We start from the raw sequence: 72,089 nt of genomic DNA on the forward strand, positions 1-72,089 counted from the left end.
CCATCATTCTTGTGTTATCTAGCTGGCTGGGCTTAGGTCTTAATTATTAAATACAAACATTGTTTCTATTCTATTTCCTTTCAAGTTAAATAACCTTCGAACGAGGTTCAAAAATTTGTGAGGCTCAGGAGGACAAAAGGATATTGAAATTTGGATTTTAGTAAATAAAAATAGTAAATTTTTTATAGGAATAAGAATATTCAATACGATTCAGGAAAATCTGGTTGGCAAAAAAATTTAGATCAGTTGGATTTGGAGCATATTCAACTTAGTTTATTAACTATAGTAAATAATGATTTGCATTTTTCTTGCATTTATTCTAAAAGCATTTTGATTTTTTCTTTGTTATATATTTAATAATTTGCAAAAATATTATTTATCTTTAGTTTAACGAAAATGATCAAATCATATGAATATAGTTATTTCATTAAATGTTATTTAAAATAAAACATTTATTTTTATTTTTATTATACTATTAATTATTTCTATATTTCAAGTTATGTTGGACAAGGGAAACACAAATTCATAAGCATTGGAACATTGCATCAGATTCACTTTTTCTCATTAAATAAAGGAGATGTGATATTATATGGTTACAACTATATAAAATGAATTAAATTTAGTTTAGATATAAGTTTTGTAATGATGTGCATATTGCATTGTATCTAGATTTTCATTTTAATATCTACAATTTTACTTCAAAATCTCATTGTAAAGTAAATTGTAGATACATTTCACTTCTTATAGAATCTGAATACATTTTAAAGAAAAATCAAATACTCAAATAAAAATAAATTTTTAATTGTACAACTAAAATCATATTTCATATTTATTTAGTTAATTAAATTTTATTGATATTTAATTTGTTTATGGTTTTTCTAAAATATGGTAATAATATATTTTACATTAATGTACACAAAAAATATTACAGTTAAAGGCCACCATATTAAACTTCTAAAATGGCAACCTAACTTCAATAAAAATCAAATTGAAAGCATGGAAGCGATTAAATGGATGGAATGCAAAGAAATCCCATCAGAATTAATGGAAGAAACCACCATTAAAAAAGTTGGCAATTCATTAGGAAATTTAATTGGATTTGAAGATAACCCTAATAAAGAAAATAGGATTAGGGTTTTGGTTAAATCTGATCAAAATCAACCTATAAATAGAAAGATAATCACAAATCATTCCATATATAAATTAACATTTAAAGTATACACAGGAGAAATTCATAAAATTTTAGATGTTAACTTTGCTAAATCTCAAACTGTCAATAACATTAAAGAATAGTTGAAAACTAAAAGAAATACAGGCAAGAAGGCAAAAAGTAAGGAAACAAATACTGCAATGATTCCAGCCTCACAAGAAAGAGGAAAATCTTTAGATCTAAGGCCCCTGGATAGTAAGATGGCAGTAGTAGCAATTGAAGAAAATGGGGATAAATCAAGGGAGACAGAAGTAGAAGAGCAGATCAGTTACCAACACTCATTCAACAAAATCAAGAATTGCAAGGATTGTCAGAAAGAAAAAGAGAATATAGAAGAATGGAATCAAATATAGTTTAATTAAATCAGCTTTATCATGAAATCCTACTAATACAGAACAACCTTATCGATCATAGTCTATTAGTAGAAGAGTCACATACGATACATAAAGGAAAAGAGATTCGAGCATTCGGATCAGAAGGCATATCATATGTAAGGGCAAATCAGATGCCAGGAACAAAGAGGAAGGTAGAGTCGATTCACATTGGATCAATTGAACTCAAAATAAAAGAGCAAAGGACAGAAAGCAGAATAGAACAAGTTTTAGAAATGAGGCAAGAAATGGCTAATACAAACAATGAAAGTACGCAAGAAGTGAATATTCCGCTAGCAGACCTAACAAAGTGGAGCAATATAACCATTAGAAAGAAAGGAAAAGGAAAGAAGTATAAATTTTGGAAAACCCCTAGTAATGGGAAAGATAGAGAAGACAATGGTTCAGTCATAAAAGTAAATCCAAGTTCAGAAGATATAGAATCCTTGTGGGAAAACGAAGAAGGGCAGAGTCCCATCAATATAGATGGCCACAATGAGAATGAGGAACTAAAAGGCACCCAAACAAAAACATGAGAGAATCAACAAATTAGTAAGCAATTAATCACAGAAATAATCACAGAGGATGTACAGGAAGGGGAGGTTTCTTTAATAGTAGAGAAGGTATGGGAAGAACAAAATATTAACAAATTAGGTATTGCAATGAATCAAGAAGGATTGAAAATGCCAATTTGTGGGAAATCTAAGCAGAAACACGGAAGGAAATCACTTAAAGAACTTAGAGAGGCAGCAGGACAGGTTAAGGATCAAACTAAGATCTCTGACATACTGAACAATGGGAAGGGGAAGTTCCTTCCCAAGGAGCAATGAAGATAACAAGTTGGAATGCTAAGGGCCTGAATGCCCCTAGCAAAAAGTGTTTATTAAAGCATAACCTCAACCTTTTTGACTTAGACATCTTACTAATACAAGAAACTAAACTCAGCGAAGAAGAAGGATTAAAAATGAGTCAGAAATTGGGAAAATGGACATCAATATTCCAACAGTCTCAAGGAGCCTCAGGAGGAATAGGAATAATTTGGAACCCTCAACAAGCTAATATGGAACTACTCTCTCTTCAAGCAAACTGGATGGGAATGAGAGCTATTAGCACAAAATCAAACCTACAAATAGTAATTATTAATGTATATGGACCGACCTCTACAGATGATAAATAGATAGTCTGGAACGAGATCAACTCTTTCCTCAGTTCAATGCCAAGGGAAATAGCCATTATAGGTGGAGATTTCAATGCAATCTCAAGTAAGGAAGAAAAACAAGGAGGGATGAGCCAAACAAATAAAGCCATGGAAGGATTTAAAAGTTGGATTCAGAGGGACTCTCTCTTGGACATCAAAACCAAGAATGGAATTTATACGTGGAATAATCGTAGGAAAGGATTCCGTTATATTGCCGAAAGACTAGATAGATTTCTTCTAAAAGGTGAATTAAATATGAACAATTTGATAACATCAGAAATTTTACCTATGACAAGGTTAGATCATTTTCCAGTAAAAATGGAAATCAAGGAACAAAGTAAACCTAGTAGAAATCCTTTCAAATGTGAGAAAATGTGGGTTTTAGACAAAAGCTTCATGGAACAGATCAAAAATTGGTGGAAGGAGGATCAGTATGAAGGATCTAAAATGTTTTACCTGGTCTCTAAGCTTAAAAGCCTATAACATAAGATCTTGAATTGGAACAATCAACATTTCAAAAATATATTTAAAGAAAAATTAGACATTGAAGATAAAATGAGTAAATTAAATAAAGAAATTATTACCAAAGGAATGAATAATGAATCATATCAATTAGAAAAAGAGTATCTTCTAAGACATGAAGAAATTCTAGCAAAAGAAGAAACATTCTGAAGGCAGAAATCTAGAGAAAAATGGCTCCTAGAAGGAGATCGTAATACAAAATTTTTCCATAATAGCACCATTAACAATAGAAATTATATCAATATAACCAAAATTAGGAATCTAGAGGGAAGGCAAAATGAAAATCCAGTAGAAATAGCAAGAATATTCACAGAATACTTCCATAATACTCTCAATGACTTTGAATCCTCTAACAAATGTGATCAAGAGGAAATGTTGAAACATATTCCTAAGCTGATCTCAGAGGTAGATAATAAATTCCTTAACGAATCTATCTCCCTCTCAAAGGTCAAGATAGCACTCTTTAGTATGAACCCAAACAAATCCCCGGGTCCCGATGGCTTCCAAGCCTTCTTCTTTCAAAAATGTTGGGATATTTTAGGAGAGGATTTATGGAAAGCATTAGAAGCAACTCATAAAGGAGGCTCCATCTTAACTGAAATCAATCATACATTCTTAACCCTTATACCCAAAAAGCAAGTAAGTATTGCACCAGGAGATTTTAGGCCTATTGCATTATGTAACACTATCTACAAAGTGTTTTCAAAAATTCTAGCAAATCGTCTCAAAAAATTCTTGCCCAAACTTATCTCGAAAGAACAAACTGGATTTGTTCCGGGTAGATCAATACTATATGGCATATCAATCATCCAGGAAACTATTCATTCTGCATTAAAAAATAAAGAAGCTTGTATGCTACTCAAACTTGACATTCAGAAAGCATACGATAAGGTAGATTGGAGATTTCTATGCAAAAATTTAGAAGCCTTTGGCTTCTCCAAACAATGGATTAACACTATTTATCAATGCTTATCAACCCCCAAAATATCTATTCTTATCAACGGCACATCAGAAGGCTTCTTTAATATGTCAAGAGGCATCAGACAAGGAGATCCCATTTCTCCTTTCCTATTTATCATAATGGCAGAAGCATTTGGAAGGGCTATTAAAACAGCGAAAGGAGAAAGAAAAATTATCGGGGTTAAAGTCACTAAAGGAGTTGAAAATACTACCCATCAACAATTTGCGGATGACACAATCCTTGCCGGAATGAGCACATTGGAAGAGGTAGATAAGATTCAACACATCCTAAATACTTACTCAAAGGCATTTGGGCAAATGATAAATGCCGAAAAATCAGAAATTTTATTTTTAAATACTGAATTGGAAATGGAAAACCTAATCTATCGAAAACTAGGATTTAAAAAAGGCAAATTCCCATTCAGATACTTGGGGATCTACCTGGATAAAAACAAGCAAAGTAATCTGGGATGGGAGCATATAATTAGCAAAATTGACCTCCAAACTGAATCCTGGAAAGGTAGATGGTTAACCAAGGCAGGGAAAGCAACTAAAATTAAGGTTGTATTGACAACCATCCCTTCTTATCAATTATCATGTTCTTATCTTCCAAAACAAATCAATGCTAAACTAGAAAGTACACTTTGAAACTTCTTCTGGAAAGGACTGGAAAACAAGAAAAAAGAAGCATCAGTCAGTTGGAAAAAGATTTGTAGACCAAAAGCATATGGAGGATTAGGTGTTAAAAACCTCGAATGGCAGAATGAAGCATTAGGAGCAAAACAAGTCTGGAGACTCTACCAAGAAAGCGACAGGAAATGGGCAAAAATTTTATACAATAAATATCTCAACCCTTCAGATAAAACCTTACTCTTTAGAATTAACACTCCTCCCAAAGGATCGACCGATTGGAACTTTCTTCTGAATAATTGTAGTTTGATTTCTAAATATCTGACATGGGATATAGGGAATGGAAAGGAAGCTTTGTTTTGGGAAGATTCCTGGAATGGAAATCCTCCTTTGATTAATTCAAACTTCTCCCCTGAAACTTCATTACAACTGAAAACCCTATGGGGCACCAAAGTCAAAGACTACCTAGAGGAATTTGAATCAAATTGGGGGAAGGCATGGAAATGGAAATCAGTTTCAGAAATTGACATCAATCCAGAAGACAGGAAAAAATTGGAACTATTACTGAAAAATTGAACCATAGCTTGTAAAGACAAGGAGGATAAACTCATCTGGGTAGTATCAAAGGATGGAAGCTATAAAGTTAGAGATGGATATAGGATAAAAACCAACTCACAGCAATGGGATGTCAACACCCTACCTTTGAACCTATGTTGGGACCCAGCAAATCTTCCTAAAGCAGGAATGTTTCTTTGGGAAACTATGCAAAAGAAATACTTACAGAAGATAGGATTAGGAAAATGGGTTTTGAAGGACCATCTAGATGTCCCCTCTGTAAAGAAGAAGAAGAAAATGTAGATCACCTCTTATTCTCATGCAAATTCTCTCAAGAATGTTGGAGATAAATACAAAGGAAACTCAATTGGTCTTCCCCAATAGCAGGACACTGGGAAGGTCATTTGATGGGATGGCCAAGAGAGGATCCTAAGAAAATATATGCAAAACTCTGGAATATATCACTGGCAATAGTCATGTGGGAAATTTGGAAAGAACATAATCGTCGAATTTTCTCGGAACAATATCTCTCAAAAACAGCTCTATTTTCAAAAATAGAAGTAGCAATTTCGGAAGTCATGAATAGTGATCTTAGAAAGAGAGCTAGAGAAGAGGGATCCTTCTCTGACTGGGATGCAAAAATTAAAAAGCTATCGCCACTATTAATAAATCCCCCATTAACTTATAAAAAGAAAAATGACCGTGTTAGACTTTCCTACAAATGGGAGCCTCCCCCATCTGGGTGGAAGAAATTGAATTTTGACAGGGCATCAAGAGGAAATCCTGGGAAAGCGGGAATAAGATGTATCATTAGAGACGAATCAGGGAATTGGATTACTAAAAGATCAAAATCTTTAGAAATAGTTTCCAATAATATGGCTAAATTGGAAGCAGTAGAAGAAGGAATTAATCTATGTATTAAATCAAACATTAAAAAACTTATAATAGAAGGGGACTCCCAAATCATTATTAATGCGCTTCGAAAAGGAAGCACACCAAACTGGGTGCTAAACTCTAAACTAGAAGCAATTAAAAAGTCTCTTTTGGCATTTGAAGATATAAGATTCGCTCACATATTTAGAGAAGGCAATAGAGAGGCTGATAAATTAGCAAATCTAGGAGCTGATGGTATTAATTCCTTAACTTTCAATCATTAAAAATCCACACAACAGGAAGGGACTAATCATACTCTTTCCAACTTCAATATTTAGTAAGATTTCACACGCATCAAACATAGTACCTATTTATGGGAAATCCCTCACTTTCACTAGTAATCTTTCCAATATAATGATCTTGAGAGGAGTCGTATTAATCATTCGCCTGCCTTCCCATTATTAGGCATCTAGAAATTTTGACTCATCCTCATCAGCTATTTTAGGGGTTTTTCTCAATACATCCTCTTAGCATTTGAGTTTAGCTGTAAACTTGGTGACGAAGTAGGCTGGGAGAAATGGATTCGAACATTAGTCTGTTTCACACTTATGAAAACTACACAATGGCTTTCTGTGGGCCAATAATGCAAGAGTGATGGAACAGGATTTTGAGGCCCATAGATGACATGAGTCGTATAGCAGTCAGTTGGGCTTTAGGGGAAGGAGTATTCAATTATGACTACTCTTGGAGGACTAATATTGACATAGTTGGGCTATGGGTAGGTTGTTTGGCTCGGGCAGGAATTGAAAAATGGGATATCATTAGGATCACCCACAATATTTTCGATCCTTGCTAGCTAGTGGGCTTGGAAATTGCTATTGCAAACATTGACGCTCGGCTTCACATTCCTCTCCCAGAAGCATACATGGAATTTGAGGTCAACAATCAGGAATTGGAAAGGAGCCCAAGACACCCTTGCATGGTTATTAGGGATAATATCAAGTTTTACAATGAATGGTCGTGTATGGATACAAGCATAAATTTTCTAATGAGATGGAGGGGTATCATCGAAGACCAAGGAAGGGACTGGTTAACTAGATATTTGAGGGCATATGACGCCTATATCCAACCAAATGTGGATTTCAACAACATGGAGGAAGTGGAATTCTGTCTTCCAAACTATGACAAAACCAGTAGGAGCAGATCAACATATGAATTTCCCCCTAGTTCAATAGCTAGCTCTCTGCATGAAGCGTCAGAAATTATAATGGTTTTCAAAAAGTAAGTAATCTCGTGGGTCAATATGAATACTATCATATATCAAATTTTGGCTTGTATCACCTGATTTTAAAACAAGGTGCCTTTGTAGATAAGTCGTTATTGCTAGATCATCAAGCGAATATGCCTTATACTCTTTTATCGTATGTATCTTTCATTTAAATGGGCTATAGGGGTTACTGTACGGACTATCATATATTAATAGAATATATATTTAGCTACTACACAGCCTTTCGTATGTGGAGACGACTTTTGCTTTGCGTGTCTCTGGTTTCAATAACAGGACAAATTTTAATGGATTTAAGTACTAAGCTTATGATTTGTTAATTTAGATTGTAATCCATGCAATAGAATTATTTGAAATCTTTAAAATTCTCAGATATTATAGATGGATTTTCGGTTTGCCTTTCCCTGGATTCTTTTTTATCAATTCAATTGGTGACATAACCTTCATCTAACTATGTAAGGAAATAAATCTTTAAAAGATTAAAGAACTTGGTTCACACATGTAATTTTATCTTTATTTCAAAATCTCTAACACTATAACATTAACTGAACAGTTATAAAAAATTATTTAAGATAGACCTCTCAATTATGATAAAAATCTAATTAACAGTATAACAAACTGGGTTTATTAATAACTTTCCAATCTCAGCATGTAATTCATCCTAAGTAGAGGACCTGGTGGCTACTTATTATAATTGGTTTTGCTTTAAGATACATTTGACCCTTAACATTTGTTGATGTTGGTGAATGTAGACATATGGTGATAATCCTCCCTCCAATTGATTCCTTTTTGGCAGACATTTGTAATAATTTGGAAAATATTTTGATGTAAGCATTGGGGTATGCCCCTTTAACTATTGTATAATATAGGACTAAGGCCTCAGGCAGATAGGAGGTTTCTTCCCCGTTCTTTCCTACCTGTGCTCGTCAGAACGGGGAAATACTTGTATATTTATTTAGTTATTAATAAAATCTATCAAGGCTTAGGCCATTTACCGAGCAAAAAAAAAAAAAATGAAAAATATTACATTTAATTATTTTTTCTTTTGTCAATCAGAATTTTAATTTAAAGAAGAATTAACTTTTAATTATCATTTAATTCTCATTCATATTTAATTGAATATATTATATATAATCTGAGATTTGGACTTAAAAATGTGGGTGTGGCCTTTGATAAAAGATAATTGAGTTGAAAATAATTTAATAAAATATGACTTCAAAAAATTACAAAATAATTAATGAAATTGCTAATAGAATGATTACATTTATTTTTATTTTTTATTTTTTATTTTTTTTGAAAAAAGGGATAAAAATTTATTCAATTAAATCCGGATTATAGGAGGCCTCAGGCCCAACAACCAAATCACCAACCCAACACAGTTATGATCTATCCTTATCCACTAATTGCTTGAAGATCCCACTAAGATTAGCAGGAAGATCATCTCTATCAGAAATATCCCAACCAACACCCTTCTCTGATGCCCATTTTGCCAAGACATTAGCCACTCCATTCCATTCCCTAAGAATATGACAGAAAAGGATCCCATCCACAAAGCTACTCAAGTGGAGAATCTCTCTAACAATAGATGCAATTTGCCCGCTAGATTCATCCACTCTCCAGTTATTAATCATATCCACAACTATCTGAGAGTCAGACTCACACACCATTCTCCTCCATCCAAGAGAGCAAGCCCGCTCCATAGCCACTTTAATGGCCAAAGCCTCCATCACGTTATTTGAATGAACTCCTTTGTGTATAGAGAATATGAAAATAACATTACCATCTGCATCTCTCCCAATCCCCCCCACTCCAGCCTGTCCAGGGTTCCCACGGGAGGAGGCATCAGTGTTAATCTTTAGGACTACCGCAAGAGGAGGGCTCCATCTCCCCACTCTGCAGACCTTCCTCTTTCGTGGCTGATATCTCTTACTGCTACTAGTTTCAGATCCTTTATCCACTAATCCTAAATTTTTGATAATACGAGAATCCCCAGGATCCACCAGCTCCGGCATATCACATTTAGCAAAGATAGTCTCTTGAAGCCTGGATAGGATCAACTGCCATAGTTTAGTGGCTCCCAAGCTGGAATTACAAAAAATTCGACAGTTACGCTCCAACCAAAGATTCCATAGAATGAAAGAAGGTCCAATAGCCTAGGCCACTTGAAGGAATAAAGTTTTCGTAGGGGGTCTGCCAAGGCTGGCCCAAAATTCAATAAGAGATATGGCATGAATACATCTATGGCACCACGCCTCCCACCACTTATGCCAGATCTCACTAGAGAGAGGACATAAGAAAAACACATGAGAAGCATCTTCCCTATCCAACAAACATAGGGGACAGTAAGAGGGTCCCTGAAATCCTCTTTGCTGGAGATTATCCCAAGTAAGACACTTATTTTGTGCAACCAACCAAAGAAAAAAATTACATTTCGGCCAAGAAAATTTATTCCAGACCTGCCTCCACCAGGGAACCTCCTGAATAACATTACATTGCCTATCTAGCTGAGCATATCCCTGGGCCACACTGAACTTACCTTTTGGGCAAGGTCCCCACGCTAAGATGTCTTTGTCTTTAGAAGAGTTGCAAAGCCTAGAGAAGAGAATATGTGCCAATTCAACCCAGCTCTCTCGGGAGCCCCCTGTGGGCCAAAGCTGTGGATCCTTCCAGCTAACCACCTCCATCAAACCACACCTCTGGACAGCCTTGAAGTGAGCAACCGTGGTCGAACTTGCAGAAGAAAAAACCTGATACAGAGGCTGAAGGTGGGGAAAACTGGAGAGAATAGGAGGGTGGCCATCCCAAGAATCCTGCCAGAATAACACACTTGACCCCTCATTACAGATCTAGAAAAGACCATCCTTAATTAGAGGAGCACCCCTTTTGAGGGTGTCCCAAATAAAGGATCCCTTACCATCAAGCTCAAGTCTAGGAATATCCTGAACCTCCACTCCTGGGAAATACTTATGGGTCAGAATCTTGGCCCAATCCCGGTCTTGATTCTTGCACCATCTCCAGTATAACTTTGCAGCAAGAGCTTTGACACCGAGAGCCATACATTTAAGGCCCAAACTCCCAGCAAACTTAGGCAAGCAAATAGTGTCCCAGTTGACTAAGCTCCCTTTAGAGGATTGAAGGTTGCCTAACCAAAGGAATTGTCATGACAAAGCATCAAAATCTTTCATAACTCCCACGGGAGGGGTTTGCACTAAGCACCTATAAATAGGGAGGGCCTGAATCACAGTCTTGAGTAGGGTAACCCTCCCAGCTGATGAGAGCCACCTATGTGTCCAATGCCTCACTCTGCTACGAAATTTATCAACAAGACCTTGCCAATATTCTTTCCGTTGAGTCCCCAAAGCTAAAGGAACTCCGAGATAGATCAAAGGGAGGGATCCAACTTGAAACCTGAGAATTCTAGCAATCCTGAGCTGAATCGACTGAGGAGTATTAAAGAAATAAATAGAAGATTTCCCTTCATTAATTTTCTATCTAGAAGCTTTTAAATAAATATCCAAAAAATTTCTAAAGTTCCTTGCCTCGTTGGCAGTAGCCAGGCTCATCAGGCTAGTATCATCCACAAATTGGAGGTGCGTGTATGAAGGAATATCATTACCCCACTTCCACCCTTGAATAAGCCCCAATTGTGCTTGAGATTTTATAAATCTACCTAAGCCCTCTGCCATAATAATAAATAGATAAGGAGAGATAGGATCCCCCTGGCGAAGTCCTTGAGAAGCAGAGAAAAGGAGAGATAGGATCACAACTAATCTCCTGAACCACTCCATCTAATCCAACTAGCTGGCCTTGTTCTTTCTCAGCAACCTGGATCAGAACCCCATCCTCCTAGAGCTGGGGAGCAGAAAAGGACCCATCACCCGGAGGTAACTCCATAGGGATTCCTTCCTCTTGAATCAAATTCTCTAGAACATTAAACCTGTTAAAAGTACCATCATTTTGTCTATCCATCCAAGCTCTCTTCTGCCCCTTTCCTTTATTACGCGGCTTAACTGGGATTAAACCTTCCTTATCTGCAGAGGGACCATTTGGCATTTGGGCCTTACCCTTGTCTTCCTTAGGAGATGAGACAACGACCGTAGCTGACTGAGAAGATTTATACCTAGGGCATTTGCACTGTAGGTGCCCATACTCACGACAAATCCTGCATCTGAAGGGTAAAGTCTCATAGTCCAACTACTGAACCCATGAAGGAGTGCCCATACAAATTTCCATAGAGTCAGGAAGTGGATTATTTAGATCCACTTCCACACAAATTCGAGCATATGAAATTACTTTTCGGTCTTGGGTTAGTGTGGCCGACCTAACCGATTTCCTCAGCAGAAGCGATATCAAATGAAGGATGTCCTCTCTCCAAAATTCTAGAGGCAATCGAGGAAGCCTAACCCACACAGGGACCCGAGACGGATCCCCTCAGCGGAGTTAAATCCAATGTGCCAGGGTTTGAGGAAAAGCCCAACCTGGTTAAAGAAATATGGGCCTCCCTCAAAGACCTTGTTCTTGTCCGACATACTTGAAAAAATGACCAAAAAATAGTTGTTGGCCGCTAGAAGAATTTCCATATCCCCTTCCAAGTTCCATATCCGATGCGCCCACGATTCCAGCACAGGAAGGGAGAGCCGGAGACCCAAAAACTTACAAATGAGTGCATGCTTGCCCCAATACTCCACATCCTCTGAAATCTGTTCTGGTTGAATGATTAACACCGGTCGATCATCAAATCGTTCCAAACATCCATTCTTCTTCTTGATACGGACAGAATCTTTCGATGATGATGCATGCATCCCAGATGGAGTATTGAAACCCTTACCTTTAGGCCCTCCCTGCAATAAAGGAGAGGACTCAGCCATCACCAAATCCTCAGAGAAAATCTGAGATGGGACCTCCGATTGCCCCATGAGCAAGGACCAAAATCCAAACCCCAATCAATAAAAGAAGCCACAAAAACCCACCCCCAGCTGTATGCCCCACACTGGCTGCCCTAGAATAAGAAGGTAACAGACGTAGGCCCGCCCCTGCTAGCCTCACCACTGCTCGAGCAAGCAAACCCACCCTTCAATCCAAAAACGGCGTCGCCTGCACAGTCTGCCCCTGCGGCCAAAACGCTGCGCGAATGCCACCACCGACGGACGTCCAACACTGCGCCTAGGGCACACAGGCCCTCGCACCTGCAAATCTCGCATCGGTCGCCATCACGAATGATTACATTTTAATTGTATAAGCTTTCATGCAATTAATCATAGTTAAAATTAGACATTTCCATTTTAGTGAAAGCTTTGTGTGCTTCTCCCCACATAATGCAGGGACTAAAGCTCAATCAAAACTTTTGTTTAATTATATTGTCCGTGGTCTAATATATTAGACATTATACATTGGCTGTCCACCAATAATTGGACCTTTTTTAATGAAGTGCTAATTTACTAAATATAACCAAATTAGGCCATACATGCATCAAAGTTGAAAAGTACACATCTCGGTTTCTATTGTTTCTATTTCTATTTGAAGGGATGCCAAGAAGAAATGATCTGCAGTGTCACATTATCGCCGAAAACATGTCGAGAAGTGGCCAACGTAAAATACCTTTCATATATTTAAAATTTAAGAGAACAAATTTCTTGTATGTTTGTTTAAGCAAGCGATGGGCCGTCAAGGGTTTGAATTTTTGACCTTTCTTCTCTGCATTGCAGGCTAATCTTGAAATGATATCGACGAAGCTCCCAATCTTTGCATTGCACGGAAATCGACGCGTGTTGGCGAAGCAATAGATTATCCACGCTGAAATTGGGCTAAAGAGTTCAATTTCGAACTACCTAAACCATCAGGTGGAAAATCGTTGTTTTCATGCCAAGTTAATGCAAATTCGACATCCGAAAAGCTGAAATTTGAGTTTGTTGGCGAGCTGAAATCTGTAGAATTGCGTTAGAATATTGTCAACAATGGCAGCACGAAATCGAACAGCATTATTTAAGAAGTACAGGGATGCATTGCGCGATGTTAAAAAGCCTTCGTTATCATCGGAAGCGTCGACGTCGACATCTGGGTATGGTGGGAAAGGCCCTGTTATTCAGTTGTCGACTGCCCCTTTTTTGCAACAGCAAGCTCATAATTATACACCCCTCAGCACAGATGATGCTGATACAAACAGGTTAGTACTCGTTTTATCATTCTTTGACCTTTCAGAGAAAAATGCTAGGGTTTCGTCATAGTTTTATATGGGGTTTGAGCGTAGCTCTTCCTCTTCTTCAAATTTGACTCCTTGCTAAACTGTAATTTGCGGCAAAACAAAACCTAAAAATAATAGTAAGAATACAAGTAAAACCATATTGGAAGACACATAGCTTTGGATGCCGCCGCATCCACAATATAAAAGGAATTAGAGATTACTTCATCATTTTTTTTCTCAGTAGTAGATTTGATTTTGTTGAAAGAAAAGAGACATTACATAAAGTAAAGTGATTCGAAATCATCTTCAATCTTACTACAATGTAGTCATTATGACGATCAATCCATCCAAAAAACCTAGCAACTACAGTACCTTCCAAACTCATTACAAGAGTTTTGCCACTGTCTTATGGAGATTTACAATTTTACATCACTTTCCCAAAAATGGGTGTTCGGTGAAGCTTTAACTCTTGAAACACCATAGCATCAGAAAAACACACTATAACATACTTGACAGTTACAGCACTGTCGATGAAAAAACATCTTCAAACCTGTTATTTACAATGATTTCAAATCTTCCTGGATGATTTGCATTTCGCTCTTATGCATTTAGCAAAGTCCAATGGGCTCCTATCCTACTTCTAACCAGTCCTTGTGAAAATCTGTAACTCATCAAAACTTCAAACAAAATTGGCAGAAAACTGCTGCCATGAAGAGTATTCATCAAAAAAACTAGACCATTCTTACATTTCCAATGTAGCCTAGATGCCATAGCAATTTGATAATTTTTACAAAAAACAAGCAAGAAAACTAAACAAAAGGTGCCATCCCAACCAAACCTAACACCAGTTTTCGAAGGAAGAGGGAAGATCAACCTGGCTTCACTTAAGGCATGAGGGACAAAGCTTTGGATTCTTGCTCTGAGCATGGCATTAATTCAAGTTTCAGACCAGTCTTCCTCACCTTTGTCTATTTCCTCCCTTGCACGCCTAAGCTTTTGCAGCCCCTCTTAATCTCCTGCAGACCATCGCACACAATCCTTCATTTGTGCAATGTCCTTGTTGCATAACCAGTAGTTTTAGGGAAAACCAGACATTCCTTGCCTCCTCGAAGTGTTTATGCCTCAACCTTTCATCAAATCTCCAAACAAATGGAGTGTACTTGTCCCTGGGAATTTCTCAATTCTACTCTACTTCTCTCCCAAATTAATTCCAATTCCAGGAATTGAGGCTTCAAGAATTTCATCTAAAACCAATAATGCTTCAGGAGGAACCAACTTAATCATCATAAGCCTAACTATGTCTTCACCTTTGACCAATTGTAGTGCCTATGCCATATCATTGAATAATTGTTTGTGTTGGTGTGATGGCAGTTTTCAACCTCGTAGAATATCTCTCCTAGCAACCAATTGACCACATCTGCAAGCCTAAGATGGACATATTCAAACATTTTGTCCAAGCAAATTCTTCTGCCGTGTCCATGGAAAGGGGTTTTGTTGTTTTGGACATTGGAGAGTGAATGAAGTTTCCATTGTTCGCAGACTCACTCTTTTTGCTCTGCTAATTCTCTGTGATTTTGCAATGTTTTTTAGTTTGAGGGCACACACCTCAATTACTTAAGGTGGTTATCAATAGAATGCAGTTAAGACTTGCAGATCTACCTTAGTACCTCAAAAAGGAGAATCCCTCAACTCCATTGGTTGCATGCCGCATCAATGGGAACGGAAAAGTGGCTAGCTCAATGACTAGGGGAATAAATATTAGGTTGCTTTCATTCCTCCCATCTGACATGAGGATAATTGTCATTGGTAGTTTCAAGAAATTTAAGGTTTAAGGCCCAATTAGCCATTGTGTCAGCTTCCCTATTCCCTTGTTTTTTTATGTGTGTAAGCTTGTAATCCTCAAAGAATGTCAACTCATAATTGATTCTGGAGATGTAGTTCAAGAGATGCCATTCCTCCATGTCACCTTTTATAATGGCGTTTATAGTTATTTGCGAATCCCCTTCAACATGTAATTCTGTGGCTCCTAATTTTTTTGAGGATTTGATTGCCAAGAGAGCCGCCTCAGTTTCTGCAACATTTTTTGTACCATCCATAAGACGTTTGCCTCCACAGGAATTGAGATCCTCTTTTGAGTCTCTGATCATGAATCCTGCCCCAGAAGGGCCAGGGTTCCATTTGGAATCTCCATCAAAGTTACACTTCTACCAACCTTCTTGGGGTCTTTCACATTGGATACCATCAAGCATTGTGTGTGTGTGCGGGGTGGGCGGAGGGGGGTGGGATTAACCCTGAAACACCACACTTCATCAATTTTGCTAGGAAAACATTCTCCCCTTTTTTGAAAGGATAATAGTTTATGTTTGGCACCTGGATCTCTGATAACCTGATTAAATATAAATGTGATATCTTTCAATACAGCTGCTGCCACATATTTTTTCAATTTCTTATCTTTGAATCTATTTCACAAACATCTCAAACGTAGCAGTTGAGCTTCAATTACTGTTTTAGAGAGTGAGGGTGGAGAAGTACGGACTATTTGGAATTAAGGTCATTTGTTTAACTTTATATTCAATTAGAGCTGTTTGACAATGATCAATGAGATTCAACTAGTTCCAACATTATTTGAGCAACAATGGAGAAAGTGATGCATGCTTGGGATGAGGCCAATATGAATAGGTCACAACAAAGTTTTTTGTAATTCTTTTTTTCCCTTCAATAAAAGCTTGGAGTTGCTGTCAGGGTGTTTCGTTATAATGGGGTTGAAATACAATTTGTTGTTTTAAAAAATTTTCATTGCTTTCATTTCACAATGTTATTGATGTACCAATTGAGTTTCAAGTCGTGGCTAACGACAAGGAGGGTAATGAAGAGGCCTTTGCAATGGAACAAGTGGAAATGCCTTTTAATGACCCTTCTGCTGAAACATTCTGTAGGACCTATGAATTGGTGTTTAACTTGTGTAAGAGATGTTCTATGGACATTATCAAATTAACATAATATAGACTATAGTCCGTAAAAAATAGCTTGACCCAAGGTCTGAATTCTCTCAAAGTGTAATAAATTCACAGGATCTAGTCAAACCTAGCTTGACTAATTTTGCATCCAGTTTCTTAAATTTCATTAAACTCAATATCCTAGGTTCAGAAAATATAGTGTAAAAGTCAATATTCTGTTTTTTCTCCTTTCTCTTGAACATTCAACTGCTTTTCTGAATTTCAGATTCTTTCTAGTGCTACTGATCAGATGTTATGTGTTGTAAGTAGAAGTTGTTTGATAATCTGTACTTCAAAATTGTTAGAATGATTTTAAGGAAATGACACAACAGAACCATTTATGAGCACCAAAACTTCTTCCTGTCTTTATGCAATGAGCAGTGTAAACTGATTTCCAATTGGGTGTAATATGGTGATAAGTCATTTTATTTTGATTCTTTATAGGTAATGTCCTCTTGGAAGGCAGTTGGTCATATTTTTAAGATCATATGGTTCACTAATGATTACCATAGTTGCCTTCTAGTTCTAAATTTGGAATCTTTCCCACCTGACAAATTCACCTGAAATATGCATTAGGAGTTTTGGATTGTATCGTCTACATGTAGTTTCTGAATTTCAGATTCTTTCTAGTGCTACTAATCAAATGTTATGTGTTGGAAGTAAATGTTGTTTGATAATCTGTACTTCAAAATAGTTAGATTAATTTTAAGGAAATGACACAACAGAACCGTTTATGAACACCAAAACTTCTTCCTGTCTTTATGCAATGAGCAGTGTAAACTGATTTCCAATTGGGTGTAATATGGTGATAGGTCATTTTATTTTGATTCTTTTAACTTTATAGGTAATGTCCTCTTGGAAGGGAGTTGGTCATATTTTTAAGATCATATGGTTCACTAATGATTACCATACTTGCCTTCTAGTTCTAAATTTGGAATCTTTCCCACCTAACAAATTCACCTGAAATATGCATTAGGAGTTTGGGATTGTATCGTCTACATTTAGGACTTAATTTGCTAAATGTTAAGCTCATGAAATGCTATTGGAAAATTGGCATGGAGGGAGTGTGGCATGCAAAAAAATATATAAAAAAAATGATGCTACAAGTAAAACGACAACTAAAGGAAATCCTAGAGTACCATGAAAAGGGAAAAACAAACTCTTTCATATGGAGACAGCTTTATTTTGTTTGAAAATGTTTTATAAGAGGTTAAAACTCCATCAAGATTCTTGAATTGCCAAAAGTTCTTGTTTTATGTGGATTAGAGAGTTGGTTTCATTCAAGATCTTATCTTCAGGAGGATCTTAATTATATTATTTATGTTTTTACGACCCAATACTTTAAACCTTAGTTCTCTGGGATGTGAGCTTATTCATTTTAAGAGTAAATTTATTTTATTTTAATATTAAACACTGTTATATAGGGGATATACCATTGTTTACATTAAACAAAGATTTAGACTCATCTATTCTGTAGGTTGATGTTCTAGCCACCAGAGAAAAATATAAATCTCAGGGATGAAAAGCCAATATTAAATCATTCAACATTGAGACTTTTAAGTAGAATGCAGTATATGGATCATGTCTTCATTTAATGTCATCCTCTAAATCCTTGGTCCAAATTTATTGTTTCTGAAAAAAATCCCTGAAGTATGTGCATTAATTTAAGAGTACGGGAAATCCAAGAGTACCAAAAAAATATAAAACAAGATACTATATTATTCTCCATACATGTCATCTTCCATCACAGGAACTCATTTCATGATACTCTTGGATTTTCCATATAGAAAAGTATAAATAGGAGGGTGAAAATTCGTTAAAATATTCACATACGATAATATCTATGCACCATGCGATATGACAATTTCTATAAATAATAGCTTCAAAATATGAATCTATGTTACATTGTTGAAAATCAATGCTTAAATACAGAAAAGGACAAACCTCTAGTAGAACAACAGTAATGTTGTTACTCCTTCTCCCTTCAACTTTTACTCCTTTTGCCCCTGACAGGGAGAATGCATTTAATTTATATGCCAAATTATATTTATTCAGTGGACACTATTTAGTCAGGCTTCTATAAATTCTACTTATCTTTATTCCTGTTTGTTGTGCTCAAAGAATCTTTGTAGTAAGACTTTCTGTGATCTTCTAGAGTAGCTATTTTGTGCAGGTCTTCAAAATATTTTGCTTACTATCTTCTATAATATCCCTTTTGGTATTTGGTCAACTTGTTTTCTGTTTGTGTTGTTTCAGTTTATTACTTAGCTTTTGCTTCTGCAAAACTGCAAAATGCCAAAATCTGCTTTGTGGATCTGTGATATCTTACTTAGTGTTTCTGGATATTCACAATTTGTTCTGAAATACTCTCTTCCTCATAAATCATCCTGTTTCCTTGCATGCCAATGCTCATTGCTTCCATCTTTCTTTTCTTCACTGTTTCCTAGCAATTATGGTTGTTGCTTTCTTGCTGCTTGTTATGTGCATGTCTTGGATCTCTTCCTTGACTCCAAAACAGGTGACTTTGTAGTTGGTGCCGTTGAAGACCAGTGAAGGACTCAAGTATTTATCATGCTAGTAGAGATGGAAGATGCCAGTAAGATTGTAATTGGTACAATGCACAAACATTTTATAGAATATGTATTTAGGCACCTCTGGATGTGTCTGTGAGCACATGCGGATCACCCCCGGAAACATATGATATCAATGTTTCTCTGAGTACGCACATGCATGCATGGACATGTATGTTTCTCAGTTTTGCTTGCCTCTGTATTTGTGAGCTCACATGCATTTGTGTGTGTGCACGCACATGCATACATGCATTTGTGTGGCTGTCTTTGTCTGTCTGCATGTATACATGTGTAAACACTCCTAGCAACAAATAATATCAGTATTTCTTGAGCTTTGGAAATGTTTTGAAAAAAAAACATTAGGTTAAAACTTAAAAAATAAATAAAAGCAGCCGAGCTTGTAATGACAACTAATATATTTGTTCAGGGATAAAATTGAAATTGATTTGTCTTTCATAGAATATGGAGCATGGTCGGGCAATTTATAAAACATAAACCCCCTTCCCCACAATGGTTTTCTCATTTCCATCTCGCCAAAGGGTTATGTTTCATTGAAAAGATCAAATTCATATGCGTATAAAGACAAACTACTGAGCAAGTTCACTCTACTCTTTTTACTTCTGTCTTTTTACCAACAAGAGATTGCAACAGAAAAATTACCCACCCTTAGCCTCACTTCACTCTCCATGATAATAATCTGTACCATTTGTAAATTATAGCGGCTTATACTAGTTATGGGTGGAAGATTAAGCAAATTAGTTCCATGAAAAACATTCTTTTTGTTGCTTTATGTAAAGCAGGTTGGGATGGTTCAGGGACCTCATGGATGCCAAGTTGCCCACTAGATATTAATGGGACGTGCTAAAAATCCTAAGGACATGTCTCTGGGTTGCACTGTATAATGTGGAAAATTATTTTTGTACCTTCAAAATTATGAATATCCACTGACCATGCAATTTAAGTTACAGAGTGTTCTTATCTAGTGAACCCGGAGGAGGCTACTTTCAAGGTAGGCCTTTTATTAATTACTCCTTTTAATTTTATTTTTTTAAATTTATAGGATCTATCACCTGCTCTGTATGGGAGATACCCTAGTCCAGTGTATGTTAGAGCCATAGTGTTGTAACTGGAGAGGTAGTCAATGGAATAACTGCCAAATTAGTTGAGTCTGCTAAAATATCAGAAATAAGCTAACAACAGCAGATAATTTAAAAAAATGATTCTAATTCTTATACTATATTTTTGTTTGAGATTTTTTCATCGAGTCCAAGTCTAATTCAAACATTGTCTTCCCAATATTCGTTAAATCTGAGGCGCAAACCTATAATTCCCTTTTGTAATTTATTATTAGTTAGCCATAAAGTTAGCTGTTGCATCTTACACATGTTTTCATGACAGTTTCAACTTTGTACACATTTTTTTGGTCTGCTAGCCCATGTTTCAAGCTATTTGACTTGCTTATATTCTTATTAAAGCTGCATTGTCACCACATAACTTTTTAATGCTTATGATTGACATCTTGATTATTCTGACAGTTTTTATTTTTAGTTTCTTTATATTCAGAAATCAATTTGCTATCTTCATGTCTAGGGATTTTCCTAAGTCAATTGTTATCTTAAGCGACCAGAAGTGGTTGTCTATTTAATTGCCAAGTTTTCAAATGCAATGGAATCAACTTTTTGTTATTGATGTGATATGATGCAGCGATTTACTATGGTAATAGGTGGATGACAAGAAGATTATTCATTACTCATCATAATAAGAAAATACATGAAAATGCCTAAAGTATCTGGCACATGCAAGAATGGATGGTTAATAATATTTCTTCAGCACAGGTCGTCTCCTCCTCTGGCAGCTTAATTTCAACAACGAATTAGTTGTGAAAACAGATGTGACGCATTCATTTTCCCAAGCAACATGGGAAGCAATTTACTGGGTACAAAACAGATGCCAGGGCACTTTCATTTGGTCAATATTTGTTGTAGGCAATATCTTCTGTTTATTTTTTTGGATACTTCTAGAAGTTTGATAAATAAAAACAAATCAAAGCATTTCCTGTATTTTTTCTAGATATGAAATTGTATCTGCTAAAATCATTATTTTTCTTTTAACCATGGAATAGGTTTTTAATTTGTTATTCGGAGTAGTTTGGCTTGGCCTTTACTGGAAGTATAGATTCCTGCACATAGAACAGCAGCATTTTGTTTATATCAGACTTACATTTTTCTTTTTGAGTTGGATCTGATATGGAGTCCATGTACTGATAAAATTCTATTATGTTTTGAAAATTAGTATGTTAACCCTTAAATGCATGTGTGTGTTTCATAGAGGAGATGCTATAGTTATTGGCCTACCTCCAGCATGGGTGGATATATCAGAAGAGATAGCAACTAACATGCAACGCGCACGCAGTAAAATTGCTGTGCTGACAAAGTCTTATGCTAAGGCATTGATGCCAACATTTGGTGACACAACGGCAGATCAACATGCAATTGAAGAACTGACCCAAGAGATAACACACTTGCTGAAAAGAAGTGAGCAGATGCTGCAAAAGCTTTCAGGGCAAGGCCTATCTGAGGATGCAAACGTTCAGAAGAATGTTCAGGTGTGTCTTCTAGCCAATAAAATACAAGTGTTAGAATATGCGAGTTGTGATCAAGAGATTAAATCAATAAATAAAGTCCTATTCAAAGACATTAGTATGGAGACTCTCATTATCATTATACTTACCGATCAAATGAATTTATTCTATATGCAGAGATCTCTTGCCACTGATCTCCAGGCACTTTCAATGGAGTTTCGCAAACAACAAAATGCTTATCTACAGCGCTTACGGCAGCAAAAAGATGTGTGGTGCCATTCACTTCTTCCTGGTTAGGATACATGTCTAGTCTGAGAATGGATAATAGTGCCATATACTGAATGAGTTTATTTGATTTTTTTTGTGTGTAGGGATCAGATGAAGTTGACATGGGCATGCATCTGAATGGTCCGAAAACTAGATACGAGGATGATCAATCTTTTGACTCGGTGAAGAGGATTCACTTTTTTTTTTCATTATTTTGGAAGAATTCACAAAGTTTTGAAATTTCGAGAGTTTGAATAAGTTCTGTTCTCATTTGCATCAAGATATGCCTATATTATGACTTTCTGAGTTTTGGTTACAATTGTTTTCAAAGGGTTTCAGTACACAGCAGCTAGCCAGGATAAAGAAAACAGAAGTGCTAACAGCCGAAAGGGAAAGGGAAATTCTTCAGGTGATACGACTTTAATTTCACTCTTTACAATTGTATTTGCTGCATATATTTGTTCTGTGGCACCTGTTGTGTTGCAGTTCTATCAGAAACTAAATTATCTATTTTCGTCTTGCTATCCCAAGCAGATTGTTGAATCAGTGAATCAGCTGCAGCAAATAATGAAAGACCTATCAACTCTTGTGATTGATCAGGTAGTTCAATGTTTCCTGCAAATTTGAAATAACACTTGCTAATGAGAAACCATTGAATGAAGTTATGAATAAAGATACTTTGTAAGATATTATTAAAAATATGCTGGACCATTGTTTGCAGATTCAGACTCAGAGAGTACTTGGCAAGTCCAAAATCTTTGGCTTGTTAAATACATGGTAAAAGCTCAAGAATTTAAAAATTCTTTAAAAAAATAAAACATACTTTTAAAATTTTAATTCAAAATTTAATTAAAACTTGACATCTTAAAAGAGAAAATGCATGGTTTTAAAGCAACAAAAATGGGTGAAAAACATGTTTTTGATGATGGGGACTTTCCAAACGCAACTGAATACATGGTTTATTAAACTATATGAAGGATTACTCCACTCAATATTCATACATAGCATAACAAAGAGTAACTCGGAAGGTTGCAATAAATACCTTGCCTTCTATTTCAATAAAATGAATTATAAACTCTTCAATTATAAAATATCAACCACTTAGGCCTTGCAACTTTGCAAGATGGACCTACAAGTTATTATTCTACACCCTTTAGCTATTAGTCCTCTTTATCTATGAAGAGAAGAACTCAACTTTGAATGAATAACCTCTAATTCAGGCCTCCCTTTAATTGCAATATTGTGTCTTTTGGAAACCCCAGTGCCTTTCCTGACGAACAACACATGGCTATTAGAAAAGCAACATATAGCCAATAGATGACCTTTCAACTTCTCCATGAGGGCTCCTAAAGAGGATTCTTTTCAATTTTTTGAAATGGGCATCGATAGAGGCATCTTTTCCTATTTCCTATGTAACCATTCAATACATATGAGTCATGACTCTTCCCCTTACCCATTTCCATGCCAAGATGGGGATTTTCTTAATTTTTGCATTATAAACGATAGGAAAACTACAATTGCCTCTGAACATAGGCCATACATATTTAATTTTTTCAGCATCCTGTTTCCCCTCAGAGACTTTCCTATGTACATGGAGACCTATGGATGCTTGCACTTATTTTTTAATTACGTATTCTTAATCAAAAATTAAAATACCAATATTTTTGGATGATGCAGGATTGCTCTACGCCCTTGTATGCTCTTGCATTAGACCCTTGGGGAAAGGAAATTTTGTGAGCCTTGTCTCACAAAATGGAGTTGGATGGTAGAACCACTCTTTTAAAATGCCAACTATCTTCAACAATTCCCTTCACTGTGATTGGTACCTCCAACTAGTTCTTTCTTATTGTCTAGAAACTAGCTGGAACAATTGTCCTCCTCTGACTACTTTGCTCCGCTCTTATCTTCCTTGATGTGGAATTAGTTCCACCACAACTCAACCTCCTCCACCATATCTGGTTTACAACCCTCTTCTTCATTGTGAGATTGTTCCACCATAATGCAAACTCCTCCAAATGTTGCTCCACTTAGCATCCCTCCTCATCTCACCACTCAACATTCCTCCTCTTCTCTATTGGTTTAAGTTTTTAATTCCCCAAAGTCTGACCTCTGACAAATGCATGATGCATCTGCAATCTCTAGTGTCTCAACATAAACCTCTCTAGCATCCTTAGTTGCAATGTCTATAATCTTTTCTTTCTTTTGTATCTCTTACTTTCCAACCATCTTCTTTATACTCAGCTGCTCAACGCTTGCCATCATCCTTATGCCCTCCAAGGACATTTCACAACTTTCTTTCTCAACATTATCCTTAGCTGCAACCTCTTTCTTTCCTTCTTTTATGCCTTTCTGAAGATATGCCTCTTTATCTTGAATGGATATGAGCTACTTGGTCTCTGCTGCCGCAATTTCATCCATCACTTCAACTCTTTCTTTGCTTTCCTCTTCTGCTGTTAACATTTCCAAGCCATGACAAAGAATTTCCTCTGCTGCAATCTCTTTAGTTTTAGCTTCCAAGAATCTATTCAGTCTTTCTATCTCCTCTTTCAAGATGACATCCTCATATTCATTGATTTCCTCATAAAACAAGGGGCCCTCAAAGTCCATCATCTTCGTCTTTGCTGCAATCTCCTTGATCCTGTTTCCATGCCTTTCAACAGACATGTTTCTGCTGTAAACTTTTCTTGTTTTGATAAATATTGGACCTTCCAAGTCCTCTACTGTAGCATCTTCTTTTGTGCCACATACAAGGCACTCTGCTACATCTTCCTTCTTTCCTGCAATAAAAACATCATTAGAAAATGACTGACACCTTTTTGTAGTAACTTTTCAATCTTTGCTTCTATTTCATTCACTTGCTGCTGCAACTTTATAAAATCATCTCTTCGTTTGTTTCTTATTATCTCTCTGATTTTGTCAAGCACATGAATCTTCGGAACCCAACCAATGTATCATTTTCCTCTCTCATTCCAACTTCATTGCCCCTCAAAGCCTCAAGAGATGCCTTTTTATCTATACTTTCAAGTTCTGTTGCAAACTGCCTCACTCTACGGTCTATTTACAGCCTCAGGAACCTCAGATCATCAAATCCTTTAAATAGCTCCTCTTGCAACATGCACATACATTTGCAAGCGGACTCTCTCACACTTCATTTTTGGTCCCAGTTCAAACTGCTTCACATTTAGCACTTTGTTTACACACTTAGCGAGTACTGCTCTGATACTACCAATGACAGGGACTCTCCATACGCACCTAAACACATGCTTTTACACAATATGAAGGGTTACTCCACCCAATATTCATCCATGGCATAGCAAAGAGAATAGCTTAGAAAATTGCAACAAGCAAGTTGCCTTCTATTTCAACAGCATAAAATTCAAAATTTTTAATTACAAAATATTACCCACTTAGGCTTTACAACTTTCCAAGGAGGTACAAGCTATTCTTCTTGATCCCTTAGCTGCCACTCTTTCATCTATGAAGAGAAGAGCTAAACTCCAAATTGATAAATTCTAGCTCAAGCCTACCCTTTGTGAGTATTCTGGTCAATCTGGTGCCTCTTGGAAATCTCCTTCTCTTGATGAACAAGTCATGGCTATCAAGAAAAGAAACACAAGGCTAATAGATGACCTTCCAACTCTCTTGGGAGAGTACTCTAGTGCCTCTTGGAAATCCCATTCCTTCTCTTGATGAACAAGACATGGCTATCAAGAAAAGCAACACAAGGCTAATAGATGACCTTCCAACTCTGCCAGGAGGGCTCCTAAAGAAGCATTTTTTTGATTTTCTGTGTCTTTTAATTTTAATTTTATGGAACTATGCATGAGATATGAGTGCACTGAATCTTCCTTTTACCCATTTTCATGCCAACATGGAGATTTACTTGATTATTGCATTATAAATGATAAGAAAATGTTTCCCTTCCTGAAGATTACAATTGTCTTTGAACACATGCCATAAAATTACAAATATTAAATAATTTTAACATCATATTCCCCCTTGGACACTTTCCTAGGTACATGGAGGCCTGTAAGCGCTTGCATTTATTTTTTAATCACATAACCTAAATAGAGAATTAATAAACCAACATCTTTGGATGATGTAGAACTGGCCTACACCCCTACACCTCTGGATGCTTATGCATTAGCTTTAACCAACAATTCACCCACAAACATTTTTAGCTGCATTTTCTTTGTGTCTATACAAATTTGTGAATTAAACTTGTAAAAACTCGTGGAGCAAAAAAATAGAGTACTCGGCAACTTGGAGAGTACTTGTAGAGTTTGCAAAGTATGTATTGGAGTACTCTTAAATGTTACATGTGCTGTTGTCTTGACTCTTCACAATGTAAAATTGGGCTTTAGAGTAGCTGACATGTGACACATAATCTGTGAGTGATCTTCTGTTGGCTTCTTAGGTTTTTCATTTTAGTTAGGTCAGCCTAATCAGGGAACCATTTGTTGCCTTTATCTAATTATGGCTATTTTAGTATGGAACGACTAAATCTCAAATAATCATTGGGGAATTCTCATCTTGAATTGTTGTATTTACGGGTCAACCACTCAAAGTGGTGTTGCAACCTTTTCACACATTGCCCCATTGCAGATGGGGACCCCTAATTCACTGGTCCGCTTAACCCTTTTGGTTTTGATTTTTTGGTAGTTCTGGTGTCAGTCTTCTAAGCCTCCTTGTGTTTCAAGTGAGAAGTGATGAATCTGGCTAAGTTTAGAATTTCCCCTGCCTTTTTAGGTTTAAGTTTTGAAGCATTTCATCCTTTAAGAGCATCCAAAAAGGGAAGGAGTTTGAGAAAATCCATCAAGAATGACTAAAGTAGAAAATCTGCGAAAGTGACTAAGTATGCATTGTGGCTGCATGAAGGAATAAAAAGATGGCCAAGTTAAAAAAATTCAAGAACTCCAAATCATGATGGTGAAGGAAAGGTTGAAAATTGCAAAATCCATCATAATGCCTCTTTAACGCCCAAAACTATACTTTTTTTTTTTCCAAGGCAGGAAAGTCCAAAGAAGTGAGGAAATCCTTCTTAAAGTCTGATTTGCACTCAAATTCAAAAGATCCTTCTTCATAGCATGCTATCAACTATTTGGAACTTCCCCCATGGCAGTTTTGAAGCACTGGTTCAATAAGTTTTACATCCAAAATCTAAGATACAAAGAATTTTTCAGAGATGAGAGATATGCCTTTCAAGTGTAATCTGTATGCCAGAATTGTCAAAGGACATAGAGGTTTCTCGTCTCCTTCTATATGCACCCATGAATGACAGTGCGAATGCCAAGGAGATGCGCCCAAAATGAGAGGCTGCTGCTTAAAGCCTCATTTACAATCAAATTCTGGATCTTATGAGCTTCTGTGCACAATTTTTTTTGCAAAAAATCTTAATCTGGTTCAAGGATGAATAAGCCATACATGACAAAAGAAAGGTTTGGAATAGGAAAATCTATGCCTATAGCTTCACGGCACTGTGCGGGCAACTCTGCAATCAGTCTTCAAGGAAATTGTCCAAAATGAAAATCCTTTACATATACAAAGTGCACCCAGTAGCAACATGGTCATGGAATGACAGAGAAAGCAGTTTTAAATGCTCCAATGAAGATAAATAATTTCCACTTCTTCTGGATACTTAGTGGAATTTAAAATGCCACAAATGAGCATCTGCAAGGTCTTCTCATACGTACCTCTAGCGCAGATCTCACATGACATAGGAATCCTGCTTGGAACACAAAATCCCTCTTCATCATGCATATGTACCCATGAGCGCAATTCAAAGGATGCCAAGGAAAATGTTTTGAAGTTTTAAATTCTCCACTATGTGCAAGATGTGCTCATTAACACAATTTTCCTTATGCCATGGAATCTCGCTTGACGACGGAAGTCCATGGGGAGGGCATATTTGCACTCATCAGTGCATATCACATGGACTAAGGAATTTTTTTCTAAAGTTTGAAAATGCATTACAGGCTAATATATGTTCTATAGCGTAAGTGTACATGGGCCATGAAAAAATTATAAAATTTGAAATCCTTCACCAAGGTTAATATACACTTGAGGAGTACGGGTCATATATGGGCAAGTAACATTATAAATGATGGAATTCTTAGATGTGCACTCAAGAGAATATGGCAAGGAGGTAAAGTTGAAGATAAATGGATTTTATTCAAATGATTGTAAGTCCTTCCCTATATCTAGTACATGCACCCAAGGTCATTGGAAAAGAGATTGCATGCTGCACTTGAATTTGGTCAATAATGGAGAATCAAAAGTTTATTTGTGAAAAACATTAAAGTCCATACCTATGAGGAAATTGGAACGAGGCCAACATAAGTTGTTAGAACATGCAGACTTTTTATACCCAAAACATTGGAAATATAATAATATTAGACTTCGGTAAATAAAATGATTTTTAAGTTCCCAATGAGAAAATTTGGAAATCTATTGAAGAAATCACGACGAATTGGTTGGTAAGTTTGAAAATCCTTGACCATGTTTAAATCTATGATTAAGAAAATCAAATCACAATAATACATTTGAAATTTGTTAAATTGGTGGATTTTGGAATTATTTAGGGAATTAATTAAATGTTTGATTTTCTTGCACATTTAATATATGTTTGGTATTTAATTTATAAAACCTTGGAAATGATTTAATTGCCAGAATATTTAAATTCCACTTCTTCAAATGTGGGCCCATGATGGTAGATGTGTTGGTGAAGATAAACACTCAAATGACATCTTGTAAAAATAATAGAAACTTGAAGAGAAGTGTTGTTTTTGCTAGAGAATCTCTCTTGAAATGGCAACATGGAAGAAAATTTAATACAATTGCCTAAAGTCAACTCATTGCCAATTTAGTAAGCAAGGGATTGACATTCTATTTAATGCCCCCTTTTTCACGAGTGTCATCTTTAAGATGATTAGTCTATTTCCTGATCCTCATAGGCTAATGGAGTTATTTAGAACATAGGTCAAAAAATAGGTTTCAGCAATATCTCGGTTGGCCCAAAATTTTTGAAAATCTCGTAATTGGCAAAAACTAGGCGAAAAATTTGGCAATAAATCAAGACTTTTATCAAACATTTGGAAATATGCAATTTCTTTAAATATTCTTAAAACTGCTTACGTTCACACCAAATTTGTAGAACACATAATGATTTGAGATATCTACCATATATTAATCAAAATTTTGAGTTAAACAGTAATTCATAGCAACTAAAACTTTGTAGATTAACATAGCGATAGAATCATATACCAAAAAACAAGTACAACATCTGAATATAAATAAGTTCAATACACATAGAAGTCAAACTCCATTAAACCACAACTTTTGAATACATATTTAGGTCAAGTTTTAGTATCAAAGGAAATTAAAAGTAGCAATCATAAATTACATCTAGGAGTAAAGCTCAAAAGAGATCATTATTGCTAGGTGAGTGGCGTTGAAGTAGTTGTTGTGGCAACATCCTCAACAAGTGCTTGAATAGGTACCTTAGGTTCAACAAAAGCCTTTGATGGATGACCAAGCTCATGTTCCTTCTCATGTGTTGCCAAATCCACATCCTAGTTATCTGCCTCCATCTTAAACTCAGCTAGTTACTCATTTGTCAATAAAGGATCACCCACATTTGCATCTGCATCTTCACCATCTGTAGGAGCAATCCAATGTGCTGAATATGGATTAATGTCATTCAAATCGAGTGCTCCATATGAAGCTTGCCCTTCCACCTTCTCGTGCAAGCGAAGCTTGTACTTCACATAAACCAAGTCATTGAAGTGCTTTTTAGTCAACCTATTACGTTTCTTTGTGTGTATGTTTTGAAATGTACTCCAGTTTCTCTCGCAGCAGAAGCACTACAAGGCTGCAATAAAATTCGATTGGTAAACTTTTGAAGATTAGCGAGTGTGGCACTATAATCTTCCCACCGCAGATTTGCAAGGATTTAAAAAAAACATTTTATAATATGGTAAACCATAAAACTTCCAATAAACTTCACGAGCAAAATAAATAGTTTGATAAAACTAAACACATGTTCTTTTTTACCTGGGTGCAAGGGGTGTATCTCCTACATTTGCAATCAAGACAAGAAAACAATGACCGATCTTCCCTCTTGTAGCTTTGTAGCTCATCAAGTATGAGGTCTCAGAGGTCCAAATCAGCAACAATTCTTCAAATACATGTGTCCAAGTCAATCTCATAGCTCTGCAATTCATCAAGTATGAGGTCTCAGACGTCTAAATCAGAAAAAAATACATGTGTCCAAGCCAATTTGAACCTCTCCATCTGCTCTAAAAGTGTTGGAGAAAAATAACTCGGGGTTCAAGTAGTAGGCAGCTGCATGAATATGTTGGTGGAGTTGTTGGTTCCGCCTATGATCAATTATGTTCCTTATGGGTCTATATTTGGTCTCATTTGACCCTATATAAGTGCTGAATGACCTCTTTGGCCCTATCCATGGCCTCGTATGGAAACCCCATAGGGTTTTTATCCCCACCTACAATTTGTAGAACCTTCACCAATGGTTCTGACACCTAGACAAAAAATTATACAAAAATCAGCTAACGAAAATATTTCAAAATTAAATGCTAAATCATCAATGCAAACTTGAAAACTTACTTTGAGGATCAATCATCAATGCAGACTTGAAAACTTACTTTGAGGATCTCCTCCATTAGCATTTCAAAGCTAGCATCAAATACAATCTTCACAATCTTCTCTGCTTCAAGCTTTTTGGCATGAGGACTCACTAACCATTTCTTATCTAGAAACATTTGCCTCAGGTCTAACAATGTCTTTGATATGCTTTGCAAGTTTAGAAAATTAGTAGTAAAGCATGTGACCCTTGCTCGTTCAAGATCCTTACCAGTACTGTGCACTCTCATAAGACTCAAGACCCATGTATGATTGTAGATGTACTTCGCAATATTCTTTCTATCTTCAACCACTTTCTCCACCCAGCTTAGTTTCCCTAGATCCTCAAGAAGCAAGTCAAGACAATGGGCAACACAAGGGCTCCAAAATAATGTGGGATGCCTCTCCATCAAATGTCTACCGGATGCCACATACGTAGCTGCATTATCAGTCACAATCTAGATGACATTAGCTATTCCCACTTCTATCACCACCTCATCCAACATGTTGCACAAATTTTCTGCATTTTTTACTTGATTAGAGGCATTAACTGATTTTAGAAATACCAATTGTTCCCGTGAAGAAACTATAAAGTTGATGAGCATCCTATTCTTGCCATCGGTCCACCCATCAAATATAATAAAGCAGCCTTTCTGTTCCCAAACTTGTCTTTGCTCTTCCACAAGCTGATGAATGTTTCTTACCTCACCGTCTAACAACAATCCACTCACCTCATAAGGATTTGGGGGCTTGGACTCCTTATCAGACAAAGAAATCAAAGTTATTACTTGATCCCCATGTGGACTACATAAAGCATTGAAGGGAATATCTTTGCAGATCCAAAATCTTGTAATTGCCACCTTTGTCTTCTCATGCATCTCTTTGTTCCATATAGTGCCCAACAAGCGGGATTGAGCACCATGAGTGTTACATGGAACCCAAAAGTCTGATAAAGACCCACTCACACTTCCCGATCCTTGTATTTGAGGCCCAATAGAAGGAGAATCTTCTCCACCTATTTGTGATCCTTTAGAACCAAAAGTCCCCATTGGGGCTGCCATGGCCTTGAATGTCCTCTTTTTTGCTGCTTATTTTGTACATATTTTTGTAGGCTTGTCAAAGCCTCTCATGTAGCCTCTGTTGGACATTTATCACACAACATAATATCATTGTTTGGAATCTTGTCCTTTGCTTGAAGTCATATGCTTATAGCAAAAGATACATTGGACCTACCCATTGTGTTCTCTTGGGATCTCATATTTCTATAATGCACCCTTCTCTTTGCCACTAGCCATCTTGTAAACTTCGAGAACCTAACAAAAAAATAGACAATTTATAGTTAGAAAGTGTAAAAATTTGAAATACTAAATTATGATAGATTTCTAATGCTAAATTATGAATCTATTAAAATTTGAAATACTAAATAATTGAATATTAGAATCTATTATAAATCAATTGAAATATTGTTAGAAATTTGCTTGTAAGAATTTGGTATAGCTCTGATACCTTGTAAGAATTTGGTATAGCTTTGATACCATGTAAGAATTTGCCTTAGGGCAAAATGACTTAAGATTTAGAAGCTCAAGAGACAGCACAAGAGAGACAAGATATGATCAAATGAGAATGGATATCAGATGATTGGATATGAGATGAATACACACTAGAAGTGCCTGTATATAAAGGCAACTAGAATGACTAGGAGTCAACAAAGAGATAAACATCACAACTATGCACATGTCCACCAAGAGTGGATTATCCTCCATTAAGCACATGAGTTTGTGTGATGATGAGAGGATAAGTTTACATAGGTGTATCTCTTAAAGAGATTTTGTAGACACCATGTGCTCAAATAAGTTGCGAACTCCTGTGTTGTCAATAGGACAACTCATATGTCTATGCATATTCCTAAGTGTCTACATGACAACTAATATTAAAATGCATTATCGTAAGTAAAGTGTAATAATAATTAATTATTTACACTAACACCCCCCTGAAGTGTAACTCAGGGGAATGCACTTAAGCTCACAAAGCTAAATGCAAGATGCAGTGTGGGTCCTAGCTATTAGGCCATGTTAGGTACCCATGTACAAATGCAATGCTCTACATACAATGCGATGCAATCTCTTTGAAAACGGAGAAAGAGGGAAAACCTCATGGGAAAAACCTCCTCCAAAAAGTGAGATGAAGAAATACAAGATGCATGCAAGGATGGAGTAATCAAGACCCCCCTAGTATGACATACATCATGCATGTACAAGCATATATCCCCCATAAGAAAAAATACATGATGGTATCCCCCCATAATGAATAATCTCCTACAAGGATGTCATGAATACAAAAAAGTATCCAATGTCTACAAACGACATTTCTCCCTTTAGGAAGAAGATACACCAAGTATAGGTGCAAGTATACTTCCCATTGTGGATAGGAAGATGGTTGAGGAATCCATATGTAGTATGCTATGGATGCCGCCTTTGAAGTTTGCTCATATGTTGACAAGTCCTTGATGAATGTAGATGCCACAAGCCAATCTGGTGGATGCCCAAAAGAAGGTGGCAAACAAGGTAACATGTCAATGTATGAAAGTGAATCAACCTCCAAAGACAAGGAATTATCTTTATAGGAAGATATGGGAAGAGAAACAATGTAGCCTTCCCTCAATGATGAATGCAGACCCATGAAAGAAGCTCCTTGATGACTGAAGAAGCTGCTCTATGAAAACTGAATGATGTTCCTCCTTGTAGGAAGAAGTGGTGCCATAGGTGTAGTAGAGAATGCTCCCCAACTATTAGGAAGAATCCTCAAAAGATATGATGTCTGAGGAAACTGAAATACAATCTCCAAAGATTGATACGTCTCCTTTGAAGTAAAAGAGTCCTCCAACTGTTGAAAATAAGTGTCCACAATCATGTCATTCTTAAAATAAAGATCAAGTGGTTGAGGGTTGGAGTGTTCTCTCGCAACAAGCAAAGAAATTCTCCTCAACAAAGAGAAGATGGATGTCATCAATAATGTCTTCCACATCTTCAATGTAGACTCCACAAACAACACTGCAATGTCTGGAAGGAAGTCATCCTATGAAGCTGAAATAGGAAGACATGGTGTTTCCTGCTGCATTGAATTAGGAGCATTTGTGGCTGGAACTGGATCAGTAGAAGCAATAGGAGCATCAGGAGGTATGATTTCAACTAGAGTTGTAGGTACCACAACTGGAGTGATTGGAGGTAGAATGTCCTTTGGTAATGGAGGGACTAGTGGATCTCCATATGCTTCCCAAAGACACATCCAAATGTCATGAGGACTACTTGCCTTACTAAGAGGAGCAAAAGATTTTTTATTCATATTGTTATACGTAAAGCGAAGAAGAGAAAGATGTCCCCAATTAGTATTAGGTGGAAATATTTTCGAATAAAGGCAACACTTCCTTATGTTCTCTTAGATGATCAATCATCAAAACACTCCATTTTTGATAGTTCCTTTTTGTCAATTTGAATCTCAAACCAAAGTGACACTTTTGACATGACTCCATGAGATCAAATAATGTATGCACCCCCAAAATGCAAAAAAAATCAAAACTCCCCCCCTTAATGCATCATTTGGCACTTTATATTTAGTGCGATTGCAATGGCCACTTGCCAATTTAGGGCCTAAGTGAACTTCTGATATTGCTGGTTACAATAACAAATATGAAGCTATATCGGACTCAACAAGATAAGACACAAGACCTCCCAAGGATCTAATTAATTACAAGTGCCAATAGGCCAAAATGTGACAAAAATTTGGAAGTACTATGTCTGCTCAGAATTACTCCAAACTGATACCAAATCTAGAAAGTAGACAAAATATCATTCACTTTAAAAAAAAATAGCACTTGAATATGTGTCCATATGGGCTTGAACGAAGCCTTTGAAGTTGTGAAAATCAAGATTTGCGATTTTTAGAAAAAACCAGGGATAGGGTTTTGCAAACAACCTACAACAATGTGTAGATCACGAGATTCTACCCCAAAACAAAAAAATCCCTCGAAAAAAGGAGTCTGTATGAGGGAGATATTGCTACTTGAAAATCACCTCTATAATTATTTTTCTTGAATTGCCGCTGTCGCACCCTTAAAAATCAAGTGACTTTAGATTTCATCTTAGATGTCCGATTTTGATGAAACAAAATTTGATTTGGGATTTTTTGACCTTTTGAATATGATGCCAATATCTGATTTGCACCAACAAGCTCCAATCTTGACCTGCAAAAAAATCTCTCCAATAGCTATGCAATGAAACTCCTATGGCTTTGATACCATGTAAGAATTTGGTATAGCTCTGATACCGTGTAAGAATTTGCCTTAGGGCAAAATGATGCCAAGATCTAGAAGCTCAAGAGATAGCACAAGAGAGACAAGATATGACCAAATGAGAATGGATATGAGATGATTGGATATGAGATGAATACACACTAGAAGTGCCTGTATATAAAGGCAACTAGAATGACTAGGAGTTAGCAAAGAGATAAACATCACAACTAAGCACATGTCCACCAAGAGTGGATTATCCTCCATTGAGCACAGGAGTTTGTGCAATTATGAGAGGATAAGTTTACATAGTTGTATCTCATAACGAGATGTTGTGGACACCATGTGCTCAAATAAGTTGCTAACTCCCGTGTTGTCAACAAGACAACTCATATTTCTATGAATATTCCTAAGTGTCTACATGAAAACTAATATAAAAATGCATTATCCTAAGTAAACTTAAGTAAAGTGTAATAATAATTAATTATTTACACTAACACTACTAAAAATTAAAATATATTTATTATTACTAATTTTGAATCTATTTAACATTTTATATATCAGTTAAAAGTTTGAACAATAGTAAATTACTAAATGCTAAAATTCATTTTCACTTATAGTAATCTTACATTAAATTACTAAATAATAAAATTCCTTTTTACTTATATTAATAAATGTTAAATAAATTAGAATTAAATAATCTTTAGTATTTACAGTAAATTACTAATATTAATAAACAACAGTAAATCTTTACATTAATCTACTGATATTAATATTAAATTTTAGTAATTTGATTGTAAAAATGAATTTTAATATATAGTACTGTGAATTTTAATATTAATAAATATTAAATATGCTAAAATTTAATATTTAGAAAGAGCTGAAGGAAACATTAATAAAGAATTGAAGACAAGATAAATAAAATAAAAATAAAATAAAATATAATATAAACTTAAATACCTGAAATAAAGGTCACCTTTGTTGTTGCTAATGGTCAACCGTTGCCTCTGGCCATCTGTTGCCTATGGTCTTCTCTATTGCATGAGTCTCTGTTGCCTATGGTCATCGTTGTCGTCTGCTATTGCCTCTGGTCTCACCATCTGTGATCGCTTCAGGTCTCCATCTCATGCAAAAGTTAAAATGACAAACTTCTAATGCAAAACAAACCTAAAAGCTATCCCTATCTAATGTAGAACAAACCTAAAAGTAAAAACTAAAAATGATATCTGCTACCATCATGTCACAATTTAAAACAATAAAATTGTCAACATTTTTTGATTGAGTTTGTGGGGATTTTGTGCGTTATTTTTTGAAAACATTGCTGCGTTTTTTTGTTAATATTGTTCGCAAAATTTGCAGGGATGTAATCGCTCTCCAGAATTTTCTGCAAAATACCTTGATTCTGGTGATATATCGCCAATTTTTTAAGCTATGGTTTAGAGGGTCCAGTTAATAGAGGTAGAGGCCAATTCTCACTTAGTGTTCAAAGATGTTTAGGATTGATCTTCATTTGAGTTAGATCAGCATACTTACTATTTACGATATGTATCTGCTTCAAGAAAAAAAAGGGTTTCTATCTTTAGCAAGGCACCTGAACAGTTGGGTAACAGTGTTGAGATTGGGTATTGTTGGTTGGAGCAGTTATTTAGAGACTTGCCGTTTATAATATATCAATTTAGGATCAGTGCTATATTTGACAAGGTACCCAGACTCATGGTATACACAACAATTGACTCATTCGTCAATTGACTTAGTTTGAGGGACTTATTGTTTATAGTAATTCATTTATGCTCATGTTTCTATTTTGGCAGCGTGCTTGGACTTGGTAATAGCATACTTCATCGATTGATTAAGTGGAGTAAGTTTATTGGCCAAGTTCTAAGTATTAATTATTAATAAAGGATTATTTATTAATAATTAATTATTATAAAGGTTTGATATATATTTATTAACTAAGTAGGGCAAATTGACTTTAAAAGTTGCATAAGATGATATTATAATATTAAAGGAGGTCAATTATTTAATGTTTTCCCATAATAAAAGAAAATGTATCTAATGATTTAAATCAAAAGCAAGGGAATATCATGTGAGGGGCATTTAATGAAGCGGATTAAAAACAAAAGGAAGTATTTGGTGTCAAATATATAAAGGACTTCATGAAGTAAATCAATCATTATGCATATGCTTTTGTCTTCGATTTTGGCACGAGTTCTTGGGAATTGGCAAGATTTTTTCCTAGGGTTTTGCAGCTTGGAAAATGTGATCGTTTTAAAGGAATTTAGCATTTGAGGTTTTGAAATAAACACTGAGATTTGCTTTTGGGAGTGGCTCAATTCAGAGTCATCAACTGAGCTTAAAAGGCTGAAGAAATATCAAGGGTTTGTGCATATACTTGATGCTTATTGCAGACCTGTGGATCATACTTGGCAGCCATTCAAGGACAGATTGAAAGCTTTAATCTTGCTGCTACAGTGACACTACAGCACCCACGCTACAGTAATCTGTGAATAGTACCATACCCATGCTACAGTAACCCTTTAATAGTAAGTGCTACAACATTTATGCTTTTCAATTGATAGATACAAGGATTTTATGTGCAGATTTATAAAGAGTATGTCCTGAATCGGCTGTGGCAATCATTGCAATTACTGCTAGCATTAAATATTAATGACCACTGGATATCTACAGGTTCGTACATTGCTACAAAACATTTCTAAGTTTTATAATAAAAGTTTGAGGACCTCCAGGTATGAATGGTTAATGAAAAGCATTATATATATACATATATAATGTTTAATAAGAATCATTGCATCTCTATTTCATTTCCAGAATAATTTATATTTCAATTTTATTATTTCTTGCCCAGTAATCTATTTGAAAAATTTATATATTATCACAATTTCAAAAAAAAAAATCCTTTGCATAACAAATTAATGGTTTGGCAGAGTTGGAACCTGTTGGGGGTCTTACAATGGTACCAAAGTGTTTTTGTGTCATCATGTGGGGGAAGCTTCTTGCATTTAGGACATAAGGTTTGTGTGAATCATGGGTAAAATAAAATCTATATAGGATCTCATGCCAGAACCTGTGCATGCCTTTTAGAATTATAATAATGCCTTTCAGGATTATGATAAAAACTTATCAGGGTTCTGCAACATTTGGAAATCTTGGATCCTGAAAAGGGGTCAAACAATTATTTAAATAAAAATAAAAGATCTGATTTTTATGACAACAGTTTCTTGCTTGAGCGCAATGATGGTGTCAATGACATGGCAAGTGCAGAGGATGTTGTGGGTGTTCCCTTGACTGTTGACACACAAGATTGGACTAACAAACATGAAGATTGACCGGAAAATAAGAGCTATAACGATTCTGACTTTCATGACAGAGTGGAGTTTGCATCAGCCTGAGACAACAATGATCTCACATGTAAATGATGTTGGCACTTGAGATTTGGGTACTAATGATGTAATTTTTGAGGAAGACTCATGCTGCAATTAGTTTGATTTTTCATCCCAGAGATTAGAAAATGAATTTGAAAATTCGTTTTTGGGTAATGGGTCCTAGAATCGTGACTTGTGGGGAGATTGTTTGTCTTACAGTTACATGGGAAGTGGGAGTGTGCGGGGAGATTGTTGTGGTAGCAGCTTCCACTTTATCAGATGAGCCACTAGTTGAGGTGCTCAGCAGTAGTACCTTGGTTGTTGGTGCGTGCGGAGATGATAGCATACATGATGCTACTTGTCATGAGGTGAGCGATGTTGATACAACTTCATATCACAATGCAGATTGTGGGTCTGAGAGATTGCGTGTGGCCATTAATATTAGAGACATGATTTGGTTGGGCAACTGAAGGTGTATAGCAGTTAAATTGCCACGACCATTGAGCATTTTGAAGCTGCTCGTTAGATGTTGTCTACCTATGGTTAGGGTACTCCTGTGACAGATGAGTCTTGTGATGGTAGCCTTTCCTTTACAGAGTTTCATACACTTCAAAAACCATGAGAATATTGAAACAAAACTATTTACTGTTATTGGATGACATAGACTATCTTCTATAGGGGGGTTGCACTTGTGACACGCTGAGGGGAAAGGAGGATGGTTAGATGAGCTCACTCATGAGCTTGAGGTGATTGCATAAGTATTGGTGGGCACCCAGTTTGCCCTTCAAGAGTCATAATCACAATTGGAGGAGGTAACCATGGAGTTGAGCCGAGCACACTCTTTTCCATCTGCAATTGTAGTATAGTTTTCTATAGTGACGGTGATGATTTGATATTCATGGGCTATGATTTTGAGTAGGTTGAGGATATGGCCACACCTATCACAGTTGCAAGTGTAGATACAATTGGGATGAAGTATAGAACTGCAGATAACCACATGTTTCAGGTTCTCTGACAGTTACATCCAGTGTAAGTGTTGGCGATGAGTCATATGACAGAGGCTCTATTATGTAGTCAACCCTTGACCGAGGTGGGATCCTTTTATTAGGACTGCATAGGGAGGAGTACTGATTGCTATCTTTCTAATCCACATGTAGAGGATTTGATGATGCATCGGTGTGGATTGGTTCCAAGGTTGTACCATCCTTTTTGGGATGGGTATTTGCCATCTGCTATAAATGGAGTCAAGGACTGCAAGTTGGATTACTTGTCAGATTACTTGCAAAGTTATCACATTCATAGGAGCCTAGAAGAGAATGGAAATAGTGGCAGTGTTACAGATGGCCTTGGATGTTCTTATCTCCACAATAGGAATGGATGTGAGTTTAGTGTGTTTTGGGACCTGAGTGATGATAGTGTTAGCACTGCACTTCGGGTAGGTTTCATTGATTGATTCTACCACTTTAAGCACAGTGAAGTTGAGCTCAAAGTTGAGCAACAAAAGGATGAGAATGTCCTTCTGGACAGGCTTCTATTTAGAGTTTCAGATCCTTCCAGTTTATAAGGATTTCAGGTAGAGCTCACCAAGGAGTTTTTGGGTGTCTACATGGTGCTGAGTACAAATGGTTTTACTTTTGACCCTCATCCTCATGTGCATGTTCTCTTTCGGATACAAGGTTTAACTGCATGACTTAGATAGCATGCATGATAGTTCACCATGCACGGTTTTGGGAAGTGAACTTTGTTAGCCTCTCAAGTTGCTTCCCTTTGAGTTATTTCCTCTTGCTACACCAATTGGTGGTATTGATTTGGTTCTGCAAGTACTACCCGTTTTTTGGTGTTGGTGTTACAGGAGCTAGTTGGTATTAGTAGGGACAATATAAAGTTCTACCCTTGGGATCAGGGTGGATTGATGTTTTCTTTTGTTTTTGAGATAGTTTGGGGACAAGCAGATTTTTAGAGGCTTACTAAATTTTTTGAGTCAATTTAGGATCATTGCTATATTTGGTAGGGCACCTAGACTCATGGTATGCACAATGATTGACTCATTTGTTAGTTGTCTCAGTTGAGGGACTTACTATTTGTAGTTATTCATTTATGCTTATGTTGCTATTTATGGCAACATGCCTGGACTTGGTATTAGTAGACTTCATCAATTGATTAAGAAGAATAAATTAATTGGCTCGAGTTCTAGGTACTTACTATTAATAAAGGACTCTTTATTAATAATTAATTATCATAAAGTTATGATTTCAAGTTATTAATTAAGTGGGGCCAATTGACTTAAGTGCATTGAATTATATTATTAAAGGAGGCCAATTATTTAATGTTTTTTTAGGTCAATGTGAGTTCATAATAAAAGCAAATGTATTTAATGATTTAAATCAAAAGCAAGGGAATATCACGTGAGGGGCATTTAATGAATTGAATGTAAAACATGAGGAAGATTTGGTGTCAAATATATAAAGGACTTCATGAAGTAAATGGATCATTATGCGTATGCTTTTTTGTCTTGAATTTTGGCATGAGTTCTTTGGGAATTGGTGAGACTTTTTCCTAGGGTTTGCAGCTCGGAGAATGTGATCTTCAAGGAATTTGACATTTGAGGTGTTGAAATAAACACTCAGATTTGCTGTTGGGAGTGGCTCAATTTAGAGTCGTCAATTGAGCTTAAAAGGTGAAGAAATATCAAGGGTTTGTGGATTTATTTGATGCTTATTTATTGCAGTTCAGTGGATCATCATTGGCAGCCACTAAAAAACAGATTACAAGTTTACAAGTTTTAATCATTCTGCTACAGTGACACTATAGTACCCATGTTACTGTAACTTGTGAATAGTAAATGCTAGAACATTTCTGCTTTTTCAATCGATAGATACAAGGGCCTTAAGTGCGAATTTATAAAGAGTATCTCCAGAATCGGTTGTGGCAGTCATTGCAATTTTTACCTGCATTAAATATTCATTACCAACGGATATCTACAGGTTCATACATTGCTGCAGCACATTTCAAAATTTTATAATAAAAGCTTGACGACCTCTACTTATGAATGGTTAATGAAAAGCATTATAAATATATATACATATAAATTATGGTCAATAAGAATGCAAGTTGCTACAATCTAAAGATTATTTCCACAGTGATTGCAATTGCAGGTACAGCTGACTTCCCAAGGTGACGAAGTGGTGTAAGCTAGCCATGTGGCCCTAAATTTTTGTAACATCCCGTTTTCCTAGGTCTTAATTAACAACTAACATACTCATAGAATACAGTTATTACTTCAATTTCATAGGAAGACAGTTATATTAGTCATGTTCATGTCAATGAGATTTACCGTTAAAATTAATTAGACAAAATTTCTTAACTAAGAACTTAAAACACCATCAATGGATTTACCATAGAAATTAAAATCCACATACTGTGAAATTTGAATCGATAAATCATTGTAAGAAGGCTTCTGCAATCACTCAGATTAGTTCACAAATACCACTATAAAAAAATTATATAATGACTACCATCCAGTACCGCTATATCAAAATCAACTGATGATTACTATTAAAAACCACTATATAAAATTAGGGCACCACAAACCACTATATCAATTAGGGCATTGATTACCATTGGATCATTTAGGGCTTTAGATACCATTGTATCACTTGGGGCTTTAATTACCACTGGTTCATTTAGGGCATCAGATAACACTATATCAATTAGGGCTTCGGATACCACTGTATCATTTCTGAGTCTCAGACTCCAGATACCATTGTATCATTCTTTTCCTTTCGATAGCTTGACTGTGGCAATAACTCAAGATTTGAGGATATGCTCATATTTGTTATTCATATAAATGAAAGTTTGATATATCAATTCATCAGATAACTCTATCTCTTGCATCTAAATGTAAAATAACTATAACAATGATATAAGTCAATTATTCTTACCTTCATCTTGCATGTACATCATAAAAGTAACAATACTTGTTTCCGACAACAATTGAATGTATAGCTTGTCTTTATTGTATGTCCAACAATTTGGGGAAAGGTGAAACATTGTCAGGGGCTTAACCACCCAACCTCGGATCAAACTTTATCCCCACACAATCTCTAACGAGAAAGGCCCTCCGTACCTGGAATAGACAACGATCATCTTGTTATCCACTAAGCATCTTGGTGTTTAACCACACCCCTCAACTTGACAGCAGGGGATTACAATAATAGGATTCATGCATGAGCTGTTTAATAATTCAAACTAAAAATGGCAAACATTGTTATGTCATATTTGATTCTATTTCAGATTCCTTTCTCTCACCTCTTCACCCTTTTCCTTGGCTACACAGCCGGGTGAATCCTAGGTGTTCGGAATTCTTAGAACAACCAGTTCTGTCAATTATACAAGAAGATTACATGCATCTAGCATTTCACTATCTGTGATTACATGATTATGTTTTTTAAAGATTCCAGATTTGATTTTAATATCCAATGACATAATAATCCATACTATGGTTCTTGGTTATCACCTGCCATAAACAAGGCTAAATTAAAGAAGCTCAATCTGTAAATTCAAACAAGATGTCAAACTAAATCTTGCTGCATAGATTCGCTGCTTAATATGCTTATCACAACTGTGACCAGAAAAATTATGTTCTTGAGACTGCTTGAAAAATATCATTGGATAGTATGATTCATTCCAAATTTTATTGCATTTGGGAAAAACGCTTCCATAAGGGTTGTATCTAATTTATTATGGAAGTCTAAAGATGAGGACTGATAACAAAGAACATGAAGTATGTAGCAAAAACTCATATTGCAACTTTGAAATAAATTTGGAAGAAAAGAGTCTTGTGAGCCTAACTGGCTATTATGGAACTCATTAAAATGATATTGAGAATAAGAAGAAAGTTCTTCATAAGTCTCAGGTTTTATTCAGCAAGTCAAATAACATGAATATAAGAAGGAAGTTACTATTCCTAGCCGGCTGCTATAGAGTTGCATTTTAAACCTTTGGAAGGATAATTCATGACCTGAAATGTATCACTGGATATGCTAAAATTCTTGCAACCAAAATTTGGAATTTGTCCTCCTTTAATTGCAGGCGTCCCAAATGCAGATCCCTCCAAGCTAGGTTCTTATGGCAGAATTTGCTATTGTTTTGGATGCTCAAGTTGGTAGTGTAAAAAGAAACCTTGGCTCACAGTTCTTGTGGATTCGAATGGTAGAGAGGTTATCACAGCAAGGTTCAAAGTGTAAAGGAAGGTTGATGGTAATGCAAATGCTAAGTTGGATGCCTTAATATGGCAAGGCAGATGAAAATATATGGAAAAGTGCCGGACTCCATTCATGGCTAAAATAAAAGGAAGGCTGTGCCTTCTTGTCTTCCGTTGGTTATGTAACATATGCCATTTCGATTTACCAAGTAATAAATTGATTATGAAAGAGAGGTAAGAAAGAATTTAAATAAAGAGGAGTTGAAAAGATTATAGTCGATTCAAATTTTCAAGTATTAAATCGATTATAAACAAGGAAAGAATAAAAGAATGGAAAGAGAGTTGGAAGGTTATAATTTGACTATTTTTATAATTCGAATGTTATTATATCTTGAATATTATTATTATAGTATATATTTGCATATGTTCATGCAAGTATATCAATGGGGTGACATCATTATATTAAGTTATTATAATGTAATGGTGCCATTTCATTTTTATATTTATATGCACATTAATAAATATTTATTATAATAATATGATGAAAGATAAATTAAAATCCTCGAGGTACGTATTATGTTTTAACTCAATTATTTTATGTTTCTCAAATTATTTATTTAAATAGCTCATGCAGGTCCCATAGATGTATCCTGTTTCAAGTAGCTAGGTTTTCAACCCATCTGCCAAGTGATGGTGATGCTCCTGTGCCTAATTCTTTTTTGACAATGCTTCCACCCCTTCGATGTGTTCCCTGCAAAGGAAATTCTCCATAATTAAATTATATTATCATAATAAGTTATTTAATCATAAATAATCATAACGGTTAACCATCTTCTCAATTCCACGAATTTGTGATAAATGATCAACTAGCTTGTTATCTTAAATTATAACGACTAACCATCTTATCATTTCATAGGATTATAACCGATTTAACTGTCAGTTGACTTCATGTGAACCTCAACGGCTATATTTTAAATTAGGTCAAAAAATTGGGATGTAACGATTTTCTCATTGGTTGATGATTAAATGCCTAATTTTGATTGACTCATTTGGCACCAAGTGGCATAGGTCCACAACCTTTTTTCTGATTGGCTCTTGGAAACATTTGAATATTTGCATTGGCCTACTGGGTGGTGACTTCTACTACAAGTGCTCTTTTCGCATTGGTCCACTTGTCATTGAACCTTATCTGGTTGGTATGCATTTGAGTTTTCTCATTGGCCTTGAAAAAGTAATTTAATTTTTCTATTGGCTCATGTGGTGGCGCCTAATTGTAATTGGGTGAAGATTTAATATTTGTAGCAAGTGGTTGTGGAAACCTTGCTTAAAGCTTATATAGTTTGGCATTTGATTTCAAATTAATCTTAGTCATTCATTGTAATTGAGCTCCCTATGAAAGGCTTGCTCAATTTATTTGTAAAGAGAGTTATGTTGGAGAATTGTTGCCAAAGTACTACCAAAATTGTTCACTATTCATTGTTGTACTTGCATGGTGGATATATATGATCATATTGGAGTATTGCATGGTTCTTTCAATCCCTCATTTAGATTGGGATTTCATTTCATGTTAAGTAGAAGTAGATTGGAAGGAAGATATTATTACGAGGTAATTGGTAAATACTTGCTTATTATTAACAGAGACCAAGAGGTCAATTTATACAAAAGAATAAAGCGGAAAGAATAGAAATATTCTATTCTAACAAATAAAACTTAAAAAAACGAAAGCTAACTAAAGCTAACTAAATATTTACAATAGGTAACCATTAACTAATAATAGACGTCTTATCTATTATTGTAATACCCTCCCTTAATGGTTAATCTATCTAACACACCAAGCTATCCTCTGAATTTGACAAACTTATCAAGACCAAGAGGCTTGGTGAGAATGTCTGCAGTCTGATCGGTGGTAGGAACATACTGCAGATCTATAGTACCGTGTTCAACCAGCTGTCGTATGTAATGACAATGAACATCCACATGCTTGGTTCGTTCATGGAAGACCGGATTCCGTGCTAACTTGATAACGCCTTCATTATCAACAAATAGAGTAGTCGGTCCTGTTGGTGACATCTGCATATCCCCAAGCATTCGACGAAGCCGGACAGCTTCACATCTTGCCTTAACAGTCCCTCAGTATTCAGCCTCTGAAGAAGAGAGAGAAACTGCCTGCTGCTTCTTGCTGGTCCATGTGACTGCACCGGATCCCAAACTGAACACATATCCAGATGTTGACTTTTTATCATCAATAGAGCCTGCCCAATCTAAATTTGTGAACTCACTGAGTTGAGGATTAGAACTCCGAGAATACAGAAGTCCATAATCGGAAGTGCCCTTCACATAACGAAGCACACGCTTTGCTGCCATCCAATGATCAGCCTTAGGAGTTGTCATAAAGCGTGAAATATAGCTGACTGGGAAGCTGATATCAGGCCTAGTAGTAGATAGGTAGATGAGGCTGCCTACTAGTTGCCTATACGTAGTACATCAACGGAAGGAGAATCAGACTTGGCTGATAACTTGAGACCTTTCTCCATAGGTGTAGATGCAGGTTTGCAATCTTGCATTCGGAATTCGTCTAACAAGGCCCTGGCATATTTGGACTGAGAGATGAATATACCAGAAGACTGTTGCCAAACTAAGCAATAATGCATGAGCCCAAGGTCAGTCATATCAAAAGACTGGCATAAGTGTTGTTTGATTTCCTGAATCAAAGATGCCGAACTGCCAGTGATGATCAGATCATCCACATAGATAACCAGAAGGATGATGTCATTGTCAGTAGTCTTGATGTACAGATTTGAGTCTGAAGAACTCCTCTTGAAGCCTTGATCACTGAGGTACGTATCAATCTTGATGTACTATGCCCGAGGGGCCTGCTTCAAACCATAGAGAGCTTTTACCAATTTGAGAACTTGATGGTCTTTACCAGCAACCTTGAAACCAGGAGGCTGCATCATGTAGACCTCTTCATGGAGATCACCATTCAGGAAAGCACTCTTTACATCCATCTGATGGACCTTCCAGCCAAACTGTGCTGCCATGGCTAGGACTAATCTGATGGTGCTCATCTTTGCAGTGGGAGCAAAGGTCTCCTCATAATCAATGCTCTGACGCTGAGAAAAGCCCTTTGCCAGTAAACAAGCTTTGTACTTATCCAAAGTATCATTTGATTTGTATTTGATTTTGTAAACCCATTTGCAGCCAATGGGTTTCTTCCCTGGGGGAAGATCAGAAAGGACCCAAGTGTTGTTCTTCAGCAGGCTCTGGTGTTCAGATTGCATAGCCTGTTCCCACTCTGGAATTCCTTTAGCTTCGGAATATGTTTGAGGTTCAAACACACTGTGAATGTTGGCCATAAGAGCAAAGTTAACAGAATCTGTAGTTTTGCTCTTTTTTCGAGCAGTTCTCCCATCAATGAGCTCATCATCATGAAGATCAGCAAGTGTCTTAGCCCACCACTTAGGCCGGAGAGGAGAATGACTAACAGTAGTACTAGGAGATGCTTGATCAGCAGGATCCTCATCAGAAGAATTTGGATCAAACTCAGGTGAAGCATCTTCAAAACGAGGTGATCCTGCAGGAGAAGTTGGAGGTGTCTGTATAGGTATCACTGGCATGACTGGAGCTGCAGGAGCTACTGGAGCCCTCCCATCAGGTGGACCTAATGGAAGCTGAACTCCCAAATCATGAACTTGCATAGGCTGGTCTGCTGGATCAAGAACAGGAGAAACATGCATGAATGGTCCTCGGTGCTCATCAAAGACTACATCACGGCTGTATATGAGACGAGATGTCTCAATATCAATAAGGCGGTAGGCTTTGTGAAGACTGCTATATCCATCAAGCATCAGTTTCTGACTCTTGGCATCCAACTTGGTGCATGAAGCATCAGGGATCCAAACAAAAGCAAGAGAGCCAAACATCTTCAAGTGACTGACTCTGGGCTTGCGACCTGACCAGGCCTCTTCCGGAGTTTTACCTTTGACCGCCACTGTGAGTGACCGGTTCAACAGATAAACTGCAGCATTAACTGCTTCTGCCCAAAAACGCTTCGGAACATGTCTGTGTTCGAGCATGGAACGAGCCATCTCGGTGATTGTCTTGTTCCGATGTTCAACTACATTGTTCTGTTGTGGCGTGTGGGGTGTGGTGAACTGACGTTGGATGCCATGTGTATCCAAGAAGCTGGAGAAAACATTAGAACAAAATTCCCCCCCATTGTCTGATCTAAGAGTAATAATAGATTTCTCAAACTCTTTTTCAACTAAGGGTATAAACTTCTGAAATACAGTAAATGCATCGGATTTCTTTTTAAGAAAATACACCCACATTTTTCTACTGAAATCATCTACAAACAACAGAAAATACCTATACCCAAGAACAGGAGGAGTGGCCATAGGGCCGCAGATATCAGCATGAACAAGCTGAAGTACTTGAGAAGCTCGCCAAGAATCGCCACTGGGGAAAGGTGTGCGATGTTGCTTCCCAGCCTGACATGTGTCACAAACTCCAAGGTGTTGAGTTTGAATCTCTGGCAAACCAAGAACAAGCTCATCTCGAGCAAGTTGTGAGAGATAATGCACATTTAAGTGCCCATATCACTAATGCCAAAGTGTGCTGATGGAAGATCGGCGAGCAGCCATAGCTAAGTCCTGAGAATCACCAGAATCAGTAAGTCTAAAAAAACCATGATCCTCGAGACCAACTGCAACAGTAGACTTAGTCGCCCGATCAGTGATGGTGCACTGATGTGAACTGAAGGTGATTGCCAAGTGTGGAGAATGTCGCAGCAACTGACTGAACGAGAGTAGATTTAGTTCCATCCCTGGAACGTAGTACACATCAAGGAATATGAGATTCCTCCCAACAGATTGAATTTGAATGTTGCCTTTACCAACAACCGTGTACTCTTCTCCACCACCAAAAATAACAGAATCTGAATAAGGCTGGTAGTCAGTAAACCAGTCTCTGCGGTGAGTGAAATGTCGTGAGGCACCTGAATCAATGTACTAGGCAAATGACTTCACATGATTTGCGGGTCTTTTAGCCATGAAGGCGTAAAAGGCAGATTCCGCTTGCTCAATGTGCTCTGCATTGTTCACTTTGGGTTGCGAACCTAATTGCTTAGACTGGGCAGCTAAGCGTTTCCGACATTCAACCTTCATATGACCAAACTTGTGACAGTTTTTTGCATTGAATGTTCTTTTTGGTACCATCGGATGTTGGAGCAGAACACTTCTGCTGAGATGGTTGCTGAAACTTGCCCTTATCCTTCTGAAAAGATTTTGCAGCAAAGGCTTGCTCAGTGGAGGTGGAACTGGAGTTGCTACCGAACTGTTGTTTCCACCGATCTTGCTGAAGCAGCAGGGTGCAGAGATCAGTGAACTTTAGATCAACACCAATAGATGCGATGTTGAGAGTCTCGATAAAATGCTCATAGGATTTTGGTAAACTCCGAAGAGTGATTACCACAATATCCTCTTCCTCCATCTTGCGACCGATGGCAAGTAACTGATCACGGATTTCCTGAATCCAATTCAGGTGTGCCTGGAGCGAGGTGCGCTCATCCATGACAATAGAAAACAGAGTGTTTTTCAGAAAGAAGGCTCTGCTCTTGTCGGAAGTCTCATGAAGACCTTTTAGATGTGTCCAGATTTCGGCAGCTGTCTTGCCGGATGGAATCTGAGAAAGCTGGTCATCAGCTACGGATAGTTTGAGAAGCATTACTGCCTCTCAATTGTTCAGATCCCATGTATCTTGATCAGGACCCGGAGAAGTTGAACGCTGCGTAACACCCAGAACAAGTTGATCGATGTTTCGATATTCGAAGATTGCGATGATGCGCTGCTTCCAGGGTCCATAATTGCGACCATTGAATTTGGAATTATGTTCGAGCAGAATATTTGTCAGAGATGCCATGGCACGTTTTTCAATGAAAAATTGTGAAAATCTGTGAAGGCACGTTCTTCGAGGCAAAAATATGAAAGACCCAGAAGAATTAGAGAATGACCCAGAAGAGAGCTCAAAAAACCTAGAAAGAATTTGCTGTCGTTTTCTGGATCCGCTGGCTCGAAAATTGAGGCACAAAAATTGAGGCACCCAAAAAAAACGAACGACAACCCAGTTGAGCTCTCGAAAAATCCACCAAGAATTTTCAAACAAAATATTTTTTCGACCCCAAAAATTAGGGTTTCGAACAAAACCCTAGCGGGCAGCTTTTGAAGGTCAAATTTGCAAAAAAATGGTGGTTTTCACAGTCGACCAATACTGGAAGGAGGTCATGGCAATATGGCGCAGGAAAAACATAGATAAACTCAGAAAACTGACGCCTTGAGGTCACGCGAACGGGGAAAACAACCATGAAACTACGGATGTCGGACCTCCAAAAAAATGCGAGTTTGCAGTCAAAACACAGGGTTTTTTTAATGTTTGAAGGACGCTTGTGAATTTTAGATGCGGGCCGACCATACACAGACCTCCAAAAAATGCATTTTACCAGTCACCAATGGTAAAAAATGGCCACGATTTCCACGCGATTTGCAGACCCTAATTCGGGAATTTCTCCAAGCAGAAAACCCTAGGTGGGTTTTGGAGAAATTAGCTGAAATAAATTTGGAAAAATTTAAACAAATAATTTCAAGAAGAAATTATAAATTTTTTCGAAAAAATTTAAGTATTTAGCTCTGATACCATATTACGAGGTAATTGGTAAATACTTGCTTATTATTAACAGAGACCAAGAGGTCAATTTATACAAAAGAATAAAGCGGAAAGAATAGAAATATTCTATTCTAACAAATAAAACTTAAAAAAACGAAGCTAACTAGAGCTAACTAAATATTTACAATAGATAACCATTAACTAATAATAGACGTCTTATCTATTATTGTAATAGATATTATTGAATGGTGATCAATGATGAAGCCAGTGTCCATACCTTTTGTTATTTGCTGATTGTAAGTAAATGTTTAAGGTTAGTCTAGGCCTAAAATGCAAATGTTTGACTTTTATTGGAGATGTTCATTTAGATTGTGCTTTCATAGGGCATTGGATGAATATTGCCAGTGTAAAATTCAATCTTGCATTTGATGAAGATAGCACCCTACTATGGCTAGTTGATATAGCGAAGCAAGGATTGGTTAGAGGCTCCCCCGTTGTCAACATTATCCTACATTCTTAGAGTTAGATAGCTTTGATTTTCTTGCAGTTAATTTGGTTGGAAGTTGTTTAATTTGGAGAAGTTAAAAGAGTTGATATCCATTGAATAAATAGCATAAGTCCAACAAAGAAAGGATTGGTTAGAGGCTCACCCGTCTTCAACATTATCCTACATTCTTAGAGTTAGATAGCTTTGGTTTTCTTGCAGTTAATTTGGTTGGAAGTTGTTTAATTTGGTGAGGCTAAAAGAGTTGATATCCATTGAATGAATAGCATAAGTCCCTTTGTGATAACCAATATATTATATCATTAAAACTGAAATCCATGATTAAGAAGGAACCTTGAGGTTGTCTTATTACACAATTCAGATACATTGTTTAGCATATGGGCATTCTTATTAAAGAGAGTTGGAAATTTGGTGTTTTATCTCAAAATACTAAGTATTCAATTTTGTATATTGTAGTGGAATAAAACTCACATCAACAAATCCCAAAATACAAGTCAATGTGGTTGAAGTCAAAATAACAAGCGCGCAGGGTCTGCACTTGTGGAATTGACCATTGTGAGGGAGCGAAAATGTTTGTGAAAGATCAAGGTTCACTATTCCAAATTACCCAAGTTGGTGTGGTTATACCTTTGATGAGATTATAGTGACTTGGTGATGATGTTAAACAAGATATGTGGGATTCCATAGTCCTATATGTTTGAGCTCTAGATGTAGTACTTCATTGAGCAAGCGACTTAAGAGATCAATGAATTGGGTTAGAATGATCAATGATAATCTGGATAAGCAACTGAGAAACTTGGAGCAATCAGGCGAATTCTACATGAGCTCTTATGTTGTATACATATTAGCTAGGAAGGTGAGGTGTGAAGGATTGATGTGAAAAGGCCCAATAGAAAGTAGTCTAAGCTATGTGAAAGTGTACGAGTGCTATACCTAGTTGTAGCTCTATGCTAAAGATGATTCCATGAGGGCCAACAATGGCTTTGCCATACACATCGTCAGAGCTTTGTAGGGCGGTTTTCATATAAGGCTTCCAACTGAGGTGATAAAGTTGGTAGGGAAAAATGGGGTGTGGCTCATCCAGTCACTTACTTTCTCTTGCATTATTGTACCATACAGACTTCCGAGGTATCTAATTGATAAGATGGTGTTATTAGCTAAGTTCCCCTGAGCTTCTGGGATGGGGATGGTAGGGGACAGTGGGACGGGCTTCTAGGACGACAATTTTTTTTGCTAATTTTGGGGACGGGGGGACGGGGAAATAGAGACGGCTATATAATAATAGGGAAAATTAAATCATATTGAGAAATTTAAAATGTTTAGATGAAAACATGGATAAAGCATGCACTTGTACATAATAGAACCTTAAAATATAAGAATCAACAAAATTCATATGCCAAATTTGTGTTACTTTGAGAGTCAAAATCTAATTTGTTCTAGAAGTAAAAGTCAAAGTCCCCTAGGTGTCCCCAAGTTTCTGAGATGTTTTGCAATTTTGAGTGTCTGGAGGAGAGAAGGGTTTCAGCAGAGAGTAATAGTTTTAGCAGCCTTGTAGATAGATCACAAGTGAATTCAAAGCAAATTCAGGATTCACAAGTGAGTTTTCTAAATGCTTTTTCTTTTTAGTGGGAAGGAGAAGAGGAAGATGTAGATTAGTTTCATATTTTAGTTGACATTTGTATTTGCTTATCTTTTTACAAAGACAGTTTTCTATTTCTAGTTTGCTTCAGAGTTAAAGGTCTCTGAACATGGCTGCCAGCCATCGACATTCCCACATGAGGATGCAACTTTGTTACATATTGCATTTATATATATCTAGATCAGTCAGTTTGGTTTGTTTTTTCATTTATTGACTCATTAGATGCACACCCTCATTGAATTTTGCAAAAAATGCATTTCTAATTAATTTAACGTCATTTTTTAAAATCCTGATATTTTCCTGAGAAGTTGCCGATTTATCTCCAATATTTGTCAAGAACTTTATTTTTTGCCTCGCTGATAAGTGGCAGAGAACGAGATTTTGGACTATGGTATAAATAGCTGAAGCACATTAACATGCATGATATCAAACAATGAAGGAGAATGAGACATTGCATAGTATCTCATGTATGAGTGCCTACGACTTCATCTCATTTCGTACAATCACATTAGGCATATTCTTAGTTATCGGATTCATGCCCAGGAGGCTGGATCTGAATCCACAGTCCAAAACAAGGATCTTGCACGAATCCATTAGGAATCTACACGGATCCTCACGAATCCACATGAATCCTTCATGAATCCCCAAGGACCCACGTGTCAAACTTGAAATAAATAAATAAATAAATAAATAAGTACACACACACACACACACACACACACACACACACACACACACACATGAATCCTAATGAGAAATAAAAAATCATGAATCCACAAATCCTATTCACGTGCCCGAATCGGTAACTAAGGGCATACTTCATAACAGTCATCCAAGCATAGCAGTGAATATCATCTTATTTAAGATTAATCTGAAATAGTCATTTACAACAATATGAGCATATATCAGTGAAATTTTCAATTAAAATAACCAACAACATATACAAGTTACAACACTATAACAGGAAATCAATGTTAATCATCATTATATTTTAATCCAATTTTCTCGAATGCAAAAAAACACTAGATATCATCATAAAGCATCATCATGCAGATATGATCAAAATGGTAATAACAACATGATCTAACATCTAAATCAGCAGTGATACTAGTAACCAAAATATTATGCGGTAATCAAATGCATCACATGTATCACACAGTGTAACCACCTAATCACATCGCACAGTTATTCTAATGATACAAATATGGTGGTCCATGATGTATATATCATCTAAACATGATAAACATTATAATCAGGTAACCACTAACACATGCATCAGTGAAACCATTGAATCACATCATAAGCCATATAATCTGCAGTGTCTCATAAATCAAACGAATCAGATACCATCATAACCTTAGATGGTCTAGCCTCTCAAATCAGGTATGCAACAATCGACAACACCATAGTTCCCATGACCAGGCATAAGGACACAAGCAACTTGCGGATGCAGTGGCATAAATCAAATTATGCCGAAGGTAACAGCCTCACACGGGTCCAACATAATCACACAATACGAGCACAAATCCATCCATGCATAAGGTGAACTCAAACAATTCCATCTAACAACAAGAAGAACCAGAGCCAAGCAAGGCACCATGAGAGATCTCATTCAACTGCACAAAAGCACCAACACATGTTAAGCCAAAGCCACATCCACTGGGATGTCATGCAGAAAGCAAATGGGAGGGGCACTACATTTGAAGTCAACTTGAGGAATATAACATAAGTCACCTTCTGATACCACCATATCACATTAAATCATTGAGCTTATCTAACATAGAAGGAACCTTGGAAATTACTTGTGTAATCTTACTTGCAATCTTAGCATTCACAGAATTTTGATCAAGAGAGGATAAGATACTAAAATATTTTAATCTACTGTTAATGCAGTCGTAAAACACCTATCAATGAGGGGCACTGCTATTTTAGTTTGATATGTTAGCATTTTTGCATTTTGTACATTCATATCTATATTTCTTACGCTATATTTTGCTTTTATTTTGTGGATTGTTTTTCACATTACTGTTCTCTTTGGATCTCTATTATTTTAGTTGCATAATACTGGAATTATATAATTAAAGATACCCAGTATGAGCCAACACACAAGCTACTATTGTTTGAGATTATTTTAGTTATTCACCTTTAAGATATATTCTCACTTGTTTGAGGTTTGAGGTGGTCTATTAGAAGTTAGAACAAATATCAATTTTCTCTGCATTTAAGGGTTAAAATGCATATATTTCTCATATTTCTTGACATCATCCTCTGCATTCATTCTCTATCCTTATTTTGCACCAACTTCTCTAGAGTGATGCCACTGCCTATATCCATCATACGTAATAATATAATATTAATGTTATTACTGTGTATACTTTATGTTAATAATATCATTACAATATGGCATTTCATAGGAAGGGTCATGGGTACTTTTTTCTGGTTTGTTGGGGGTGTGTATTAAATTTGAACGGGGGCATTAAAATGTAAGTAACATAATGATCTCTAAAGTAAAGTGATCCAGAAATCTAACAAAGATATTATAAAACAATGGATACACGAATAACTAAATTATGGTTAAAAAATAAAGTCTGTTGTGAGAAGAACTATAGCTGGCCATAACTTGTTTACCGTCAAGAGTGAACCTGCACACATGCACGAATCTGTTTAGAAATTTTACTGAACTCCATACAATTAAGACATGTCACCCATTCTAACAAAGCTTCAATATAGGGACAATTCAAGACCAACATTTAGGTTCCACCGTGACATGAACACATAATATTCTTTGAGAACTGTCAAAATTTACCCTGGAGCTGTTGTTTGCCTGAAAAGTCAACTTGCACACACATACGTTTATTAATAATTTTGATCAAGAATGCAAACCACAAGCATTGTCTGTTCTGAGGTGTGGTCTAGTCTTAAGCTATGGTGTCTTCATGCAAGTGACTTGGGGTTCAAATCTCAGTGGGCCCAGAGCCCTACACATAGGTATGAGATGTAGAAGTTTGAACTCTTAGAATCTTGGACCCCCTCTCTTTAGAAAAGACATCCATACAACTTTGAAGTTACTTGATCTAAGTGAAGAATGTTTATGCATCCCCTCATTAAGGAAAAAAAAGTATTCACCTAGAGCACGGATACTTGAACTAGACAACACCAAGATACATCATTTAGACTAAGAAAAGGAGGTGTTACTCTTGACTACGTGGTGGCATATGCCATACACATTCCGAAGCAGAATTCAGGCACTATTATAATGAAGTGCCAGAAGAAGGTGCAGCCCTGATGAAACTAATATTTTCTCTTACCAATGAATCTCTTAGTAAAGATACTTTGGCCATAAAAATTCTAAATACTTTTCTTGGATGCTACTGGCATTTTTTTGTTTTCGAACTTTGACGACATATTTCAGTAGATGAATTAAACGCATCTATTTTTTTGATTCTGATGAATATCTTCTATGGTTGCAGGGCACTATTGTTGATCGAATTGATTACAATATTCAGAATGTTGCAGCCTCTGTTGATAAGGGTGTCAAAGAATTAGAGAAGGTTGGGACAGATGCATATAATATTTTGCTAGCTAGATCTGTCAGAATTAAATGCCCCCATTACACTCTTGTTTGGTGATCTTGTCATTGTTTCCTGTTTCAATTAGCTATTGGATGACAATTTTGAACTCTGACAGAGCCATTCTTTTGTCTTGGGCATGCAGGCAGAGAGAACCCAGAAGCAGGGAGGCATGGTTATGTGTGCTACAGCACTTGTATTCATGTGCCTTTTCATGCTTTTCGTGTTCATTATCAAAGAAATATTTTTTTGATATTCAAAGTAGAGTTTCCTGGTTCTTCGCCAGTTATTACAGGCTGGTTTCTACTCCATAATTTTATCCTGTTGAGAAATTTTTGACTGTAGGTATTGAGCATATGCAGGTTTCAAGTGTCACATACATGTGTCAAGTTGATCACGTTGTATGTAGTTGGAAGAATTTTTATTGGTTTGTTTTATCACCTCCTCTCACCTTCTTGATCAGTCAAACATGCAGTTCTAACATACAGTTAGGATTGCTTGCTTCTACAAAATTGTATCTGGCTATGGCTTCCCTCAGAGATGGATTCATCTAGATGGTTCCCAGGTACTCTTGCATTCCTACAGTTATGTAATATCAACAGGCCAATGATATGCCTTCGCAAGCTTTGTATAACTATTTCCATCTCATGACAGACATATCTATAACCAATAAAAAAGGCTTCAGCATTAATTATCTGAATTCTCAAATTCTGAGAAGCAACCATTTTTTTCCCAGAATATTAATAAAGAAATCATTTGAGTTAGATATTCGCACTTTGAAGAAGTCTTCGAAAATAATAGACATACACATTCATACATTAATGCTGCATACTATCCCTTTTCATTGTGGTAATACATTGGAAATGTCCATGGATGTAAAGCAATAGACACCCATTAATTTGGCAAACCACGACTACTGTATTCTGCCACATATGCCTAAGTAAATATCTGATTGCTCTTGAGGAATTTATTGAACTGAAGCTGTTATTCAATGAATTTACTTTTAATTCAACATCTAGTGGATTTGGTCAGGTGTTCCTTATGACGTTTACATAATTTGCAACTACAAAACAGATTGGTTGGTTGATATTGACACTCTTTGAATACATGTAAGAGATGGTATTTGCTATGAGATGTCATTCCCAAGGCACATATTTCACATCCCTAAATATGCTATTTATGTATTTTAGATACTTATATCGAAGATAGCTATTTATGCTATGCTAGTAAATGACTAATTATATCCGGTAATTTTTATTATTAATTATAGTAAAATCCAGTAGCCTTGAGTAATTGAATCAATCCTTTATAAATTAGTAATTATAAAATATAATTAATAAATTATTCAAATAATATTTTGCAGGAATGCATGCGGTCTGGAAAGAACAATATAAATCCACTACTGTCACTTGCAAATCATTCAAGGGAAGACATATGATTTGGTAGTGTTTTAAACTGCTTTGAAAGTCCCAACCTCTATTTTGGAGAAGGGTTTGCCTGATAGGAAGGTTGAAGGGAGCATGTTTTTCAGGGAGTGTCAGAACACTTCTAACCTCTTCCATGGATATAGTCGGTTTGGAAAAGAGTGAGGACAATAAACTCTAGATCCTTGTTTGGATTGAATTCTAGGGCCTCCCTTTGCTGTGTTGGCCTTTATGGCAAATCGTTGCCTAGTTTATTGGCAAGGTTATTTATGTTGAACTTGATTGGTTTTACTGCGCTTGGCCCTAGGAATGGGTTTGTGCTGAAAGTAAAAGATCTCACCGCTCTCATAGTTGTGTTGTTAGTTTGCCTCGGTTTCATAACTCTGATCTCACTATCCTTGGTGCTCTCTTCTTAGTTGGACTTTCATTGTTTCTCTCACAACACTTTAGGTATGCAGAGGATGGAAAACATGCTCCAAATTAGTGTAGGATCCCATACCCTCTAGCCTCTAGAAGGTGTCTAATTTCTTATGCAATAGTTTATCCTCTTTTGTGTTGAAGGATTACAAGCAATAATTTTAATCACGAATTTCATGTCATGGAGTGCATGAGGTTTCATTGACCTCGGAAGCATTGCATGCAAGATGCTCTATAGGAGTATTTTTGGTTTGAGATGTCTTTTTATTCTTAGGGAATCAAAATTTCTTTGACCATGTTTTCTGCAGTATGCTATGTGGGTCATGTTTGACCATTTGAGACGTAATTTTTTTTTAATACGTCATTGCTGAGTCATCCACTTATGATCCACATTAAATAGATTTGGAACTTGTAGCACTGTCTGACTCAATAATTTAGATGGATTGCTTGGCGAAATTGCCCTATTCAACACACGTCTCACTTTCTCTAGATGTATGGTCTCTAGCTACCTATGCTTTGTCGTTGTTACCTAGAATCTCTGCCATTCCATAAAGGTTTTTGATGCCAATCGTTTCTCTCCTAGCTTGCAACTTAGGGTTGTTCAATTTCACTATCGAAGGTTGATCGTCAATAGCCATACCACGTACGAGACTTAGAGCAAAGCTAGGCCTCATTGCCTTAAGATAAGGAATCATGCTTCCAAAGAGTTTTCCTTGGCTCTTAATGCTTGTCGTTCCTCACTCGTTACCAAAATAATTAAGGATAGCCATTTGGCGCTCTTTGAACTATCAAACATTCTCTAGGTCTTTGTTCACCATTATGAGAAAGTTTACACTCCTTAGGATGCTTTGCCTAAGCTAGATACAACTCTCCATGATTGCCTCCTTGACTTTTTGTAGCCCAGATTACCTTTGGTGACCAAATTAATTTGTCGAAGACATTAAAAAACTAGTTTATTCTACGACTGATGACAAGGCCCTTGAGTATGATTGTTTTCTTTTCAAAAATTTATAAATCCTTTTGGTCTTGTTTAGGACCTAAATTATCGAAGGTCATCTACATAGAGGCTTTTCATAATCATACTCGATGCCAATAAATCAACAAAGGCAATATTAGGTTCATACATAAAGTGAGAGTTCATTATGACAAGAAAATGGATTTTTATACAGAAATCCTAAATTATTTATTTATTACAGACTTGGTCCACGTTCAAATTAGAATGTATATTTAATGGAGAGGACAGTGATTGGAGTAATTAATAATGCCTTGTTATCGATTTCGATTATCTCCAATCATTGGTGGCAAGGGAAATAAATATACAATGAAGGGTCAAAGTCCACAGAGGGACATGACTCTCCTATGGCATAAGCCACATAGAATCATGGCCCTTCGTGACTTTACTAATAAGTGTAGTCATCGATAACTGTATTACCGATTGATATGATAGTCATGCAATTTCATTAGTGTGTGTCTATATATATATATATTCAATCCTCTTTCTTCTAAGAGGGAGTGTTAAGATGGTAGTTCATTCATATTGAAGTTGTCAGATTTAATATAATTATATAAATGCAATTGAGAATATATATATTGAAGTTTCATTCATATTGAAGTTGTTAGATTTAATATAATTATATAAATGCAATTGAGAATATATATATATATATATATATATTCAATCCTCTTTCTTCTAAGAGGGAGTGTTAAGATGGTAGTTTCATTCATATTGAAGTAGTCAGATTTAATATAATTATATAAATGCAATTGAGAATATAATTATATTAAATCTGACAACTTCAATATGAATGAAACTACCATCTTAACACTCCCTCTTAGAGGAAAGAGGATTGAAATTGTTAATCTCAGGAATGCACTAGTATCAAATTTAGATAATGGAGATAATGAAATCTTCAATCCATCAATAGTTATGATACAATTGTTATCACAACTAGTTTAGAGCTAGATCCAGTGATAACACTTACATCAAGATATCCAACACCATCTAGGATTTCAACTTAATGTAGTCGGTCTTGATACATCCGTCATCAAGTGTTTTGCATGATAATAGGTCAAGCTATTGATAAGATCATGACCTTACAATAGCGACCATATCTGCATAAAAGATCGCCATCTTTCATGCCACAACACATCCACAATATTGCAATATTGATTTTATTAATTATTCATGAATTAAATTACATAATATGAGATTCTAATCTCGAGTTACAATTTAGTCATACCAAGTTTATTTATGAAGTATTCAATTTTCAACTTTGCAAGAGGCTTAGTGAAAATGTTTGCATTTTTTTCTTTAGTGCTAATGTAAATAAGCTTGATAACATTCCTGTCAACCATATCCCTTATATACTGATAAGAAATTTCTATGTGTTTGGACCTATTATGGAAAATTGCATTAACTGATAATTTAATACAACTTTGATTGTCACGGTGGATTATAGTGGGCTTTAGTGGTTTTCCAAACAGTCCATATAGAAGTTTCCTTAGCCATACTCCTTCATGTGCTCCCATAGCCATATATTCAACTTCAATGGAGCTATGAGCAAGTGTTGACTGTTTTCTACTGAACCAAGATATCATGACTGATCCAAGACTAAAACATCCTGTAGTACTCTTACGATCAATAGAATTTCTTGCCCAGTCTGAATCAGAATACCCTTGAAGTTGTAACTCTGCACTAGTATATTTTAGGCCAAGTCCAATAGTTCCTCGTATCTTAAAATATGCTTGGCAACCATTAGGTGAATCTTCTTAGGTTCACACATAAAATGACTTGACACATTAGTAGCGTACTAGATGTCAGGTCTTGTATTTACTAGGTACATAAGAGACCCAACAATTTCATGATAATGAGTAGGGTCAATAGGTTCTAAATCTGTAGCTTCACTTTTAAGCTTATGAAGATTGGTTTCCATTGGAGTTGAAAGCATCTAGAATATGGTCAATATGTTAGTAGAGTATTTTTCTTGATTTAAGAAGATATAGTTCTCTTTCTATCACTCTTCTAGACCTAGAAAGTAATGTAGAAATCCAAGATCCTTCATATCAAATTTAGCTATGAGGTCTTGTTTGCATTTTGCTATAGGGTGGTTTGCACCCGTTATCAATAAATCATCAACATAAAGAACAAGAATTAACATGTCATCATTAGATATTTTTGAAATATATGTTAGGATCAACTTCATTTTTAGAGTATCCTAACTTGGAGAGATAACTATCTATCCTCTCATACCAAGCCCTGAGAGCTTGCTTAAGGCTATAGAGAGCTTTCTTTAATTTGTATATATAATGCTTCCTGTCATGTGTAGTGAATCCTTCAGGTTGTTCTATAAATGCTTCCTCTTCAATGATGCCATTTAAGAAGGTTGTCTTTACATCCATCTGATGTATTTTCCATCCTTTGGATGCAGCAATGACAATTATCCTTATTACAGAGGTGTAACGTGCAATTGGAGAAAATGTTTCTTCATAATTAATTCTGGCCTATTGAGAAAAACTCCTTGCGACAAATTTGCCTTTGTGTTTTTCAATGCTTCTGTCAGGTGCATACTTGATTTTAAATACCCATTTTGAAGAGACAACTAATTTGTCTTTAGGTCTAGGAACTAAATCCCATATAACATTTTTTAGAATGGATTGATATTTTTCTACCATTGCATCTTTCCATGCTTGACTTTTTAAGGCCTTCTCAACATTAGATGGTTCTGTCTTTGTGAGTTTTGTTATTAAGGAAACATAGCATTTTTGATTTCTTGTTTTCTTATTTTCTCTTGAAATCTCATCTAGTTCTATTTTTTCTTTCTACAACCCCACTTTGTTGAGGATTACAAGGTACTGTAGTCTCTCTCTCTTAATCTCGACAGAAATACAAAATTCTTTGAAGATGTCAGATGTGTACTCACCTCCATTATTTGACCATAATGTTTTTATTTTCTTTCCAGTGTGATTTTCTACAAGGGCTTTAAATTCTTTGAATTTTAAAACTTTATTAGTCTTTAAATTTAAGGAAGTATATCCATGTTTTCCTAGAGTAATCATCAGTGGAAGTCATGGAGTACAATAAATCCTCTAGTGAATGTTTTGACATGGGTCCACACAAGTACTTAACATAAAATATCCTTTACTATTTTTATCTAGGGCACATCCTTTACAAATACTAACATGATCTAATTTGAGATAAGGTATGCTTGTGGTGATTTTCCCTATGGTAGGAATGGCACTAAAGCCAAGGTGCCCTAATCTTCTATGGAAAAGTTCATTTGATTTATGGACTTCATGATTTAGTGCATGAGGTTTTTCCTTAATTTGTACAGGCTTCCATCTCTTGATCTTATATTAATGACATTTTTTATGTTAAGAGTTTTTAAGCCATAGTAACACTTTATCCTAATTAGATGTGATACGATATCCTTGATCGGCTAGACCTGAAATGGAGATTAGCTTTCTTTTTATCCTTGGTACAAATAGTACATCTTTTAATTCAAGAGTTTCTCCTATTTTTTTTGTAAGGAGGAGGTCCCAATTCCTTTTACTGGATACATAGAATTATCTCTAATTGTGACTTCTCCTGCGTAGTACTTTTTGAATGTTTCATACTGATTTTTGAATCTAGTTATATGTCTTAAAGATCCGCTATCTATTATCCAAGTATTATTACTTGTATTTAAATTACTTGACAAGGCTAAATAGAATAAAGGATTTTCAACTTCATGAGACTCAGCTAGAGTGACTTGATTTTCCTTTCTTTCTGGACAAAATCTTTGGATGTGACCAAACTTATCACATCGATAGCATTGCACTTTGGATAGATATTTTTGTTTGTGGTTTTGAGAGTTATTTCCTCTCTTGGGTTTGATTTTTCTCTTCTTTCCTTTGTTAGAGTTTGTATGTAGTGCTTGGATCTCTCCTTCCTTATTTGTGCAAATTCCTCTAGATATTAGCCGTGACTCTTCTTGAAGGTATTTGTTCTTTAGTTGGTCAAATTTAGGAAGAGAAGGTCGACTTACACATTGAATGAATGATTCCCATGATATAGGTAGCCCTCTTAGAGCAATTAATGACAATTCAGGTCATCTACATTGTTTCCAATGGTGGCAAGTTGATCCTTTATTTCAAAGATCCTTAAGTAAGTCGTTATTGCCTCTCCTCTATTTATTTTTATATTCACGAGTTGCTACTTTAAGGTTAATATTCTACTTGCATTTTTTATTTCAAATGTATCTCTTATAGTTTTAAACACTTCATAAGCTGTTTTCAATCTTGCTATTGAAGGGAGAATATGATCTCTAACAAAATCGATTATACTTTTCTTGGTTTTTCTATTTCATCTATTCCAAGTGGTTCTTTCAAGTTCTTCTTCAGGCATATTTAGATCTATTTCTATGTAGGATTCTAACTCAAGTTCTTCAAGTAAAGCAACAATCTGTATTTTCCACGAAGAGAAGTTTCTAGCCCCTTCTAGTCTATCTTATACTTTGATCCCATCCACCATTTTATTTTGATAGATATGATAAAATCTTATGTTGATATGATTCCAATGGATAGTCCAAACTCATCTTTGAACTTGTTTGTAGTAATAAAGTTTCAAATTTATTTTCCTCGAACGAGGCTCTGATACCATGATAAGGAAATGGATCTTTAGTATTTATTTACTACAGACTTGGTCCACATTCAAATTAGAATGTATATTTAATGGAGAGGATAGTGACTGGAGTAACCGATAATGCCTTGTCACCGATTTCAATGATCTCTAGTTACCGGTGGCAAGGGATATAAATATACAATGAAGGGTCAAAGTCCACAAAGGGACATGACTCTCCTGTGGCATAAGCCACAAAGAGTCATGGCTCTCCGTGACTTAACTATAGTCACCAATAATTGTATTACTGATTGATATGATAGTCATGTGATTCCATTAGTATATGAATATTTAAACCACAAAGAGTCACGACCCTTCGTGACTTTAATAATAACTATAGTCACCGATAATTGTATTATTGATTGATATGATAGTCATGCGATTTCATTAGTATTTGAATATTTAGACTAATACAATTTTATATAAGTGAATCACACACACACGCACACGAACACACCCACGCACACGTACACATGCACACACATGCACGCACACACACGCACACACACGCACACACACGCACATGCACACGCATGCGCGCGCACACACACACACATTTCTGAATTGCGATTTCATAAGTATATGAATATTTAGACTAATACAATTTTATATAAGTGAATCACACACACACACATAGACGCACACGCGCGCGCGCGCACACACACGCACGCTTACACACACACACACATGCACACACGCGCGCGCGCACACACATTTCTGAATTGCATACATATAATTATATTAAATCTAACAATTTCAATCTAAATGAAACTACCATTTTAACACTTTAAGGCTTTTGTAATTGGCAAGCTATCACCCTGCTCACTGTTTCCGACAAGATCATTGCCAAGACCTTGGCTTTAAATCTTTTCCATTTACTTCCACAAATTATTTGGCTGGAGCAAAATTGGTTTCGTACATTCCGTATTCATTTTCGATAACATTATTTTTGCATGTGGAGGAATGGAGTAGGCTTGCTGCTCTAGACAAATTTCCATCTTTGCGAAATTGATTTTTCCAAGACCTATGACAAGATTGAATGACCTTTATCTTATCCATGATGGGTGCCCTTGGCTTTGGCCCCTGTTTTATCAAATATGTGAAAGTGTTGTTTGGAGTTGGAGATGCCTCTAGGTGTATCACAATTAATTTCTATTTGTCTTAGGCTTTTGAGATTTTCCGCATGATTTTCCAAGGGTGTCCTTTGGCTCCTTCCTTGCATCTTCTAATTTTGAAGGATTTGGGTATTTGCCAGTGAATTTCATGTCCACAAGGAAGGCCAAATAATTTTTCCTACTCAAGTCACCTTCATAACTCATTGATGGTCATTTTGTGGATGATTCTTTTCTCACCCCAATTGAAGAAGGAAAAAACATCAAGGAGAACTTTCAATGTCTTGACACCTTTTACCTAGCTTTGGATTTTACAATTTAACAACCAATCCTTCCTTCTAACTCCATCCTAGATGCTCTAGTATGGGTAGCAGTGGTTTGGGCTTTGCAATTTTTTTGGCATTTCCTTTTCCTTTAAGGGCTCTTTTGTGAACCTTTCGAATGCATGCTATTGCTAGAATAGAGAAAGAGCGAGCCTCTTGGATTACCAAGATTATTTTTTGGCTAGTAAAAGATGAGTTCTAAAATTCGTGTGTTAACCAATGTCTATTATTCATCTCATTGGTCTCCCCCAAAGGCCTCTTCGAAAAAGCTGGATAAATTATTGAGGGATTTTCATTGGCTTTTTTGTTGATCATTATGGTTGTCATAGAGTCATCTAGGATTTTTTCTACTTCTTGCATGACTCTAGGGGATTGGGGCTTCCTTCTACCCATAAATAGGGCTAGTCTTGTGTGCTAAGTGGATAATTTGTGTCATTTTAGATGATGAGGTTTGAAAATTCCTTCTCCATCATTGCATTTCTTTAGTAGATTTAGCCAACAAGCTTGCTTGAAAGGGGATTTCCCTTTAAACCCTTCTGGTTATGATATATGCCACTCTTATTGAAGGCATTTTTGTTTACACAAGGATTTGGTGTGCTTAGGAAGACATAAAACCTTGGCTCTGGTAGGAGGGGTTCGGTTTAAGAGAAGGCCTCCAATTCAACTAGAATAATATTTGGCGATCTCCTTTCATTTAGGTCCAAGGGCTTCCCTTGCTCTGATTGCTCGGGGTTCATCCTTTTCTTTTTCACAAACATAGCATGTGCACACCCTTGGTCGAAGACGCTATGAATCTTCATTCCTAGTAAGGTATGAAACATTAATATTGGATTGTTCAACCAAATTGATAGACACTTGACATGGTCATGTCTACTATGATTCTTAATAGGCTACTTAAAATTGGCATTCACACTATGAATCCCTGACAAAAAATGACATTGCTTTCCCAACATCGCAGTTTGTAGCTATAAGATGCAACTTGGTTATTGATGGCCTTCTGTGTGTTGGGACCATAAAATACACAAAAGATTTTAAAGCATTTTTGTATGTTTAATTTGAGCATTTTCTATTAGGGATTTCAATTTCTAATTAAAAATACGTTTCATGCCCTAGGTTCCTATCTTTGTTCTAATTCATTTTTGACTTAATTGGTTACCTAGTTTTAAGTTTCCCATTTTTTAAAATATTAGGAGTAACAAAAAATAAGACGGTTGACCAATTACAGAAGTAAGGCCCAATTTTTTTTTATCAAGCATCAACAACACGTAGGCACCACAATAGGTCACTAATACATTTGAGGTCAATTTTTGACCTTTAATTTTGACCAAGGCCTTTTTTGGCTTGTTAAATTCAATTTTTCTTTGTTTGAGCCCGATTTAGTCAAAATTTTGACCAAATGAGGATTTTAATGTTAATGAGCTCGATTTGGTCCAAATTTTGACCAAATCGAGCTCATAAACAAAAGAAAAAGAAAAGGTTTGGGATCATTTCGCTATTTGGGTATTATGGGTGGGAGGTTTGGAGGTTTGTGTGTGCGAAAGCTGATCGAGGTGAGTGCGTTTTTTAAGACCATTGATTTTCATGAGACCATTGAGCACATTTAACTTTTATCTTGACATTTTCCTTGAATCATTTCCCTGCAGGTTCTTCTACATTGACATTTTGACATTTTTTGGGCAACATTATGTTTTTGCCCCTAAACAAGTATGTACTCCATATGTCACCTTTGTGTTTTTGTCTTTCATAGCTCGATTTGGTATTTTACAACTCGTTTTTGGGCAACATTCATGTGGCTAGGGTTCCACAACTAGTTGGATATAGCAAGGCTGACTTCCAAAACAAAATTTGGCTGCAAATGCCACATGTTAGTCCTTTTCTCCCAGACTGACTACTTGTAGATGTCGGCCACAAATCAAAAAAATATAACCTAAGATAAAATAAAATCTAAAATGCAAGCTAAGATGAATAACTTGCCCTAAATCTTCATTGAATGATAGTGCAAGATCTATTCTAAAGAATGCAAATGCAAGAGATTACCAAATTGGTTTCAAATGAAAGTTAAATTAAGAATGAAAATGCAAGATTCAAAGTAAGCTATGAAATCAAATCTAAGGTACCATGTAAGAAATGAAATCTAAGTTATGAATGAAAATACAAAAACTATGAAATGAAAATGCTAAGGATGCTAAAGAGCTCAAAGTGTTAATATTGCTCCAACAATATGAATGCTAAGTGCTCAAATGAGGAGTGAAGCCTCCCTTTTACAAAAATTTAAAGAGGAAAAAAGAATAGGTTAGATAGGGTTTGGGAAGCTTCAAGAAGGAATGACACGACATCCACATAAGAGCTACATAGGAGATACATAGGGTTAGAGGCAAAAGATGCAAAAGTCAAATTCCACTTATATGGGAAAAAGAGAAGAAAACAAAATGATTGGAGGAGGAAAAATATGGAGAAAACAAATGTTGGGTGTCCTTCTCATCAACAGTAATGTGTATACCTCAAAAATCCCAATCAAAATCAACATGAGTAACTTTAGTGAATTTTGTCTCTTCTTCTTCTTCCGCATCTTCTTTTTCTTTCTCTTGCTTCAGTTGCACATCATCAATTTGCACTACATATTCTTGTTCAAACTTCAAGAATTTATTGAGTTCCTTATTGTTTCCTCTTCAATGGATTTAGTATCACATATGACATAATTCTAGTTAACATCTTCTTTGTTTTGAATAGTGGCATTATTTTCCCAATTATTTCTTTTATCTCCTAAAGATCTAACTCCAATTGGACTTTCACAATAACATATTCTAGTATTGCTCCTAAATCTATTCTACTAAGAAATACAACTACACATAAAAGAAGAAAAATCAATGAAAAGAAATGATGATTCAACACCATCCTTGACAATGAAACAAAAATATAGAGTTACAATAACCATTCTTGATAAAATAGACTATAAGCTTAAATTCTCCAAGTAAATACTATATTGGAGTAACCTTTCTTGGAAATGGTTCATATTTTATCAAATTGGATTCATATACCTGAGATGGGTTGGTATAGTCTATGCATCACCATTATATTTAAAATTCAGTCCAACTATACAAAGGAACACAACAAGAAACTATTTATTAATTTTCTAAAGCTATACCTAATCTACTTAAAAAAAAATGATTCTAAAATAACTCTTTCACTATGTTATTGTAAATAAATTTAAACACAAGAATAAATAAATAAATATCTATATTAGCTAGTCTAGTGATACCATCTGAAGTCACACGAATAGAGTCTTATAACTTATACAACAATCTTCAACATATTCTATAAAAGGAATAAAAGACACTTATAATATCAATCACTAAACTATAATGCATCAAAGGAAATGAGATGGAGATATAGCTCAAGTGAGCTCGCGCAAGATAGTCCTAGTTGCATTTAATATAAGGAAATAAATTGGTTAATAGATGCTCTTTCCATCATCCATTAATTTGTATTGACAAAGTACAAATATATTAAGACAAGTATAATAACTTCATATTATCCAATCGAGAAAATCAACTTTGTTACATCCATACAAAGAATCAAAAGTTGAGACATTTTGAGCAGGGCTAGAAATTGATTGCAATTATTTAATGTAAGAAATTGTCTTGTAAACCACCTTTGAGCATTTTGAACCAAACTGGTAGTGAAGAAAGAGGTATTGGACCCCACACATTAACACAATAGTTATCCTAATCAAAGTTGCTAAAATGGGCTGAAAATTGATACAAAACTTGTACATTTCAAATTAATCGATGTGAGTTACAATAATTTCCAATTTTATAAACTAATAGGCTACTTGAGATTGTCATACAAAATTATTATCATGAGAAGTTCGATAGGGAACATTATCTCCAGGGGCTCACTAAAATATTTATTAAACACATGAAATATATACAAGACCAACATCTCCAAGGCATATGTAGAAATAAGGCCGTGATGGGCATCCAAGGTACGACTTTCATAAGAGCACCAAACCTTGACAAGGATTATATTGCACTTGAATAGATAATTCTGCCTTATTAAATTATTTACCAACAAAAAATGAATCATGTTAAAATATTATAGATTCTTCTTGTTGGAGCAGTTTAGGCATATTTAAAGTTGAAAAGGTTGTCCTTTTGTGACTACATAATCTAAAAATGAAAAGAATGGCACCATCTTGTCCACACCTCCTCTAGAAAACATAATGTACACAAACCACCAAGTTGATTAAAGGATATATCTACTAAAATGTTCTCCACAAGGCACTTGATTAGTTTCACCTACATATGCCAAGAGAGGATCGGGATATAGATCCCTTATTTAAAAGCAAACAAGATTAAATCAAATTCAAACAAGCTGTTGCAAGTTTGATAAACATGATGAGGCAATTTTCAACCAAAATAAATAAATCTAACAATAATTTGTGATCAGTAATAACTAATGTCCACTTATGAAATAGGATGCATGAAAGGATTTGTATGACAACACCCCCTAATTGTTTTGTGAACTTTTTGCCAATAAGAACCAACAACATAAACAAGTTAATAAATGGTAAAGGACTTCCATAAAGAGCTGCTATGATTATATAACAATGTTGATTACAAAAAAGAAGCAACAACATTAGCTTATATGTTGAAACACAACACGAACTAGCTAGATTACTATATACTAGCACCGAAGAACATCAAAGTACCTTCATATGTGTAAATATATCCAAAAATATCTTGTGAGAGCAAACAAAAGTTAGGATTCTATCGTGTAGTCTAAACAACAGTTAGGATTCTATTGTGTAGCCTTAATATGTGTAACTATCTTTACCTAGAATATATGAATGTTACTATTTTTTCTTAAAATTCTTTCCTGGTTATAATTAAATATATATTTGGAGGTCTTTTGTGTGCATTTTTTGATGGAAAGATAAAATCCGTTTAGTATGTTTTCAAGTGCTTTTGTACTTAAATTTATATACAAGATATTACTAATTCTTGTATGTTTACATTTTGTATATTTATAGTCCAAATATTTTCTTGTGAAGAAAGACCATGCCTGGCAATATGAACCCAAAACAAAAGAATGAGACAATTGCTATATTGTGGTCTTAGTTTCAAAGAAAAGTTGATAAATGTAAATTATCTTTGAAAAAAGTGTAAGGGCTTTAAGAATCAAAGAATTCTAATCACAATAGGGCGAGATTTTTTATCGATTGGTGAATGTGCATTTCCAACTGGAGGAACATGGAGGTGTGAATATCCAAGCCGAGGATAATGCTCCCATGGAAGAAGATGATCTGCAATGGAGAACACAATTGAGGATGACGGTATTGGCGTAGCTAATAATGTGCCAGAGGACATGACTGAAGAAGATGGTATTGGCGTAGTTGATCAAGATGATCATGATGATGGTACTAGTGTATCTGATAATGATGATGAAGATGGTCTTGATATACGTATACTTGAGAAGGCATACAAGCTCCTATACCAAGGCTCCCAAACAACTCATCTCTCCACTATAGTGTTGTTGGTGAACTTGAAGGTTATGAATGATTTATCCAATGTAGCAATGTCACATATACTACAGTATGCCAATTTTGTCATCTTTAATGTTACTATACCATTACTATTCATTGTATTAAAAAATCATATTTGTTGTTGTAGGTTGATAGGTGAGTGTTTGTTATCACCATCAAACATTCTACCTCGTTTATATCGAGAGTATTATGAATCAAATTGGAATGAAATATCAGACAATACATGCATGTCTCAATGATCACATTCTATATCATAAACAAAATGAATTTGCAACAAAATGCATTGATTGCCATATTACTAGATACTAGTTAGATCAAATAAGAAAAAATGTGCCTCAAAAGGTTCTTCGATACATTCCCATTATTCCACGTCTTGAACCATTATTCAGGTGCACTAGCTTGGATCAATTTATGGATTGCCATGCATGCAATAGAAGTCAATATGACACTATTTGAATGCCTGTGAATAGTTATGCATTTATAGAACAAACTTGGCCACACTTAAAAGAAGAACCTCATAATTTCAAACTTTTATTGGTAGCGGACAATGTCAATCCATTTGGAGATATGAGATTTGTTTACTCAATGTGACTTGTTTTTGTTATTAACAATAACATTTCTCCTTGGATGTCCATAAAGAGGGAGCACATAATGTTGTCAATGATTGTATCGGGTATTTTTTTAATTTAATAGTTATCTAAATTAATTTATAAACACCACAAAAAAAAGGTCATAATAATTATGTAATGTTTCTGTTCATTTAATTGGGTAAGCACCAAGTTAAAGATATGAATGTATATATTTTGCCCCTTATTGACAAGTAGTTGAAGTTGTGGAATGGGGTCACTATGTATGACATCTTTAGACCAATAGGACAAAGACAATTTCAATTCCATGCAATGCTTGTATGGACAATACATGATGCCCCTAGGCTAACTCATTTTTGTTGTATGTTATATTGTTAAGGTCACATATTTTTGGTATGTTATAGTGCTTACGTATTATTGTTATATGTTTAAGTTTCACATGCTAATTGTAAATATCAACATTAACATATTTAATCCAATTGTACACAATCTTTTAGGTCTTCAAAAAAATGGAAAAAACATGTCCAATTTGTGGTCCAAAGATGAAATCTTGTCATTCAAGAAGTTTAGGAAAGCAGGTATTCAACGAGTCTAAACATTTTCTCCACAATAATCATAAGTATAAAATTAATGAAAAACATCTTTTTAATGGTAAAAAAGAGAACATCAAGGCTACGAAGAATGACATTTCGCCTATGAAATTTGGAATACAATAGAGTAAACCCCTGAGGTAATGTCATTCTATCTGAAGATTTTTGTTTGAAATTTATATTTTGATATTGTCTTTTATTTAGTAATGATGTAATTGATGCTCATGAAGGTTGTCAAAGCATCAATGGTTAACTTCCTAGAGGAATAAAAAGTTATCCTAATCAATTTAGTAAGTTTTTGTACCACAAAGATCTCCTAATTATGCATTTGTTTGATGCTATGGATATTGAA

General features: G+C 35.8%; 1 protein-coding gene across 2 annotated transcripts; it reads left to right on the plus strand.

Moving 5' to 3' along the window:
• The first annotated feature begins 13,073 nt into the window (after nucleotides 1–13,073).
• On the plus strand, nucleotides 13,074–56,777 carry LOC149535236 (tlg2p-like protein a). 2 transcript variants are annotated; one of them, XM_089803771.1, is made up of 9 exons: nucleotides 13,074–13,193; nucleotides 13,310–13,767; nucleotides 21,680–21,956; nucleotides 22,110–22,199; nucleotides 22,304–22,381; nucleotides 22,531–22,608; nucleotides 22,734–22,799; nucleotides 55,985–56,065; nucleotides 56,229–56,777. In XM_089803771.1, exons 2-9 carry the CDS (start codon nucleotides 13,559–13,561, stop codon nucleotides 56,334–56,336), a joined length of 987 nt encoding a protein of 328 aa, XP_089659897.1. In that variant the 5' UTR covers nucleotides 13,074–13,193; nucleotides 13,310–13,558; the 3' UTR covers nucleotides 56,337–56,777. The 2 variants fall into 2 exon arrangements, with proteins under 2 accessions (XP_089659897.1, XP_089659896.1); XM_089803770.1 differs by lacking the exon at nucleotides 13,074–13,193 and having other exon boundaries at nucleotides 13,237–13,767.
• Nucleotides 56,778–72,089: the final 15,312 nt, after the last annotated feature.

This window comes from Cupressus sempervirens, chromosome 10 (assembly GCF_028749045.1).
Source record: "Cupressus sempervirens isolate cs-2001-9-10 chromosome 10, ASM2874904v1, whole genome shotgun sequence".
Taxonomy (NCBI): domain Eukaryota; kingdom Viridiplantae; phylum Streptophyta; class Pinopsida; order Cupressales; family Cupressaceae; genus Cupressus; species Cupressus sempervirens.

Bases quoted from the DNA above. Each gene is read 5' to 3' on its own strand.
- LOC149535236 (XM_089803771.1), top strand. From the start codon at position 13,559: ATGGCAGCACGAAATCGAACAGCATTATTTAAGAAGTACAGGGATGCA. The intron at 13,768-21,679 runs GTTAGTACTCGT...TGTGTTTCATAG, and splicing joins GATGATGCTGATACAAACAG to AGGAGATGCTATAGTTATTG. The intron at 21,957-22,109 runs GTGTGTCTTCTA...TTCTATATGCAG, and splicing joins ACGTTCAGAAGAATGTTCAG to AGATCTCTTGCCACTGATCT.